Source organism: Erinaceus europaeus, assembly GCF_950295315.1.
Source record: "Erinaceus europaeus chromosome 6 unlocalized genomic scaffold, mEriEur2.1 SUPER_6_unloc_5, whole genome shotgun sequence".
NCBI classification, from domain to species: Eukaryota; Metazoa; Chordata; class Mammalia; order Eulipotyphla; family Erinaceidae; genus Erinaceus; species Erinaceus europaeus.
The window spans coordinates 918,381-990,469 of NW_026647158.1; positions in this window are offsets into that span (position 1 = coordinate 918,381).

Below are 72,089 nucleotides of genomic sequence, written 5' to 3' on the forward strand. Positions count from 1 at the left end.
AATAATTGGTCACATAGTTGGAGCAGGATTCACTACAATTATAAATTATAAGCCTTCCAGGAGCATTTCCAATAGCCTTTCTATCAGTATCCTCATTGTAATTATCATAGCACAGAACTTACCTCCATTTTCTAGTGTAAGCTTCAATACATATGCCTTTCTTTTCATTCTCAGGAATTCTTAATTTCCTGGACCCTGAAGTGTCAGGGAAGTTTTGAAGCAGCCATCTGTTTCTCAGCCGACATTTTCTATATGTCTGCTGTAATCAGGTCTTCCTGTGGTTTTTGTTTTTATTTTTTCAAATCCTTCTGGATCATCCCCATTCATTTGCATATTTATTTATTTATTTAGTCCCATATCACATGAGGGGTCATTTCTTCTGCCTGATATATTTTCTCTTATAATTGAAGGGAACTTTTGACACATAATACATTTCCTTTTGCAGATACTACACACTACTACAACTACTACAGCACTGTTTTTGACAGTGACATCCAATGCACAATGGATTAGTATTGCATGGCTCTAAAGAATGTTCACAATTTAATCTACAATGTTTTTAACCTCACAAATATTTATTCTGTTCTTTCTTGGGGGGTGAATGGTTTACTGTCAACAGTTACATGTAATAGTGGGCACGGGAGTAATTTTCCCACTTTCCCTGTATTTCTGTATATCATTTGTAACTTTCTTACTGAGTAGAAGGAAACAGTCATAAATTGAGAGAGCAGGGCCCAAGCAGGAAGAGAGACAGAGAAACAGCTGCAGTTCTGATTTGCCACTAGCCCAGTTTTTCCCTAATTGGGTAAGTGGTGACCAGGGGCTCAAAATGGGGTTTTGGCTTCCACATAGTTCTCTGGCATTCTTGCCTAGCCAGAATCTGGGCTAGCTGGCTTGCCCTGACCATCTAGGTTTTCTGTACATAAGTTGCAGGTGAGGCTGGATACCTTGACACCCATGGTCTGAGACTACTATAGGGGAGCTCTGAGCACACACAGACACAGACACAGACAGACACACACACACACACAGACACACACATTACTGTCAGGTCTGGTAGTACAACATATGGTGAAGGCTGGGGCTGTCTGGGGTCTGTCGGCATGAGAGCTGATGCCTTACAATCTCTACAAGCCAGCTTTGAACCTGTCATCAATGAACACAGTGTAGGAGGCTTTTGAATTCTCATCTCTTTCCAGCAGAGGTGGCTGGTGGGCGGGCATTCCAGAGGCTGACCAATGAGCTCCCTTCGTTGTCCATGTAATTATCGATCTGCTCTAGGCACTTCTCACCTTCATATGCCAGAAACTTAACACTTCTCCCCTCCACCCATGAAACTTTGACCTTTTACTTGAGTGTGAAACAGCAACCCCAATCCACGTTATTTCAGGGAAAAGTGTGTGCGTCTCTGTGGGAGGGTGTGTGTGTGTGTGTGTGTATAAGTGTACATAGTGTGTTTCAGTTATGATTAGCACTGTTGTTTCTTTATTCCTGACGCAGATTCTTAGGAACTGGGTTGTGCTATGACAAAAAAGTTTCCACTGCACAAGTGGTTTTTCAAATATGAATGGCACATTGGATATTCTGGACACTGTTGTGCATTCTCCCAGGTGGTCCTCAGATGGGTTCTTTCCTTTACTATTCCCATACACTGTGTAATTTTCTGTGTAGACTCAAAAAGGTGTGGCATGGAGGAGCTCAGCTGCATTCTTCTGTGTGTCCACAAGGTGGCAGCAAAGCCCATAGTTGAGTGTAGTGATTCTGTGGAATGAGGAGAACTCTGGGATTTGTGTCCCATGGACAGCAAGGTTGAAATTGACGTAGAGTGCCCTAGACATCTGTTCTTTCCTGTGGGTTGGGGGGATCCCCCATTTGGCTTTGCAAGTGGAAGGGGTTTCTCTCTTTGTCTGGGATGACTCTACTGGGAGCTTGTGAATCCCTGTGCTCAGCTGCATTCTGCTGGGTGTCCACAATAGGGCAGCAACAGTGCGGGACTAAGGCTCCATGGGACAAGTGCCCTGAGGCACTGGGCTACAAGAGTGGAGACAGTGATCTGGGTGTGCCCCAAGAGCATGGCCAGCCTAGCTCAAGCAAGCAGTGTCCTAAGGACGGGTCCAGACAGGAGCTGTGTTGGTCGTGTTGGCAGAAACAGGGCCTTCAGAGGATGGCAGACAGTCCCTGGAGGCGGGTCTAAGAGACCATGCCCTCTGAGCCTGAGGGGAGGGCCCAGTGTGTATTCATAGAGACAGCTGGCCAATTAGAGAAGAAGAACATCACCCTCAGGGGCGTGAACCAAGAGCTGGCCAATGAGAACAGAGGAGAAGTTGCGAGGGTGAGACAAAGAGAGCAGCCTTCTGAAGGAAGCCCACCAATGGGAGCTCAGAGCTGGCCTTAAAGGCTGGGCGTGCTTCCAAGAAGTGCGAAGCAGGGTTCAGCCCAGGGCCCTGCCTTGCTGAATCTGTCAAGTGCGCATGTGTATAACTCCATTTGTGCCTGTGCCTCTGTGAATGTGTGCATGCATGGCTGTGAGAGTGTGTGTTTGTGTTTGTGTGTTTGTGTATATGTGTGGGGTAGGGAGAGAGAGAACAACAGAATCACTGTGGCACAGGTGAATTTGTGCAAAACACTTGGCACATTGTGATTTACCACTCAATATTGACACCATTGTAGCTCTCCTTGGCCCTTGGACACGTTTTTCTTTTCAGATGTAAAGACACTGAAGAGGGAGAGGTTTTTGCCCTTTGGCTTGCACTGGGAATTAGCAGCTGCCCTGGGTGTGTTGCCAGACTAGGAAACTTGTGGTTCCTGTTCATGTGGAGAGTCTCCTGGATGAGTTCCTTCTCGATCCTTTTTCGCTAGGTCCCGTTGGAGCGGCATATAGCTAATGATTTGGAGATTTTACTCCTTTGGACAATTCTTTTCCTGATGCAAGGTTTCTCTCCAGGTTTTAGCAATCAATTGTCTGAATGTTATATCGCATCCATTGTAAAAAATGACTACATCAGTGTCTTTCTCTCTCTCTCTCCCTCCCTCCCTCTGTCTCTCTCTCTCTCTCTCTCTCTATATATATATATATATATATATATATATATATATATATGTATATATTTACACATATATGTATGTATATATGTAACACGTAGAGGTCTGAAAATATATTTTAGCTAGAAACCTTCACAGCTCTGGATTAGGATAGTAATGTGGATACTCCTGGCCCTTCTGAACCACAGTCATGAGAGATATCTCACATAGCCATTTGTATACCTCTTGTCACTCTACAAATCTCTCTCAGCAGTAACTACAGCTGCCAAATCATCTACTTCCCTCTTGCTCTTTTTGTCCACAGATTCTATCCCAAAACTGTAAATAAAATAAGAAATAGACATAGTTCAGTTCCCTGCACACAGGACAGGCTGAGGCTGGACCAGGGAGATGCAATACGCCAGCCTACATCTTGGCTGGAGCATCACTAAAATTACTTCCAATTTGGAGAGGCAAGGGCAGTTTTGGAGAGTGGGCTGCAGGCCAAGTGTTGCTTCTCAGAGTGGGATAAGACCTAGATGTTCTAAGTGTAACCTTTCCTCACAAGCATAAAATAACAATGCCACTTGTAAGAAGTATACATGGGCATGGGGGGTTTGTCTTCAGTGCTCTGGCACTGATCAACACAGGGCCAGATTTTCTGTCCTTTTCAGTCACTGTCATTCTGTCTCTCTGACTGTATCTGCGTGCCTTCTTCCCTGGACCCTTCGTGGAAGTCAGTGCATGCATCGTGAACTCGGACTTCCTGGTGTTGAAATTTTCCTTTCTTTGCCCTTTGGATTACTTAGCCTCGTGCATATGGCGTAGTACAGAGGGGAACTGAGGAGACAGCTTTCCTGCTGCAGGTAACAGGCATATGTCCATCTCCAGCTGCAGCTGTCCAGGCCCTCTGTGATTGACTCCCATTCTCCAGGGCCCTGTGGCTGACACTCAGCCCTCCTCAATTTCCTGCACTGCATCCTTGTCCTTATTCCATGAGAGCCCAGGTGAAGAGAAGTGAAACTCTACCACCCTGGCACACACATTGTGCTTTCCCTCTATTGGGCCGAATATAAAGGATCTGTGGTACTGATAGCCACACCAGTGTCCAGATTTTCCACTCAAAATGGAAGCTTCCAGGGTTCAGAAAGAGGGTGGTTTGATGGCTGTGAAATGTCTTTTCCAAGTGCCTCCTCGGGTTTCAAATCCTTTTGAAAGCTGAAGTTCTTTCTTGTGTCTAGGGAATATTCTCACCTCTGGCCAGAAGGGCCACCCAACTAGGAGCACAGCTATCCCGGGCTCAGGAGGTCTGCCAGCCTGCTAACTCCTGGAGGGATTCCTGAGTATGTCCTCAGGGCCCAAGTGGTAACAGGTGTTTCCAATTGCCTTTATTAGCAGCATCCAGGCCCTCAAGTGAGGTGCGAGGCTGTGATCTCCACTGGAAGCTCCTAATTCAGCCAATGTAGACATCCATCTTCCTTTTGTCTCTCCATAGCAAGTGCCCGGGGAGTTTGTGCTTCCCGCAAGCAGAGCGACTTTGTATGGGACACTCATGCATGCCTACTTCTGGGAATCTCTCTGAGTGTGATGTGTGGACACCAGGACACCATGATCAGGGATTGTGAGGCCACAGGAGCAATTGCCTTAGCCGGACCCAAAGGGTAGGTGTAAGGGGCCGGATTCATCCACTATTGTTTGGTCAAACACAGTTCCCATCTATGTTGAAACACAGCTCTTTCTGGGTTCTTTCAGGGCTTGTAATCTGCTGCCCTGAGCAGTGGACTGAAAGTCTGGAGGCTAAGTAGGCAGCCAAACGTGACTGCCTACTCAGCCTCATGCCCCTCAATTCTGAGGGGTGCCCCAGCTTACCCCGTTGTCAGTGTTTGGATGATAGTGAGGCATGGGATTGAATCGGGAACTCAGGAGAGGGAGACTTGAGAATCCCTTTGCATATGCATTCTTGCTTAGCCACAATCTGGGCTAGCTGGCTTGCCCTGTCCAGCTAGGTCCTCTGTACATACCGTCTTCCTGGTGTTGTACATTTTCCATGAGGCTGGCTACCTTGACACCCATGCTCTGAGACTACTATAGGTGATCTCTGAGCACACACAGACACACACAGACAGACACACACACACTCACACACACATTACTGTTAGATCTGGTAGTACAGCATATGGTGAAGGCTGGGGCTGTATGGGGTCTCTGGGTATGAGAGCTGCTGCCTTACAATCTCTACAAGCCAGGTTTGAACCTGTCATCAATGAGCACAGTGTAGGAGGTTTTTGACTTCTGGTCACTTTCCTACTTATCTATTTCTCTTCTCGCCATCTCTGTCTCTAACTCTCACATGCTCTCACACACTCTGTATTCACTCATTGATATTTTAATTATATACTTATTTTACTGACAGGCCCAGATATACAAAGAGAGTTGCCAGAGCACTGCTGAGCTCTGGCTTGTTTTGTTGGTTATATCACCTAGTGTACTGGAGCCACAGATTTGTAAGTCTCTATGACTCAAGCCATATTGTGTCTCCTCATAATCATGGCAGTATCTCTCAGACTTTATAATAAACATATACATCCATATATGTATATATAAATATACATATATATATAGTCTGTCATTTTTAGAATTGTCGTCCTATGTAATTGATCTTTATCAGAATTCACACATTTATAACAGCTTCCTTTTTCATTAATAATTGGCCACCTAGTTGGAACAGAATTCAATACAATTATAAATAATAGAACCTTCCAGTAGCATTTCTAATAGCATTTCTATCAGCATCCTTATTGTAATTATCATAGTACAGAACTTGCCTCCTTTCTCTAGTGTAAGCTTCAGTACATATAAGTTTCTTTTCATTCTCCTGACATCTTAATTTCCCTGGACTCTGAAGTGTCTCGGGAATTTTTGAAGCAGCCCTCTGTTTCTCAGCAGATGGTTTCCATTTTCTACTGTAATCAGGTATTCTTGTACTTTTTGTTTTTATTTTTCATTTTTTCAAATCCTCCTATATCATCCCCATTTATTTGCATATTTATTTAGTCCTATATTACATGAGGGGTCATTTCTCCTGCTTGATAGATTTTTCTTTTATTATTGAAGGGAAGTTACACTCACAATACATTTCGTGCCGTAAATACTACACACATATGGTGAAGGCTGGGGTGGTCTGGGGTCTGTGGACATGAGACTGCTCCCTTACAATCTCGACAACCCAGGTTTGAACCTGTCATGTATGAACACAGTGTGGGAGGTTTTTGACTTTTGGTCTCTTTCCCACTCTTCTATTTCTCTTCTTGCCTTCTCTGTCTCTGACTCTCACAGGCTCTCACTCACTCTGTCTGCACTCATTAATATTTTACTTATATACTTATTTTACTGACAGGCCCTGATATACAAAGAGAGTCACCAGGGCACTGCTGAGCTCTGACTTGTTTTGTTGCCAATTTCACCTAGGTTTCTGGAGCCTCAGCTTTGTAAATCTCTCTGGCACAAGCCATACTCTGTCTCCTCATAGCCATGCCAGTATCCCTCAGAGTCTATAATAAAGATACACTTACATATATGTACATATATATACATATATATATATATCAGTCATTTTTAGAATTGTTGACCTTTTTATTTGATCTTAATGCAGAATTACCACATTTATAACAGCCTACTTATTCATAAATAATTGGTCACATAGTTGGAGCAGGATTCAGTACAATTATAAATTGTAAACCTTCCAGGAGCATTTCCAATAGCCTTTCTATCAGTATCCTCATTGTAATTATCATAGCACAGAACTTGCCTCCATTTTCTAGTGTAAGCTTCAATACGTATGCCTTTCTTTTAATTCTCGGGAATTCTTAATTTGCCTGGACCCTGAAGTGTCAGGGAAGTTTTGAAGCAGGCCTCTGTTTCTCAGCAGACATTTTCTATATTTCTGCTGTAATCAGGTCTTCCTGTGGTTTTTGTTTTAATTTTTTCAAATCCTCCTAGATCATCCCCATTTATTTGCATATTTATTTATTTATTTATTCCGTTATCACATGAGGGGTCATTTCTTCTGCCTGATATATTTTCTCTTATAATTTAAGGGAACTTTTGACACACAATACATTTCCTTTTCCAGATACTACACACTACTACAACTACTACTGCACTGTTTTTGACAGTGACATCCAATGCACAATGGATTACTATTGGATGGCTCTAAAGAATGTTCACTATTTAACCTACAATGTTTTTAACCTCACAAATATTTATTCTGTTCTTTCTTGGGGGGTGAATGCTTTACAGTCAACAGTTACATGTAATAGTGGGCAAGGGGGTAATTTTTCCCACTTTACCTGTATTTCTATACATCATTTGTAACTTTCTTATTGAGGAGAAGGAAACAGTCATAAATTGAGAGAGCAGGGCCCAAGCAGGAAGAGAGACAGAGAGACAGCTGCAGTTCAGATTTGACACTAGCCCAGCTTTTCCCTAGCTGAGTAAGTGGTGAGCAGGGACTCAAAATGGGGTCCTGGGCTTCCACATAGTTCCCTGGCATCCCACCAGCAGTGCCAAGAAGTGAAACTCTATCCCCCTGGCACACACATTGTGCTTTCCCTCTATTAAGCCGAATGTAAAGGATCTGTGGTACTGATGGCCACACCAGTGTCCAGATTATCCATGCAAAACGGAAGCTTCCAGGGTTCTGGAAGAGGGTGTTTTGATGGCTGTGAAATGTCTTTTCCAAGTGCCTCATGGGGTTTTCAAATCCTTTTGAAACCTGAAGTTCTTTCTTGTATCTAGGAAATATTCTCACCTCTGGCCAGAAGGGCCGCACAACTAGGAGCACAGCTATCCCGGGGTCAGGAGGTCTGTCAGCCTGCTAGCTCCTGGAGGGATTCCTGAGTATGTCCTCAGGGCCCAAGTGGTAACAGGTGTTTCCAATTGCCTTTATTAGCAGCATCCAGGCCCTCAGGTGAGGTGCTGGGCTGTGATCTCCACTGGAAGCTCCTAATTCAGCCAATGGAGGCATCCATCTTTCTTTTGTCTCTCCATAGCAAGGGCCTGGGGAGTTTGTGCTTCCTGCAAGCAGAGAGACTTTGTATGGGACACTCATGCATGCCTACTTCTGGGAAACTCTCTGAGTGTGGTGTGTGGACACCAGGACACCATGATCAGGGATTTTGAGGCCACAGGAGCAATTGCCTTAGCCGGACCCAAAGAGTAGGTGTGAGGGGCTGGGTTCATCCACTATTGTTTTGTCAAACACAGTTACCATCTATGTTGAAACACTGCTCTTTCTGGGTTCATTCTGGGCTTGTAATCAGCTGCCCTGAGCAGTGCACTGAGAGTCTGGTGAGTGAACAGGGTCCTGCCCCTGAATTATGCGGGGTGCCCCAGCTTCCCCAGGATGATAGATAGTGAGGCATGGGATTGAATAGGGAACTCAGGAGATTTAGACATGAGAGTCCATTTGCATATGCATTCTTGCTTAGCCAGAATATGGGCTAGCTGGCTTGCCCTGACCAGCTAGGTTCTCTGTACATAAGCTGCAGGTGAGGCTGGCTACCTTCCCATCCATGTTCTTAGACTACTATAGGTGAGCTCTGAGCACACACAGACACAGACAGACACACACACACACACAGACACACACATTACTGTCAGGTCTGGTAGTACAGCATATGGTGAAGGCTGGGGCTGTCTGGGGTCTGTGGGCATGAGAGCTGCTGCCTTACAATCTCTACAAGCCAGCTTTGAACCTGTCATCAATGAACACAGTGTAGGAGGTTTTTGACTTCTGGTCTCTTTCCAATGCATCTATTTCTCTTCTCGGTTTCTCTGTCTCTAACTCTCACATGCTCTCACTCACTCATTGATATTTTACTAATATACTTATTTTACTGACAGGCCCAGATATACAAGAGAGTTACCAGAGCACTGCTGAGCTCTGGCTTGTTTTGTTGGTGATATCACCTAGGCTACTGGAGCCACAGCTTTGTAAGTCGCTCTGACACAAGCCATATTCTGTCTCCTCATTTCCATGGCAGTATCTCTCAGACTTCATAAAAAACATATACATAAATATGTATATATGTCATTTTTAGAATTGTCGACCTATGTTGATCTTTATCAGAATTAACACATTTATAACAGCTTCTTTTTCATTAATAATTTGCTACCTAGTTGGAGCAGGATTCAATACAATTATAAATAATAGAACCTTCCAGTAGCATTTCTAATAAAATTTCTATCAGCATCCTTATTGTAACTATTATAGTACAGAACTTGCCTCCATTCTCTAGTGTAAGCTTCAGTACATATGAGTTTCTTTTCATACTCCTGAAATCTTAATTTCCCTGGACTCTGAAGTGTCTCTGAATTTTTGAAGCAGCCCTCTGTTTCTCAGCAGAAGGTTTCCATTTTCTGCTGTAATCAGGTCTTGTGTTTTTTGTTTTTACTTTTCATTTTTTTCAAATCCTCCTAGATCATCCGAATTTATTTGCATATTTATTTATTTATTTAGTCCTATATTACATGAGGGGACATTTCTTCAGCTTGATAGATTTTTCTCTTATAATTGAAGAGAAGTTTACACTCACAATACATTTCGTGTCGTAAATACTACACAAATATGGTGAAGGCTGGGGTGGTCTGGGGTCTGTCGACTTGAGACTTCTGCCATACAATCTCTACAACCCAGGTTTGAACCTGTAATGTATGAACACAGTGTGGGAGGTTTTGGACTTCTGGTTCTATCCCACTCTTCTATTTCTCTTCTTGCCTTCTCTGTCTCTGAATCTCACAGGCTCTCACTCACTCTGTTTGCACTCATTAATATTTTACTTATATACTTATTTTACTGACAGGCTCTGATATACAAAGAGAGTCACCATGGCATTGCTGAGCTCTGGCTTGTTTTATGGAGATTTCACCTAGGTTTCTGGAGCCTCAGCTTTGTAAATCTCTCTGGCACAAGCCATACTCTGTCTCCTCATAGACATGCCAGTATCCCTCAGAGTTTATAACAAAGATACACATAAATATATGTACATATATATACATATATATATCTGTCATTTTTAGAATTGTTGAACTTTTTATTTGATATTAATGAAGAATTATCACATTTATAACATCCTCCTTATTCTTAAATAATAGGTCACATAGTTGGAGCAGGATTCACTACAATTATAAATTATAAACCTTCCAGGAGCATTTCCAATAGTCTTTCTTTCAGTATCCTCATTGTAATTATCATAGCACAGAACTTGCCTCCAATTTCTAGTGTAAGCTTCAATACGTATGCCTTTCTTTTCATTCTCATGAATTCTTAATTTGCCTGGACCCTGAAGTGTCAGGGAATTTTCGAAGCAGTCCTCTGTTTCTCAGCAGACATTTTCTATATTTCTGCTGTAATCAGGTCTTCCTGTAGTTTTTGTTTTTATTTTTTTTTCAAATCCTCCTAGATCATCCCCATTTATTTGCATATTTATTTATTTATTTAGTCCCATATCACATGAGGGGTCATTTCTTCTGCCTGGTAGATTTTCTCTTATAATTGAAGGGAACTTTTGACACACAATACATTTCCTTTTGCAGATACTACACACTACTACATCTATTACTGCATTTTTTTTTAACAGTGACATCCAATGCTTAATGGATTAGTATTGCATGGCTCTAAAGAATGTTCACTATTTAACCTACAGTGTTTTTAACCTCACAAATATTTATTCTGTTCTTTCTTGGGGGATGAATGCTTTACAGTCAACAGTTACACGTAATAGTGGGAACGGGGGTAATTTTTCCCACTTTCCCTGTATTTCTGTACATCATTTGTAACTTTCTTATTGAGGAGAAGGAAACAGTCATAAATTGAGAGAGCAGGGCCCAAGCAGGAAGAGAGACAGAGAGACAGCTGCAGTTCAGATTTGACACTAGCCCAGCTTTTCCCTCGCTGGGTAACTGGTGAGCAGGGGCTCAAAAAGGGGTCCTGGGCTTCCACATAGTTCCCTGTCAGCTCCAACACCTGTTCCTCCAACCCATGCTCCCTTTATTGTCCATGTAACTATGGATCTGCTCTGGCACTTCTCACCTTCATATGACAAAAACTTAACACTTCTCCCCTCCACCCATGAAACTTTGACCTTTTACTTGAGTGCAAAACAGCAACCCCAATCCACGTTATTTCAGGGAAAAGTGTGTGTGTCTCTGTGGGATACTCCTTTGGACAATCATTTTCTGATGCACAGTTTCTCTACAGGTTTTAGCAATCAATTGTAAGAATGTCATATCGCATCCATTGTGGAAAATGACTACATCAGTGTTTGGTGCTCTCTCTCTCTCTCTCTCTCTCTCTCCCTATATATATATATATATATATATATATATATATATATATATATATATATATATAACATGTAGAGGTCTGAAAATATATTTTAGCTAGAGACCTGCACAGCTCTGGATTAGGGTAGTAATGAAGATACACATGGCCGTTCTGAGCCAGAGTCATGAGAGACATCTCACAGAGCCATTCTTTACCTATTGTCACTCTACAAATCTCTCTCAGCACAAACTACAGCTGCCAAATCATCTACTTCACTCTTGCTCTTTTTGTCCACTGAGTCCTATCTCAAAACTGTAAATCAAAGAAGAAATAGACAAAGTGCAGTTCCCTGCACACAGGAGTAGCTGAGGCTGGACCAGGGAGGTGAAATACGCCAGCTTACATCTTGGCTGGAGCATCACTAAAACTAATTCCAATTTGGAGAGGCAAGGGCAGTTTTGGAGAGTGGGCTGCAGGCCAAGTGTTGCTTCTCAGAGTGGGCTAAGCACTAGATGTTCTAAGTGTAACCTTTCCTCACAAACATAAAATAACAATGCCACTTGTAAGAAGTATGCATGGGCATGGAGGGTTTGTCTTCAGTGCTCTGGCACTGATCAACACAGGGCCAGAATTACTCTCCTTTTCAGTCACTGTCATTCTGTCTCTCTGACTGTCTCTATGTGCCTTCTTCCATGGACCCTTCTGAAAGTCAGTGCATGCATCGTGAACTCGTTATTCCTGGTGTTGAAATTTTCCTTTCTTTGCCCTTTGGATTACTTAGTCTCATGCATATGGCATAGTACTGAGGGGAACTGAGGAGACAGTGTTCCTGCTGCAGGTATCAGGCATATGTCCATCTCCAGCTGCAGCTGTCCAGGCCCTCTGTGCTTGACTCCCATTCTCCAGGGCCCTGGGGCTGACACTCAGCCTAAATGCAGCCCTCCTCAATTTCCTGCACCACATCCTTGTCCTTATTCCATGAGTGCCCAGGTCAAGATAATTGAAACTCTATTATCACCATGGCACACACATTGTGCTTTCCCTCTATTGGGCCGATTGTAAAGGATCTGTGGTACTGATGGCCACACCATTGTCCAGATTTTCCATACAATACAGAAGCTTCCTGGGTTCAGAAAGAGGGTGTTTTGATGGCTGTGAAATGTCTTTTCTAAGTGCCTCCTGGGGTTTCAAATCCTTTTGAAACCTGAAGTTAGTTCTTGTATCTAGGAAATATTCTCACCTCTGGCCAGAAGGGCTGCCCAGCTAGGAGCACAGCTATCCCGGGGACAGGAGGTCTGCCAGCCTGCTAGCTCCTGGAGGGATTTCTGAGTATGTCCTCAGGCCAAAAATGGTAACAGGTGTTTCCAATTGCCTTTATTAGCAGCAGCCAGGCCCTCAGGTGAGGGGCGGGGCTGTAATCTCCACTGGAAACTCCCAATTAAGCCAATAGAGGCATCCATCTTCCTTTTGTCTCTCCATAGCAAGGGCCCAGGGAGTTTGTGGTTCCTGCAAGCACAGCGACTTTGTATGGGACACTCATGCATGCCTACTTCTGGGAATCTCTCTGAGTGTGGTGTGTGGACACCAGGACAGCATGATCACGGATTGTGAGGCCATACTAGCAATTGCCATAACGGGACCCAAGGGTAGGTGTGAGGGGCCGGGTTCATCCACTATTGTTTGGTCAAACACAGTTCCCATCTATGTTGAAACACAGCTCTTTCTGTGTTCATTCTGGGCTTGTAATCTGCTGCCCTGAGCAGTGGACTGAGAGTCTGGAGGCTCAGTAGGTAGCCAAACGTGACTGGACAGGCTCCTGCCCCTGAATTCTGAGGGGTGCCCCAGCTTACCCCGTTGGCAGAGTTTGGATGATAGTGAGGCATGAGATTGAATTGGGAACTCAGGAGAGGGAGACATGAGAGTCCCTTTGCATTTGCATTCTTGCTAAGCCAGAATCTGGGCTACCTGGCTTGCCCTGACCAGCTATGTTCTCAGTACATAAGTTGCAGTTGAGGCTGACTACCTTCCCATCCATGCTCTGAGACTACTATAGGTGAGCTCTGAACACACAGAGACACAGACAGACAGAGACACACACACACACACACACACACAAACACATTACTGTCAGTTCTGGTAGTACAGCATATGGTGAAGGCTGGGGCTGTCTGGGGTCTTACAATCTCTACAAGCCAGCTTTGAACCTGTCATCAACTAACACAGTGTAGGAGGTTTTTGAATTCTCTTCTCTTTCCAGCAGAAGTGGCTGGCGGGCGGGCCTTCCAGAGGCTGCCCAATGAGAGTGCTACAGGGCCGTGAGGGCGGTGCTCAAGGTTGCTGGCCAATCACTGACTAGGGGCCTTGACACTCCTGAGTGTGTCCTAGCACACTGGCCAATGATATTGCTGGCAAGGCTTTGGGCGTGGCCTAGGCCTCTGGCATATCAGAGCATGGCTGGTGCCCTGTCTGTGGGCCTTCTGAAGTATGCCCGACAATGGGAGCTCAGAGCTGGACTTAAAAGGCTGGGCGTGCTTCCAGGAAGTGCAAAGCAGGGTTTAGCCCAGGGCCCTGCCTTGCAGAAGCTGTCCAGTGTGCATGTGTATAACTCTGTTTGTGCCTGTGACTCTGTGGATGTGTGCGTGTGTGTAACTGTGAGAGTGTGTGTTTGTGTGTGTTTGTGTGTGTTTGTGTGTGTGTGTGAGGGAGGGAGAGAGAGAACAACAGAATCACTGTGGCACAGGTGATTTTGTACAAAATACTTGGCACATTCTCATTTACAGCTCAATATTGACACCATTGTAGCTCTCCTTAGGCCTTAGTCACTTTTCTTCTTTTTAGATGTAAAGACACTGAATAGAGAGAGGTTTTTGCCCTGAGGCTTGCACAAGGAACTAGCAGCTGCCCTGTGTGTGTTGCCAGACTAGGAAACTTGTGGTTCCTGTACATGTGGAGAGACTCCTGGATGAGTTCCTTCTTGAGCCTTTTTCGCTCGGTCCCGTTGGAGCTGCATATAGCTAATGATTTGGAGATTTTACTCCTTTGTACAATTCATTTCCTGATGCACAGTTTCTCTCCAGGTTTTAGCAATCAATTGTCTGAATGTCATATCGCATCCATTGTAGAAAATGACTACATCAGTGTCTTGCTCTCTCTCTCTCTCTCTCTCTCTCTCTCTCTCTCTATATATATATATATATATATATATATATATATATATATATATATAACATGTAGAGGTCTGAAAATATATTTTAGCTAGAGACCTGAACAGCTCTGTATTAGGGTAGTAATGCGGATACACCTGGCCCTTCTAGCCAGAGTCATGAGAGACATCTCACAGAGCCACTCATTTACCTCTTGTCACTCTACAAATCTCAGCACAAACTACAGCTGCCAAATCATCTACTTCCCTCTTGCTCTTTTTGTTCACCGAGTCCTAGAAGAAATAGACATAGTGCAGTTCCCTGCACATAGGACAGGCTGAGGCTGTACCAGGGAGATGAAATATGCCAGCCTGCATCTTGGCTGGTGTCTCACTAAAACTACTTCCAATTTGGGAGGCAAGGGAAGTTTTAGAGAGTGGGCTGCAGGCCAAGTTTTGCTTCTCAGAGTGGGCTAAGACCTAGATGTTCTAAGTGTAACCTTTCCTCACAAACATAAAATAACAATGCCACTTGTAAGAAGTATGCATGGGCATGGAGGGTTTGTCTTCAGTGCTCTGGCACTGATCAACACAGGGCCATAATTTCTGTCCTTTTCAGTCACTTGCATTCTGTCTCTCTGACTGTCTCTGCATGTCTTCTTCCATGGACCCTTCGTGGAAGTCAGTGCATGCATCCTTAACTCAGTATTCCTGGTGTTGAAATTTTCCTTTCTTTGCCATTTTGATTATTTAGTCTTGTGCATATGGCGTAGTACAGAGGGGAACTGAGGAGACTGCATTTCTGCTGCAGGTAACAGGCATATGTCCATCTCCAGCTGCAGCTGTCCAGGCCCTCTGTGCTTGACTTCCATTCTCCAGGGCCCTGTGGCTGACACTCAGCCTAAATGCAGCCCTCTTCAATTCCTGCACTGCATCCTTATCCTCATTCCATGAGTGCCCAGGTCAAGAGAAGTGAAACTCTACCACCCTGGCACACACATTGTGCTTTCCCTCTATTGAGCTGAATTTAAAGTATTTGTGGTACTGATGGCCACACCAGTGTCCAGATTTTCTACGCAAAACGGAAGCTTCCAGGGTTCAGAAAGAGGATGTTTTGATGGCTGTGAAATGTCTTTTCCAAGTGCATCCTGGGGTTTCTAATCCTTTTGAAACCTTAAGTACTTTCTTGTATCTAGGGAATATTCTCACCTCTGGCGCGAATGCCCTCCCAACTAGGAGCACAGCTATACCGGGGTCAGGAGGTCTGCCAGCCTGCTAGCTCCTGGAGGGATTCCTGAGTATGTCCTCAGGGCCCAAGTGGTAACAACTGTTTCAAATTGCCTTCATTAGCAGCATCCAGGCCCTCAGGTGAGGTGCGGGGCTGTGATCTCCACTGGAAGCTCCGAATTCAGCCAATGGAGGCATCCATCTTTCTTTTGTCTGTTCATAGCAAGGGCCCGGGGAGTTTGTGCTTCCTGCAAGCAGAGCGACTTTGTATGGGACACTCATGCATGCCTACTTCTGGGAATCTCTCTGAGTGTGATGTGTGGACACTAGGACACCATGATCAGGGATGTAAGGCTACAGAAGCAATTGTCTTAGCCAGACTCAAAGGGTAGGTGTAAGGGACCGGGTTCATCCACTATTGTTTGGTCCAACATAGTTCCCATCTATGTTGAAACACAGCTCTTTCTGGGTACTTTCTGTGCTTGTAATATGCTGCGATGAGCAGTGGACTGAGAGTCTGGAGGCTGAGTAGACAGCCAAACGTGACTGGACACGCTCATGCCCCTGAATTCTGAGGGGTGCCCCAGCTTCCCCCGGATGATAGATAGTGAGGCATGGGATTGAATAGGGAACTCAGGAGATTTAGACATGAGAGTCCCTTTGCAAATGCATTCTTGCTTAGCCAGAATCTGCGCTAGCTGGCTTGCCCTGACCAGCTAGCTTCTCTGTACATAATTTGCAGGTGAGGCTGGCTACCTCGCAATCCGTGCTCTGAGACTACTACAGGTGAGCTCTGAGCACACTCAGACACACACAGTCAGACAGACAGACAGACACACACACATTATTGTCAGGTCTGATAGTACAGCATATGGTGAAGGCTGGGGCTGTCTGAGTTCTGTGGGCATGAGAGCTGCTGCCATACAATCTCTACAAGCCAGGTTTGAACCTGTCATCTATGAACACAGTGTAGGATGTTTTTGAATTCTGAGACACTGAAGAGGGAGAGGTTTTTACCCTGAGGCTTGCACTGGGAACTAGCAGCTGCCCTGTATGTGTTGCCAGACTAGGAAATTTGTGGTGCCTGTCCATGTGGAGAGTCTCCTGGATGAGTTCCTTCTCGAGCCTTTTTCAGTAGGTCTCGTTGGAGCTGCATATAGCTAATGATTTGGAGATTTTACTCCTTTGGACAATTCTTTTCCTGATACACAGTTTCTCTCCAGGTTTTAGCAATCAATTGTCTGAATGTCATATCGAATCCATTGTAGAAAATGACTACATCAGTGTCTCTCTCTCTCTCTCTCTCTCTCTCTATATATATATATATATATATATATATATATATATATATATGCAACATGTAGAGGTCTGAAAATATTTTTAGCTAGAGACCTGCACAACTCTGGATTAGGGTAGCAAAGTGGATACACCTGGCCCTTCTGAGCCACATTCATGAGAGACATCTCACTGAGCCATATCCTTTATCACTCTACAAATCTCTCTCTGCACAAACTACCATCCCAAATCATCTACTTCCCTCTTGCTCTTTTTGTCCACCAAGTCCTATCACAAAACTGTAAATCAAAGAAGAAATAGACATAGTGCAGTTCCCTGCATACAGGACAGGCTGAGGTTGGACCAGGGGGATGCAATATGCCAGCCTGCATCTTGGCTGGAGCATCACTAAGACTACTTCCATTTTAGAGATGGGGGCAGTTTTGGAGAGTGGGCTGCCGGACAAGTGTCTTCTCATAGTGGCTAAGACCGAGATGTTCTAAGTGTTACCTTTCCTCACAAACATAAAATAGCAATGCCACTTGTAATAAGTATATATGGTCATGGAGAGTTTGTCTTCAGTGCTCCGGCACTGATCAACACAGGGCCAGAATTTCAGAACTTTCTGTCCTTGTCATTCTGTCTCTCTGACTGTCTCTACATGCCTTCTTCCCTGGGCCCTTACTGGAAGTCAGTGCATGCATCGTGAACTCAGGCATCCTGGTGTTGAAATTTTCCTTTCTCTACCCTTTGAATTATTTAGTCTCCTGCACATGGTGTAGTACAGAGGAGAACTGCGGAGACAGCGTTGCTGCTGCAGGTTCCAGGCATATGTCCATCTGCAGCTGCAGCTGTCCAGGCCATCTGTGCTTGATTCCAATTCTCCAGAGTCCTGAGGTTGACCCTCAGCCTAAATGCAGCCCTCCTCACCTTCCGGCACAGCATTCTTGTCCTTATTCCATGAGAGCCCAGGTGAAGAGTAGTCAAACTCTATCCCCCTGGCACACACATTGTGCTTTTCGTCTATTAAGCCGAATGTAAAGGATCTGTGGTACTGATGGCCACACCAGTGTCCAGATTTTCCACGCAAAACGGAAGGTTCCAGGGTTCTGAAAGAGGGTGTTTTGATGGCTGTGAAATGTCTTTTCCAAGTGCCTCATGAGGTTTTCAAATCCTTTTGAAACCTGAAGTTCGTTCTTATATCTAGGGAATATTCTCACTTCTGGCCAGAAGGCCCGCCCAACTAGGAGTACAGCTATCCAGGGGTGAGGAGGTCTGCCAGCCTACTAGCTCCTGGAGGGATTCCTGAGTATGTACTCAGGGCCCAAATGGTAACAGATGTTTCCAATTGGCTTTCTTAGCAGCAGCCAGGCCCTCAGGTGAGGATCGGGGCTGTGATCTCCACTGGAAGCTCCGAATTCAGCCAATGGAGGCATCCATCTTTCTTTTGTCTGTCCATAGCAAGGGCCCAGGGAGTTTGTGCTTCCTGCAAGCAGAGCGACTTTTTATTGGACACTCATGCATGCCTATTTCTGGGAATCTCTCTGAGTGTGATGTGCGGACAGCAGGACACCATGATCAGGGATGTGAGGCCACAGGAGCAATTGCCTTAGCCAGACCCAAAGTGTAGTTGTAAGGGGATGGGTTCATCCACTATTGTTTGGTCGAACACATTTCCCATCTATGTTAAAACACAGCTCTTTTTGGGTACTTTCTGTGCTTGTAATGTGCTGCCCTGAAGAGTGGACTGAGAGCCTGGAGGCTGAGTAGGCAGCCAAACGTGACTGGACATGGTCATGCCCCTGAATTCTGAGGGGTGCCCCAGCTTCCCCCAGATGATAGATAGTGAGGCATGGGATTGAATAGGGAACTCAGGAGATTTAGACATGAGAGTCCCTTTGCATATGCATTCATGCTTAGCTAGAATCTGGGCTAGGTGGCTTGCCCTGACCATCTAGGTTCTCTGTACATAAGTTGCAGGTGAGGCTGGCTACCTTGCCACCCATGCTCTGAGACTACTACAGGTGAACTCTGAGTACACACAGACACACACAGTCAGACAGACAGACACACACACACATCACTGTCAGGTCTGGTAGTACAGCATATGGTGAATGCTGGGGCTGTCTGAGTTCTGTGGGCATGAGAACTGCTGCCTTACAATATGTACAAGTCAGGTTTGAACATGTCATCAATGAACACAGTGTAGGAGGTTTTTGAATTCTGAGACACTGAAGAGGGAGAGGTTTTTGCCCTGAGGCTTGCACTGGGAACTAGCAGCTGCCCTGTGTGTGTTGCCAGACTAGGAAACTTGTGGTGCCTGTCCATGTGGAGAGTCTCCTGGATGAGTTACTTCTCAAGCCTTTTTCGATCGGTCCCGTTGGAGCTGCATATAGCTAATGATTTGGAGATTTACTCCTTTGGACAATTCTTTTCCTGATGCACAGTTTCTCTCCAGGTTTTAGCAATCAATTGTCTGAATGTCATATCGAATCCATTGTAGAAAATGACTACATCAGTCTCTCTCTCTCTCTCTCTCTCTCTCTCTCTCTCTATATATATATATATATATATATATATATATATATATATATAACATGTAGATGTCTGAAAATATTTTTATCTAGAGACCTGCACAACTCTATTAGGGTAGTAAAGTGGATACACCTGGTCCTTCTGAGCCACAGTCATGAGAGACATCTCACAGAGCCATATCCTTTATCACACCACAATTCTCTCTCAGCACAACTACAGCTGACAAATCATCTACTTCCCTCTTGCTCTTTTTGTCCACCAAGTCCTATCCCGAAACTGTAAATCAAAGAAGAAATAGACATAGTGCAGTTCCCTGCACACAGGACAGGTTGAGGCTGGACCAGCGAGATGCTATATGCCAGCCTGCATTTTGGCTGTAGCATCACTAAGACTACTTCCATTTTGGAGAGGAGAGCGCAGTTTTGGAGAGTGGGCTGCCAGCCAAGTGTTGCTTCTCAGAGTGGCTAAGATATAGATGTTCTAAGTGTTACCTTTCCTCACAAACATAAAATAGCATTGCCACTTGTAAGAAGTATGCACAGGAATGGAGGATTTGTCTTCAGTGCTCTGGCACTGATCAACACAGGGCCAGAATTTCAGTCATTTTCTGTCTCTGTCATTCTGTCTCTCTGACTGTCTCTATGAGCCTTCTTCCCTGGGCCCTTACTGGAAGTCAGTGCATGCATCTTGAACTCAGTCATCCTGGTGTTGAAATTTTCCTTTCTTTGCCCTTTGGATTATTTAGTCTCCTGCACATGGTGTAGTACAGAGGGGAACTGCAGAGACAGCTTTGCTGCTGCAGGTAACAGGCATATGTCCATCTCCAGCTGCAGCTGTCCAGGCCCTCTGTGCTTGACTCCCATTCTCCAGGGCCCTGAGGCTGTTACTCAGCCTAAATGCAGCCCTCCTCACCTTCCTGCAGAGCATCCTTGTACTTATTCCATGATAGCCCAGGTGAAGAGAAGTGAAACTCTATCCCCCTGGTACACACATTGTGCTTTTCCTCTATTAAGCCGAATGTAAAGGATCTGTGGTACCGATGGCCACACCAGTGTCTGGATTTTCCATGCTAAACGGAAGCTTCCAGGGTTTTGAAAGAGGGTGTTTTGATGTGAAATGCCTTTTCCAAGTGCCTCAAGGGGTTTCGAATCCTTTTGAAACCTGAAGTTCTTTCTTGTATCAAGGGAATATTCTCACCTCTGGCCAGAAGGGTTGCCCAAATAGGAGCACAGCTATCCCAGTGTCAGAAGGTCTGCCAGCCTGCTAGCTCCTGGAGGGATTTCTGAGTAAGTCCTCAGGGCCCAAGTGGAAACAGTTTTTTCCAATTGCCTTTATTAGCAGCATCTGGGCCCTCAGGTGAGGCGCTGGGCTGTGACCTCCACTGGAATCTCCAAATTCAGCCAGTGGAGGCATCCATCTTTCTTTTGTCTGTCCATAGCAATGGCCCGGGGAGTTTGTGCTTCCTGCAAGCAGAGCGACTTTGTATGGGACACTCATGCATGCCTACTTCTGGGAATCTCTCTGAGTGTGATGTGTTGACACTAGGACACCATGATCAGGGATGTGAGGCCACAGGCAATTGCCTTAGCAGGACTCAAAGGGGAGGTGTAAGGGTCCGGGTTCATCCACTATTGTTTGGTCAAACACAGTTCCCATCTATGTTGAGACACAACTCATTCTGGGTTCTTTCTGGGCTTGTAATCTGCTGTCCACTGAGAAGTGGACTGGGAGCCAGGAGGCTGAGTATGCAGCCAAAAGTGACTGGACAATGTCCTGCCCCTGAATTCTGAGGGGTGCCCCAGTTTCCCCCGTTGGCAGTTTTGGATGATAGTGAAGAATGAGATTGAATCAGGAACTCAGGAGATCTAGACATGAGAGTCCCTTTGCATATGCATTCTTGCTTAGCCAGAATCTGGGCTAGCTGGCTTATCCTAACCAGCTAGGTTCTCTGTAGATAAGTTGTTGGTGAGACTGGCTACCTTGCCACCAATGATCTGAGACTACTATAGGTGAGTTCTGTGCACACACAGACACACACTGATAGAGAGAGAGACAGACACACACACACATATTCATGCCAGGTCTGGTAGTACAGCATATGGTGAAGGCTGGGGCTGTCTGGGGTCTGTGGGCATGAGAGCTGCTGCCTTACAATCTCTACAAGCCAGCTTTGAACCTGTCATCAATGAACACAGTGTAGGAGGTTTTTGAATTCTGGTCTCTTTCCAACTCATCTATTTCTCTTCTTGCATTCTCTGTCTCTAACTCTCACATGCTCTCAGACACTCTGTTTTCATTCATTAATATTTTACTTATATACTTATTTTACTGACAGGACCAGATATACAAAGAGAGTAACCAGAGGACTGCTGAGCTCTGGCTTGTTGTGTTGGCGATTTCACCTAGTCTACTGGAGCCTCAGTTTGTAAGTCTTTCTGACACAAGCCATTTTCTGTCTCCTCATTTCCATGCCAGTATCACTCAGAGTTTATGATAAAGTGATTTTTTTTGCAAAACACTTGGTACATTATGATTTACAGCTCAATATTGACACCATTGTAGCTCTCTTTGGCCCTTGTTCACTTTTCTTCTTTTCAGATGAAAAAACACTGAAGAGGGAGAGGTTTTTAGCCCTGGGGCTTGCACTGGGAACTACCAGATACACCTTGTCTATTGCCAGACTAGGAAACTTGTGGTGCCTGTCCATATGGAGAGTCTCCTTCATGAGTTCCTTCTCGAGCCTTTTTCTATCTGTCCCGTTGGAGCTGCATATAGCTAATGATTTTGAGATTTTATTCCTTTGGACAATTCTTTTCCTGATGCACAGTTTCTCTCCAGGTTTTAGCAATCAATTTTCTGAATGTCATATCAAATCCATTGTAGAAAATAACTACATCAGTGTCTCTCTCTCTCTCTCTCTATATATATATATATATATATATATATATATATATATATATGTATGTATATGTAACATGTAGAGGTCTGAAGATATTTTTTACCTGGAGACCTGAACAGCTCTGAATTAGGGTAGTAATGCTGATACACCTGGCGCTTCTGAGCCACAGTCATGAGAGACATCTCACAGAGCCATTTGTATACCTCTTATCACTCTACACTTCTCTCTCAGCACTAACTACCTCTGCCAAATCATCTACTTCCCTCTTGCTCTTGTTGTCCACCAAATCCTATACCAAAACTGTAAATCAATGAAGAAATAGACATAGTGCAGTTCCCTGCACACAGGACAGTCTGACGCTTGGCCAGGGAGATGCAATACACTAGCCTGCATCTTGGCTGGAGCATCACTAAGACTACTTCCAAATTGGTGACGCAAGGGCAGTTTTGGAGAGTGGGCTGCAGGCCAAGTGTTGCTTCTCAGAGTGGGCTAAGACCTAGATGTTCTAAGTGTAACCTTTCCTCACAAACATAAAATAACAATGCCTCTTGTAAGAAGTATGCATGGGCATGGAGTTTTGTCTTCAGTGCTCTGGCACTGATCAACACAGTGCCTGAATTTCAGTCCTTTTCTATCACTGTCATTCGGTCTGTCTGACTGTCTCTACATGCCTTCTTCACTGGGCCCTTATTGGTAGCCATGCAAATCTCGGACTTCCTGGTGATGGAATTTTCCTTTCTTTGCCCTTTGGATTATTTAGTCTCCTGCATATGGCATAGTACATCGGGGAACTGAGGAGACAGCGATCCTGCTGAAGGTAACAGGCATATGTCCATCTGCATCTGCAGCTGTCCAGGCACTCTGTGCTTGACTCCCATTTCCAGAGCCCTGAGGCTGACACTCAGCTTAAATGCAGCACTCCTCAATTTCCAGCACCACATCCTTGTCCTTATTCCATGTGAACCCAGGTCAAGAGAATTGAAACTCTATCCCCCTGGCACACACATTGTGCTTTCCCTCTATTAAGCCGAATGTAAAGGATCTGTGGTATTGATGGCCACACCAGTGTCCAGATTTTCCACGCAAAATGGAAGCTTCCAGGGATCTGAAAGAGGGTGTTTTGATGGCTGTGAAATGTCTTTTCCAAGTGCCTCATGGGGTTTCATATCCTTTTGAAGCCTGAAGTTCTTTCTTGTACCTAGGGAATATTCTCACCTCTGGCCAGAAGGGCCACCCAATTAGAAGCACAGCTATCCTGGGGTCAGGAGGTCTGCATCTGCTAGCTCCTGGAGGGATTCCTGAGTATGTCCTCAGGGCCCAAGTGGTAACAGCTGTTTCCAATTGCCTTTATTAGCAACAGTCAGGCCCTCAGGTGAGGGGCAGGGCTGTGATCTCCAGTGGAAGCTCCGAATTCAGCCAATGGAGGCATCCATCTTTCTTTTGTCTGTCCATAGCAAGGGCCCAGGGAGTTTGTGCTTCCTGCAAGCAGAGCGACTTTGTATGGGACACTGATGCATGCCTACCTCTGGTAATCTCTCTGAGTGTTTTGTGTAGACACCAGGACACCATGATCAGGGATGTGTGGCCACAGGAGCAATTGCGTCAGCTGGACCCAAAGGGTTTGTGTAAGGGACCAGTTTCATCCACTATTGTTTGGTCGAACACACTTCCCATCTATGTTGAAACACAGCTCTTTCTGGGTACTTTCTGTGCTTGTAATCTGCTGCCCTGAGCAGTGGACTGAGAGCCTGGAGGTTGAGTAGGCAGCCAAATGTGACTGCACAGGCTCATGCCCTTGATTCTTAGGGGTTCCCCAGCTTCCCCCGTTGGCAGTGTTTGGATGATAGATAGTGAGGCATGGGATTGAATAGGGAACTCAGGAGATTTAGACATGAGAGTCCCTTTGCATATGCATTCTTGCTTAGCCAGAATCTGGGCTAGCTGGCTTACCCTGACCAGCTAGGTTTTCTGTTAATAAGTTGCAGCTGAGGCTGGCTACCTTCCACCCATGCTCTGACTACTACAGGTAAGCTCTGAGCACACACAGACACACAAAATCATACAGACAGACAGACAGACACACACACACATTACTGTCAAGTCTGGTAGTACAGCATATGGTGAAGGCTGGGGCTGTCTGGGGTCTGTGGGAATGAGAGCTGCTGCCTTACAATCTCTACAAGCCAGCTTTGAACCTGTCATCAATGAACACAGTGTAGGAGGTTTTTGAATTCTGAGACACTGAAGAGGGAGAGGTTTTTGCCCTGAGGCTTGCACTGGGAACTAGCAGCTGCCCTGTGTGTGTTGCCAAACTAGGAAACTTGTGGTGCCTGTCCATGTGGAGAGTCTCCTGGATGAGTTCCTTCTCAAGCCTTTTTCAATCAGTACCGATGGAGCTGCATATTGCTAATGATTTGGAGATTTTACTCATTTGGACAATTCTTTTCCTGATACACAGTATCTCTCCAGGATTTAGCAATCATTTGTCTGAATGTCATATCTAATCCATTTTAGAAAATGACTACATCAGTGTCTCTCTCTCTCTCTCTGTCTCTCTCTATATATATGTAATATGTAGAGGTTTGAAAATATTTTTTGGCTTGAGACCTGAACAGCTCTGGATTTGGGTAGTAAAGTGGATACACCTGGCCCTTCTGAGCCACAGTCATGTGAAACATCAAACAGAGCCATATCTTTTATCACTCTACAAATCTCTCTCAGCACAACTACAGCTGCCAAATCATCTACTTCCCTCTTGCTCTTTTTGTCCACCGAGTCCTATCCCAAAACTGTAAATCAAAGAAGAAATAGACATAGTGCAGTTCCCTGAACACAGGACAGGCTGAGGATGGAACAGAGAGATTCAATATGCCAGCCTGCATCTTGGCTGGAGCATCACTAAGACTACTTGCAATTCGGAGAGGCTGGGGCAGTTTTGGAGAGTGGGCTGCCGGCCAAGTGTTGCTTCTCAGAGTGCCTAGACCTAGATGTTCTAAGTGTTACCTTTCCTCACAAACATAAAATAGCAATGCCACATGTAAGAAGTATGCATGGGCATGGAGGGTATGTCTTCAGTGCTCTGGCACTGATCAACACAGGGCCAGAATTTCAGTCCTTCTCTGACTCTGTCATTCTGTCTCTCTGACTGTCTCTACGTGCCTTCTTCACTGGGCCCTTACTGGAAGTCAGTGCATACATCGTGAACTCAGTCATCCTGGTGGTGAAATTTTCCTTTCTTTGCCCTTTGGATTATTTAGTCTACCTGCACATGGTGTAGTATAGAGGGGAACTGCGGAGACAGCGTTGCTGCTGCAGGTTCCAGGAATATGTCCATCTGCAGCTGCAGCTGTCCAGGTCCTCTGTGCTTGACTCCAATTCTCCAGGCCCTGAGGCTGACACTCAGCCTAAATGCAGCCCTCTACACCTTCCTGCACAGCATCCTTGTGCTTATTCCATGAGATCCCAGGTGAAGAGAAGTGAAACTCTATCCCCCTTGCACACACATTGTGCTTTCCCTCTATTAAGCCTAATGTAAAGGATCTGTGCTACTGATGGCCACACCAGTGTCCAGATTTTCCACGCAAAATGGAAGCTTCCAGGGTTCTGAAAGAGGGTGTTTTGATGGCTGTGAAATTTCTTTTCCAAGTGCCTCATGGGGTTTCATATCCTTTTGAAACCTGAAGTTCTTTCTTGTATCTAGGGAATATTCTCACCTCTGGCCAGAAGGGCCGCCCAACTAGGAGCACAGCTATCCCAGGGTCAGGAGGTCTGCCAGCCTGCTAGCTCCTGGAGGGATTCCTGAGTATGGTCGCAGGGCCCAAGTGGTAACAGGTGTTTCAAATAGACTTTCTTAGCATCAACCAGGCGCTCATGTGATGTGCGGGGCTGTGATCTCCACTAGAAACTCCGAATTCAGCCAATGGAGGCATCCATCTTCCTTTTGTCTCTCCATAGCAAGGGCCCAGGGATTTTGTGGTTCCTGCAAGAATAGCGACTTTGTATGGGACACTCATGCATGCCTACTTCTGGCAATCTCTCTGAGTGTGATGTGTGGACACCAGGACACCATGATCAGGGATGTGAGGCCACAGGAGCAATTGCGTCACCTGGACCCAAAGGGTTTGTGTAAGGGACCAGGTTCATCCACTACTGTTTGGTCGAACATACTTCCCATCTATGTTGAAACACAGCTCTTTCTGGGTAATTTCTGTGCTTGTTATCTGCTGCCCTGAGCAGTGGACTGAGAGCCTGGAGGCTGAGTAGGCAGCCAAACGTGACTGGACAGGCGCATGCCCCTGAATTCTGAGGGGTTCCCCAGCTTCCACCCTTGGCAGTGTTTGGATGATAGATTGTGAGGCATGGGATTGAATATTGAACTCAGGATATTTAGAAATGAGAGTCCCTTTGCATATGCATTCTTGCTTAGCCAGAATCTGGGCTAGCTGGCTAGCCATGTCCAGCTAGGTTCTCTGTACATATGTTGCAGGTGAGGCTGGCTACCTTGCCACCCATGCTCTGAGAATACTACAGGTAAGCTCTGAGGACACACAGACACACTGTCAGACAGACAGACAGACACACACACACATTACTGTCAGGTCTGGTAGTACAGCATATGGTGAAGGCTGGGGGCTGTCTGGGGTCTGTGGGGATAAGAGCTGCTGCCTTACAATCTCTACAAGACAGGTTTTATCCTGTCATCAATGAACACAGTGTAGGAGGTTTTTGAATTCTGAGACACTGAAGAGGGAGAGGTTTTTGCCCTGAGGCTTGCACTGGGAACTAGCAGATGCACTGTGTGTGTTGCCAGACTAGGAATCTTGTGGTGCCTGTCCATGTGGAGAGTCTCCTGGATGAGTTACTTCTCAAGCCTTTTTCGATCAGTCCCGATGGAGCTGCATATAGCTAATGACTTGGAGATTTTACTCCTTTGGACAATTCTTTTCCTGATGCACAGTTTCTCTCCAGGTTTTAGCAATCAATTGAATGTCATATCGAATCCATTGTAGAAAATGACTACATTAGTCTCTCTCTCTCTCTCTCTCTCTCTCTCTCTATATATATATATATATATATATATATATATATATATAAATGTAGAAGTCTGAAATATTTTTTTAGCTAGAGACCTGCACAGCTCTGGATTAGGGTAGTAAAGTGGATATACCTGGCCCTTCTGAGCCACAGTCATGAGAGACATCTCACAGAGCCATTCATATAACTCTTATCACTCTACAAATCTCTCTCAGCACAAACTACAGCTGCCAAATCATCTACTTCCCTCTTGCTCATTTTGTCCACCGAGTCCTACCCCAAAACTGTAAATCAAAGAAGAAATAGACTTAGTGCAGTTCCCTGCAACAGGACAGGCTGAGGCTGGACCAGGGAGATAAGATACTCCAGCCTGCATCTTGGCTGGAGCATCACTAAGACTACTTCCAATTTGCAGAGGAGAGGGCAGTTTTGGACAGTAGGCTGCAGGCCATGTTGTTTCTTTGAGTGGGCTAAGACCTAGATGTTCTAAGTGTAACCTTTCCTCACAAACATAAAATAACAATGCCACTTGTAAGAAGTATGCATGGGCATGGACGGTTTGTTTTCAGTGCTCTGGCACTGATCAAAAGAGGGCCAGAATTTCAGTCATTTTCTGTCTCTGTCATTCTGTCTCTCTGACTGTCTCTTCGTCCCTTCCTCACTGGGCCCTTACTGAAAGTCAGTGCATGCATTGTAGACTAGGTCTTCCTGGAGTTGAAATTTTCCTTTCTTTGCCCTTTGGATTATTTAGTCTCATGCATATGGCATAGTACAGAAGGGAACTGAAAAGAAAGCGATCCTGCTGCAGGTAACAGGCATATGTCCATCTCCAGCTGCAGCTGTCCAGGCCCTCTGTGTTGACTCCCATTCTCCAGGGCCCTGAGGCTGACACTCAGCCTAAATGCAGCCCTTCTCAATTGCCTGCACAACACTTGTCCTTATTCCATAAGAGCCCAGGTCAAGAGAAGTGAAACTCTATCCACCTGGCGCACACATTGTGCTTTCCCTCTATTGGGCCAAATGTAAAGGATCTGTGGTACTGATGGCCACACCAGTGTCCCGATTTTCCACGCAAAACAGAAGCTTTTAGGGTTCAGAAAGAGGGTGTTTTGATGGCTGTGAAATGTCTTTTCCAAGTGCCTCATGGGGTTTCAAATCCTTTTGAAACCTGAAGTTCTTTCTTGTATCTAGGGAATATTCTCACCTCTGGCCAGAAGGGTTGCCCAACTAGGAGCACAGCTATCCCGGGGTCAGGAGGTGTGCCAGCCTGCTACCTAATGGAGGGATTCCTGAGTATGTCCTCAGGGCCCAAGTGGTAACAGGTGTTTCCAATAGCCTTTATTAGCAGCAGCCAGGCCCTCAGGTGAGGTGCGGGGCTGTGATCTCCACTGGAAGCTCAGAATTCAGCCAATGGAGGCATCCATCTTTCTTTTGTTTGTCTATAGCAAGGGCCCAGGGATTTTGAGCTTCCTGCAAGCAGAGCGACTTTGTTTGGGACACTCATGCATGCCTACTTCTGGGAATCTCTCTGAGTGTGATGTGTGGACACCAGGATACCATGATCAGGAAAGTGAGGCCACAGGAGCAATTGCCTTAGCCGGACCCAAAGGGTAGGTGTAAGGGACCGGATTCATCCACTGTTGTTTGGTCAAACACTGTTCCCATCTATGTTGAAACACAGCTCTTTCTGGGTACTTTCTGTGCTTGTAATCTGCTGCCCTGAGCAGTGGACTGAGAGCCTGGAGGCTGAGTAGGCAGCCAAACGTGACTGGATAGCCTCATGCCCCTGAAATCTGAGGGGTGCCCCAGCTTCCCCTGTTGGCAGTGTTTGGATGATAGATAGTGAGGCATGGGATTGAATAGGGAACACAGGAAATTTATACATGAGAGTCCCTTTGCATATGCATTCTTGCTTAGCCAGAATCTGGGCTATCTGGCTTGCCCTGACCAGCTAGTTTCTCTGTACATAAGTTGCAGGTGAGGCTGGCTACCTTGCCACCCATGCTCTGAGACTGCAACAGGTGAGCTCTGAGCACACACAGACACACACAGTCAGACAGACACACAGACACACACACACGCACACACATTACTGTCAGGTCTGGTAGTACAGCATATGGTGAAGGTTGGGGCTGTCTGGGGTCTGTGGGCAAGAGAGCTGCTGCCTTACAATCTCTACAAGCCAGGTTTGATTCTGTCATCAATGAACACAGTGTAGGAAGTTTTTGAATTCTGAGACACTGAAGAGGGAGAAGTTTTGCCCTGAGGCTTGCACTGGGAACTAGCAGCTGCCCTGTGTGTGTTGCCAGACTAGGAAACTTGTGGTGCCTTTCCATGTGGGAGAGTCTCCTGGAAGAGTTCCTTCTCAAGCCTTTTTCCATAGGTGCCGATGGAGCTGCATATAGCTAATGATTTGGAGATTTTACTCCTTTGGACAATTCTTTTCCTAATGCACAGTTTCCCTCCAGGTTTTAGCAATCAATTGTTTGAATTTCATATCGAATCCATTGTAGAAAATGACTACATCAGTATCTCTCTCTCTCTCTCTCTCTCTCTCTCTCTATATATATATATATATATATATATATATATATATATATATATGTAACATTTAGAGGTCTGAAAATATTTTTTAGCTAGAGACCTGCACAGCTCAGGATAAGAGTAGCAGTGCGGAAACCCCTGGCCCTTTTGAGCCACAGTCATGAGATACATCTCGCAGAGCCATTTGTATACCTCTTATCACTCTAAAAATCTCTCTCAGCACAAACTGCAGCTGCTAAATCATCTACTTCCCTCTTGCTCTTTTTGTCCACCGAGTCCTATGCCAAAACTGTAAATCAAAGAACGAATAGACATAGTGCAGTTTTCTGCACACAGGACAGGCTGAGGCTGGACCATGAGATGCAATACGTCAGCCTGCATCTTGGCTGGAGCATCACTAAGACTACTTCCAATTTGGAGAGGCAAGGGCAGTTTTGGATAGTGGGATGCAGGCCAAGTGTTGCTTCTCAGAGTGGCTAAGATCTAGATGTCCTAAGTGTTACTTTCCTCCCAAACATAAAATAGCAATGCCACTTGTAAGAAGTATGCATGGACATGGAGGGTTTGTCTTCAGTGATCTGGCTCTGATCAACACAGGGCCAGAATTTCAGTCCTTTTCTGTCTCTGTCATTCTGTCTCTCTGACTGTCTCTACGTGCCTTCTTCACTGGGCCCTTACTGGAAGTCAGTGCATGCATCGTGAACTCAGTCTTCCTGCTGTTGAAATTTTCCTTTCTTTGCCCTTTGGATTATTTAGTCTAGTGCATATGGTGTAAAACAGAGGGGAACTGCGGAGACAGTGTTCCTGCTGTAGGTTCCAGGCATATGTCCATCTCCAATTACAGCTGTCCAGGCCCTCTGTGATTGACTCCCATTCTCCAGGGCCCTGAGGCTGACACTCAGCCTAAATGCAGCCCTCCTCACCTTCCTGCACCACATCCTTGCCCTTATGAGAGCTCAGGTCAAGAGAAGTGAAACTATATCCCCCTGGCACACACTCTGTGCTTTCCCTCTATAGGGCCGAATGTAAGGGATCTGTGGTACTAAAGGACACACCAGTGTCCAGATTTTCCACGCAAAATGGAAGCTTCCAGGGTTCTGAAAGAGGGTGTTTTGATGGCTGTGAAATCTCTTCTCCAAGTGCAACCTGGGGTTTCAAATCCTTTTGAAACCTAAAGTTCGTTCTTGTATCTAGGGAATATTCTCACCTCTGGCCCGAAGGCCCTCCCAACTTGGAGCACACCTATCCCAGGGTCAGGAGGTCTCCCAACCTGCTAGCTCCTGGAGTGATTCCTGAGTATGTCCTCAGGGCCCAAGTGGTAACAGGTGTTTCAAACTGCCTTTATTATCAGCAGCCAGGCCCTCAGGTGAGGTGCGGTTCTGTGATCTCCACTGGAAGCTCCTAATATAGCCAATGGAGGCATCCATCTTCCTTTTGTCTCTCCATAGCAAGGGCCCCGTGAGTTTCTGCTTCCTGCAAGCAGAGCGACTTTGTATGGGACACTCATGCATGCCTACTTCTGTGAATCTCTCTGAGTGTGATGTGTGGACACCAGGAAACCATGATCAGCGATTGTGAGGCCACAGGAGCAATTGCCTTAGCCGGACCCAAAAAGTAGGTGTGATGGGCCGGGTTCATGCACTATTGTTTGGTCAAACACAGTTCCCATCTATGTTGAGACACAGATCTTTCTGTGTTCATTCTAGGCTGGTAATCTGCTGCCCTGAGCAGTGGACTGTGAGTCTGGAGGCTGAGTAGGCAGCCAAACGTGACTGGACAAGCTCCTGCCCCTGAATTCTGAGGGGTGCCCCAGCTTCCCCCATTGGCAGTGTTTGCATGATAGTGAGGCATGAGATTGAATCGGGAACTCAGGAGAGGGAGACATGAGAGTCCCTTTGCATGTGCATTCTTGCTTAGCCAGAATCTGGGCTCCTGGCTTTCCCTAACCAGCTAGGTTCTTTGTACATAAGTTGCAGGTGAGGCTGGCTACCTTCCCACCCATGATCTGAGCCTACTATAGGTGAGCTCTGAGCACACACAGACAGAAAGACAGACAGACAGACAGACTCACATACACACATTACTGTCAGGTCGGGTAGTACAGCATATGGTGAAGGCTGGGGCTCTCTGGTTCTTTGTGCATGAGAGCTGCTGCCTTACAATCTCTACAAGCCAGCTTTGAACCTGTCATCCATGAACACTGTGTAGGAGGTTTTTGAATTCTCATCTCTTTCCAGCAGAATTGGCTGGTTGGCGGGCCTTCCAGAGGATCCCCAATGATCGTGCTCCTGGGCCATGTGACTAGGGGCCTTGACACTCCTGGGTGTTTCCTCGCACACTCGCCAATGATATTGCTGGCAGGGGTTCTGGGCGTGGCCTAGGCCTCTGGCCTATCAGAGCATGGCTGTTGCCCTGTCTACAGGCCTTCTGAAGTAAGCCCGACAATGGGAGCTCAGATCTGGCCTTAAAAGGCTGGGCTTGCTTCCAGGAAGTGCGAAGCAGGGTTCAACCCAGGGTTCTGCCTTGCAGAAGCTGTCCAGTGTGCATGTGTATAACTCCGTTTGTGCCTGTGCCTCTGTGGATGTGTGCGTGTGTGTAACTGTGAGAGTGTGTGTTTGTGTGTGTGTATGTGTGTGGGAGGGAGAGAGAGAGAACAACAGAATCACTGTGGCACCGGTGATTTTGTGCAAAACACTTGGCACATTGTGATTTACAGCTCAATATTGACACCATTGTAGCTCTCCTTGGCTCTTGGTCACTTTTCTTATTTTCAGATGTAAAGACACTGAAGAGGGAGAGGTTTTTGCCCTGAGGCTTGCACTGGGAACTAGCAGCTGCCCTGTGTGTTGCCAGACTAGGAAACTTGTGGTGCCTGTCCATGTGGAGAGTCTCCAGTATGAGTTCCTTCTGGAGCCTTTTTAGCTAGGTCCCATTGGACCTACATATAGCTAATGATTTGGAGATTTTACTCCTTTGGGCAATTCTTTTCCTGATGCACAGTTTCTCTCCTGATTTAGCAATCAATTGTATGAATGTCATATCACATGCATTGTATAAAATGAGTACATCAGTTTCTCTGGCTCTCTTTCTCTCTCTACATATATATATATATATATATATATATATATATATATATGTTATATGTAGCGGTCTGAAAAAAAATTTTAGCTAGATACCTGCACCGCTCTGGATTAGGGTAAGAATGCTATTACACTTGGCCCTTCTGAGCCACAGTCATGTGTGACATCTCACAGAGCCATTCCTATACCTCTTATCACTCTACAAATCTCTCTCTGCACAAACTCCCTCTGCCAAATCATCTACTTCCCTCTTACTCTTTTTGTCCATGGAGTCCTATCCCAAAAATGTAAATCAAAGAAGAAATAGACATAGTGCATTTCCATGCACACAGCAAAGTCTGAGGATGGACCAGGGAGATGTAATACACCAGCCTGCATCTTGGCTGGAGTATCATTAAGACTACTTCCAAATGGAGAGGTGAGGGCAGTTTTGGAGAGTGGGCTGCAGGCCAAGTGTTGCTTCTCAGAGAGGGCTAAGACCTAGATGTTTTAAGTGTGTGACCTTTCCTCACAAACATAAAATAACAATGCCACTTGTAAGAAGTATGCATGGACATGGAGGGTTTGTCTTCAGTGCTCTGGCACTGATCAACACAGGGCCAGCATTTCAGTCTTTTTCTGTCTCTGTCATCCTGTCTCTCTGACTGTCTCTACGTGCCTTCTTCACTGGGCCCTTTTTGGATATCAGTGCATGCATAGTGATCTCAGACTTCCAGGTGTTGAAATTTTCCTTTCTTTGCCCTTTGGATTATTTAGTCTCCTGCATATGGCGTAGTACATTGGGGAACTGAGGAGACAGCGATCCTGCTGCAGGTAACAGGCATATGTCCATCTCCAGCTGCAGCTGTCCAGGCCCTCTATGCTTGACTCCCATTCTCCAGGGCCCTGAGTCTGACACTCACCTAAATGCAGCCCTCCTCAATTTCCTGCACTGCATCCTTGTCCTTATTCCATGAGAGCCCAGGTCAAGAGAAGTGAAACTCTATCCCCCTGGCACACACATTGTGCTTTCCCTCTATTTGTCCCAATGTAAAGGATCTGTGGTAATGATGGACACACCAGTGTCTAGATTTTCAACACAAAACGGACGCATCCAGGGTTCTGAAAGATGGTGTTTTGATGTCTGTGAAAAGTCTTTCCCAAGTGCCTCATGGGGTTTCAAATCATTTTGAAACTTGAAGTTCATTCTTGTATCTAGGGAATATTCTCACCTCTGTCCAGAATGCCCTCCCAACTAGGAGCACAGCTATCCCAGGTCAGGAGGTCTGCCAGCCTGCTAGCTCCTGGAGGGATTCCTGAGTATGTCCTCAGGGCCCAAGTGGTAACAAGTGTTTCCAATTGCCTTTATTAACAGCAGTCAGGCCCTCAGGTGAGGGGCGGGGCTGTGATCTCCACTGGAAACTCCTAATTCAGCCAATGGGGGCATCCATCTTCCTTTTGTCTCTCCATAGCAAGGGCTCAGGGAGTTTGTGCTTGCTGCAAGTAGAGTGACTTTGTATGGGACACTCATGGATGCCTACTTCTGTGAATCTCTCTGAGTGTGATGTGTGGACACCAGGACACCATGATCAGGGATTGTGAGGCCACGGGAGCAATTGCCTTGCTGGACCCAAAGGGGAGGTGTAAGGGGCCGGGTTCATCCACTATTGTTTGGTCAAAAACAGTTCCCATCTATGTTGAGACACAGCTCTTTCTGGGTTCTTTCTGGGCTTGTAGTCTGCTGCCCTGAGAAGTGGACTGGGAACCTGGAGGCTGAGCATGCAGCCAAATGTGACTGGACAGGGTCCTGCCCCTGAATTCTGAGGGGTTCCTCAGCTTCCCCCGTTGGCAGTGTTTGGATGATAGTGAGTCATGAGATTGAATCGGAACTCAGGAGAGCTAGACATGAGAGTCCCTTTGCATATGCATTCTTGCTTAGCCAGAATCTGGGCTAGCTGGCTTTCCCTAACCAGCTAGGTTCTCTGTACATAAGTTGCAGGTGAGGCTGGCTACCTTGCCACCCATGATCTTAGACTACTATAGGTGAGTTCTGAGCACACACAGACACACAGAGTCAGACAGACAGACCCACACACACACATTACTGTCAGGTCTGGTAGTACAGCATATGGTGAAGGCTGGGGATTTCTGGGGTTTGTGGGCATGAGAGCTGCTGCCTTACAATCTCTACAAGCCAGGTTTGAACCTGTCATCAATGAACACAGTGTAGGAGTTTTTTCAATTCTGGTCTCTTTCCACCTCATCTATTTATCTTCTCACCTTCTCTGTCTCTAACTCTCACATGCTCTCACACACTCTGTCTTCTCTCATAATATTTTACTTATATACGTATTTTAATGATAGGACCAGATATACAAAGAGAGTTACCAGAGCACTGCTGAGCTCTGGCTTGTTGTGTTGGCGATTTCACCTAGGCCACTGGAGCCTCAGTTTGTAAGTCTTTCTGACACAGCCATATTCTGTCTCCTCATTTCCATGCCAATATCACTCAGAGTTTATATTTAAGATATACATACATATATAAGTATATATATTTTTGTATCTGTCATTTTTAGAATTTTTGACATATGTATTTGACCTTAATTCAGAAATACCACATTTATAACAGCCTAGATTTTCAGAAAAAATTAGCCATATAATTGGAGCAGCATTCAATTCAAATATAAATAATAGAACCTTCCAGTAGCATTTCTAATAGTGTTTCTATCAGTATCCTTATTGTAATTATCATAGCCCAGAACTTCCCTTCTTTTTCTAGTGTAAGCCACAATACGTATGTGTTTGTTTTCTTTTTCTGGAAATCTTAATTTCCCTGGATCCTGAAGTGTTAGGAAATTTTTGAAGCAGGTCTTCTTGTGGTTTTTGTTTTCATTTTTTTTATTTTTTAAAGTCCTCCTAGATCATCCCCATTTATTTGCATATTTATTTATTTGGTCAGGTATCACATGAGGGGTCATTTCTTCTGCTTTATAGATTTTCTCTTATAATTGAAGGGAACTTTTAACGCACAATACATTTCCTGGGGAAATACTACACACATATGGTGAAGGCTTGGGTTGTCTGGGGTCTGTGGGTATTAGAGCTGCTGCCTTACAATCTCTACAACCCAGGTTTGAACCTGTCATGAATGAACACAGTCTATGGGGGTTTGTCTTCTGGTCTATTTCCAACTCTTCTATTTCCCTTCTCGCCATCTCTGTCTCTGACTCTCACAGGCTATCACTCACTCTGTCTGCACTCAGTAATATTTTACTTATATCCTTATTTTATTGACAGGCCCAGATATACAAAGAGAGTTGCCAGAGCACTGCTGAGCTCTGGCTTGTTTTGTTGGTGATTTCACCTAGGCTACTGGAGCCTCAGCTTTGTAAGTCTCTCTGACACAAGCTATATTCTGTCTCTTCATATCCATGGCAGTATGTCTCAGACTTTATAAAAAAGATATAAATCCATATACATATATATACACATTTATAAATATACATATATATGTGTGTGTCATTTTTGGAATTGTCAACTTATGTAATTGATCTTAATCAGAATTAACACATTTATAACAGCTTCCTTTTTCATTAATAATTGGCCACATAGTTGGAGCAGGATTCAATACAATTATAAATAATAGAACCTTCCAGTAGCATATCTAATAGCATTCTATCAGAATCCTTATTGTAATTATTATAGTACAGAACTTGCCTCCTTTCTCTAGTGTAAGCTTCAATACATATGAGTTTGTTTTCAATCTCCTGAAATCTTAATTTCCCTGGACTCTGAAGTGTCTCGGAATTTTTGAAGCAGCCCTCTGTTTCTCAGCAGATGGTTTCTATGTTTCTGCTCTAATCAGGTCTTCTTGTGCTTTTTGTATTTATTTTTCATTTTTGTCAAATCCTCCTAGATCATCCAAATTTATTTGCATATTTATTTATTTAGTCCTATATTACATGAAGAGTCATTTATTCTGCTTGATAGATTTTTCTCTTATAATTGAAGGGAATTTTACACTAACAATACATTTCCTGTGGTAAATACTACACACATATGGTGAAGGCTGGGGTTGTCTGGGGTCTGTGGACATGAGACTGCTGCCTTACAATCTCTACAGCCCAGGTTTGAACCTGTCATCAATGAACACAGTGGAGGAGGTTTTGGACTTCTGGTCTCTTTCCAACTCTTCTATTTCTCTTCTCGGCATCTCTGTCTCTGACTCTCACAGGCTCTCACTCACTCTGTCTGCACTCATTAATATTTTACTTATATATTATTTTACTGACAGGCCCAGATATACAAAGATATTTGCCAGAGCACTGCTGAGCTCTGGCTTGTTTTGTTGGCGATTTCATCTAGATTTCTAGAGCCTCAGCTTTGTAAGTCTCTCTGGCACAAGTCATACTCTGTCTCCTCATAGCCATGCCAGTATCCCTCATAGTTTATAATAAAGATACACATACATATATGTACATACATACACATATATATATATCAGTTATTTTTAGAATTGTTGACTTTTTTATTTGATCTTAATGCAGAATCACCGCATTTATAACAGCCTCCTTATTCATAAATAATCGGTCACATAGTTGGAGCAGGATTCACTACAATTTTAAATTAGAAACCTTCCAGGAGCATTTCCAATAGCCTTTCTATCAGTATCCTGCTGCCATGGTTTCAGCTCCGCCTGAGGCTTCCTTGTCCCTGACCCCCCCCTGCTGATACGTCACCATTAAGGGACCTAGTGGCTGAGATACTAGAGCTAAATGATATTTTTTCAACATTTAAGGATTTTAAACCATGTGCAGTCCACCCCGGGAGCTCCGTCCCCATAGATATGTGTTTAGTCTCCCCTGCAGCCACTACAGCAGTTTCTACTGAACTTTCCACTTCTGTAGCTCCCTCTCCTGCGCAATAGGACCAAATCCACACATTCCCGGTAAACTTGGCCCCTTCTAAACAAATCCCTCAGCCGTGGCAGCCATATTCCACTAAAAACGACACAGGTCTATGCAATTGCCCCATGTAAGCAAAACGGGGCCTGCTTTCAGTGCAGTCGCCAAGGACATTGGCGTAACCAATGTCCTGATAAGTTGCTACCACGCCTCCAGTCAGGGAAACCACGCCTCCAGACAGAACAACCCCGCTTTCAGTAAGGGAGCCAGAGACCACGTACTGTTTGTCCAAAATGTCGTAAGGGGTTTCATTGGAAGAGAGATTGTTGGTCCCAATTTCATAAAGATGGTTCCCCCCTGAATGGTACAAATTCAGGGCCTGAGATTTTGTGGACCACTCCTGTTTTAGAACGAGGTCACCCTTCTATGACAGTAAAGATTGGCAATATAACTTTTAAATTTTTGATTGACACAGGGGCAGCAAAGACGATATTAAGACAAGAAGAGGCTTCCCAAGATTGGGAACTCATCCCTGGACCCAGTTTACATGGAATAGGAGGGATGACGAGAAAGCATATGCAAAGGGACATGAGAGTCCCTTTGCATATACATTCTTACTTAGCCAGAAACTGGGCTAGCTGGCTTTCCCTAACCAGCGAGGTTCTCTGTACATAAGTTGCAAGTGAGGCTGGCTAACTTGCCACCCATGATCTTACACTACTATAGGTGAGTTCTGAGAACACACAGACACACACAGACAGACAGACACACACACACACAAACACACATTACTGTCAGGTCTGGTAGTACTGCATATGGTGAAGGCTGGGCCTGTCTGGGGTCTGTGGGCATGCGATCTGCTGCCTTACAATCTCTACAAGCCACGTTTGAACATGTCATCAATGAACACAGTGTAGGAGGTTTTTGAATTCTGATCTCTTTCCAACTCATCTATTGCTCCTCTCGCCTTCTCTGTCTCTAACTCTCACATGCTCTCACACACTCTGTCTTCAATCATTAATATTTTACTTATATACTATTTTACTGCCAAGCCCAGATGTACAAAGAGAGTTACCAGAGCACTGCTGAGCTCTGGCTTGTTGTGTTGGCGATTTCACCTAGGCTACTGGAGCCTCAGTTTGTAAGTCTTTCTGACACAAGCCATATTCTGTCTCCTCATTTCCATGCCAGTATCACTCACAGTTTATAATAAAGTGATTTTTTTTGCAAACCACTTGGTACATTCTGATTTACAGCTCAATATTGACACCATTGTAGCTGTCTTTGGCCCTTGGTCACTTTTCTTCTTTTCAGATGTAAAAACACTGAAGAGGGAGAAAGTTTGGCCTTGAGGCTTGCACTGGGAACTACCAGATGCACTGTGTCTGTTGCCAAACTAGGAACTTGTGGTGCCTGTCCATATGGAGAGTCTCCTTGATAAGTTCCTTCTCAAGCCTTTTTCACTCTGTCCCGTTGGAGCTGCATATAGCTAATGATTTTGAGATTTTACTCCTTTGGACAATTCTTTTCCTGATGCACAGTTTCTCTCCAAGATTTAGCAATCAATTGTCTGAATGTCATATCGAATCCATTGTAGAAAATGACTACATCAGTGTCTCTGTCTCTCTCTGTCTCTCTCTCTTTATATATATATATATATATATATATATATATATATATATATGTAACATGTAGAGATCTGAAAATATTTTTTAGCTAGAGACCTGCACAGCTCTGGATTAGGGTAGTAATGAGGATACAACTGTCTCTCTGACTGTCTCTACGTGCCTTCTTCACTGGGCCCTTACTGGAAGTCAGTGCATACATCCTGAACTCGGACTTCCTGGTGTTGAAACTTTCCTTTCTTTAACCTTTGGATTATTCAGTCTCCTGCATATAGCATAGTACATTGGGGAACTGAGGAGACAGTGATCCTGCTGCAGGTAACAGGCATATGTCCATCTCCAGCTGCAGCTGTCCAGGCCCTCTGTGCTTGACTCCCATTCTCCAGGGCCCTGAGGCTGACACTCAGCCTAAATGCAGCCCTCCTCAATTTCCTGCACCGCATCCTTGTCCTTATTCCATGAGAGCCCAGGTCAAGAGAAGTGACACTCAATCCTTCTGGCACACACATTGTGCTTACCCTCTATTGGGCTGAATGTAAAAGATCTGTGGTACTGATGGACACAACAGTGTCCAGATTTTCCACGCAAAGCGGAAGATTCCAGGGTTCAGAAAGAGGGTTTTTTGATGGCTGTGCAATGTATTTTACAAGTGACTCATGGAGTTTTCCAATCCTTTTGAAACCTGAAGTTCTCTCTTGTATCTAAGGAATATTCTCACCTCTGGCCAGAATGCCCTCCCAACTGGAAGCACAGTTAAACTTGGGTCAGAGGGTCTGCCAGCCTGCTAGCACCTGGAGGGATTCCTGAGTATGTCCTCAGGGCCCAAGTGGTAACAAGTGTTTCCAATTGCCTGTATTAGCAGAAGCCAGGCCCTCAGGTAAGGAGCGGGGCTGTGATCTCCACTGGAAACTCCTAATTCAGAAAATGGAGGCATCCATATTCCTTTTGTCTCTCCATAGCAAGGGCCCGGGGAGTTTGTGCTTCCTGCAAGCAGAGCGACTTTGTATGGGACACTCATGCATGCCTACTTCTAGGAATCTCTCTGAGTGTGATGTGTGGACACCAGGACACCTTTATCAGGGATTGTGAGGCCAGAGGAGCAATTGCCTTAGCAGAACCCAAAGGGGAGGTGTAAGGGTCCGGGTTCATCCACTATTGTTTGGTCAAAAACAGTTCCCATCTATGTAGAGAGACAGCTCTTTCTGGGTTCTTTCTTGGCTTGTAAACTGCTGTCCACAGAGGAGTGGACTGGGAGCCTGGAGGCTGAGTATGCAACCAAAAGTGACTTGACATGGTCCTGCCCCTGAATTCTGAGGGGTGCCCCAGTTTCCCCCGTTGTCAGTGTTTGGATGATATTGAGGAATGAGATTGAATCGGGAACTCAGGAGAGCAAGACATGAGAGTCCCTTTGCATATGCATTCTTGCTTAGCCAGAATCTGGGCTAGCTGGCTTTCCCTAACCAGCTAGGTTCTCTGTACATAAATTGCAGGTGAGGCTGGCTACCTTGCTACCCATGCTCTTAGACTACTATAGGTGAGTTCTGAGCACACACAGACACACACAGACAGACAGACACACACACACATTACTGTCAGGTCTGGTAGTACAGCATATGGTGAAGCCTGGGGCTGTTTGGGGTCTGTGGGCATGAGGGCTGCTGCCTTACAATCTCTACAAACCAGATTTGAACCTGTCATCAATGAACAAAGTGTAGGAGGTTTTTGAATTCTGGTCTCTTTCCAACTCATCTATTTCTCTTCTCACCTTCTCTGTCTCTAACTCTCACATGCTCTCACACACTCTGTCTTCAATCGTTAATATTTTACTTATATACTGACAGGCCCAGATATACAAAGAGAGTTACCAGAGCACTGCTGAGCTCAGGCTTGTTGTGTTGGCCATTTCACCTAGGCTACTGGAGCCTCAGTTTGAAAGTCTTTCTGAAACAAGCCATATTCTGTCTCCTCATTTCCATGCCAGTATCACTCACAGTTTATAATAAAGTGATTTTTTTTGCAAAACACTTGGTACATTCTGATTTACAGATCAATATTGACACCATTGTAGCTCTCTTTGGCCCTTGGTCACTTTTCTTCTTTTCAGATGTAAAAACACTGAAGAGGGAGAGGTTTTTGCCCTGAGGCTAGCACTGGGAACTACCAGATGCACTGTGTCTGTTGCCAGACTAGGAAACTTGTGGTGCCTGTCCATGTGGAGAGTCTCCTTGATGAGTTCCTTCTCAAGCCTTTTTTGCTCTGTGCCTTTGGAGCTCCATATAGCTAATGATTTTGAGATTTTACTCCTTTGGACAATTCTTTTCCTGATGCACAGTTTCTCTCCAAGTTTTAGCAATCAGTTGTCTGAATGTCATATCGAATCCATTGTAGAAAATGACTACATCAGTGTCTTGCTCTCTCTCTCTCTCTCCATATATATATATATATATATATATATATGTAACATGTAGAGATCTGAAAATATTTTTAGCTAGAGACCTGCACAGCTCTGGATTAGGATAGTAATGTGGATACACCTGGACCTTCTGAGCCAAAGTCATGAGAGACATCTCACAAAGCCATCCATATACCTCTTATCACTCTAAAATCTCTCTAAGCAAAAACTACCGCTGCCAAATCATCTACTTCCCTAGTGCTCTTTTTGTCCACCGAGTCCTATCCCAAAACTATAAATCAAAGAAGAAATAGACATAGTGCAGTTCCCTGCACACAGAACAATCTGAGGCTGGCCCAGGGAGATGCAATACGCCAGCCTGCATCTTGGCTGGAGCATCACTAAGACTACTTCCAAATTGGAGAGGCAAGGGAAGTTTTGGAGAGTGCTCTGCAGGCCAAGTGTTGCTTCTCAGAGTGGGCTAAGACCTAGATTTTCTAAGTGTAACCTTTCCTCACAAACATAAAATAACAATGCCACTTGTTAGAAGTATGCATGGGCATGGAGGGTTTATTTTCAGTGCTCTGGCACTGATCAACACATGTCCAGAATTTCAGTCCTCTTCTGTCTCTGTCATCCTGTCTCTCTGACTGTCTCTATGTGCCTTCTTCACTGGGCCCTTATGGAAATCACTGCATGCATCGTGAACTCCGACTTCCTGGTGTTGAAATTTTCCTTTCTTTGCCCTTTGGATTATTCAGGCTCCTGCATATGGCGTAGTACATTGGGGAATTGAGGAGACAGCGATCCTGCTGCAGGTAACAGGCATATGACCATCTCCAGTTGCAGCTTTCCAGGCCCTTTTTGCTTGACTTCTATTCCCCAGGGCACTGAGGCTAACACTCTGCCTAAATGCAGCACTCCTCAATTTTCTGCACCACATCCTTGTCCTTATTCCATGAGAGCCCAGGTCAAGAGAAGTGAAACTCTATCCCCCTGGCACACACATTGTGATTTTTCTCTATTGGGCTGAATGTAAAGGATCTGTGGTACCTATGACCACACCAATGTCCAGATTTTCCACACAAAATGGAAGCTTCCAGGTTTCATAAAGAGGGTTTTTTGATGGCTGTGAAATGTCTTTTCCAAGTGCCTCATGGGGTTTCAAATCCTTTTGAAACCTGAAGTTCTTTTGTGTATCTAGAGAATATTCTCACCTCTGGCCAGAATGCCCTCCCAACTAGGAGCACAGCTATCCTGGGGTCAGGATATCTGCCAGCCTGATAGCTCCTGGAGGGATTCCTGAGTATGTCCTCAGGCCCCAAGTGGTAACAGGTGTTTCCAATTGCCTTTATTAGCAGCAGCCAGGCCCTCAGGTGAGGGGCGGGGCTGCGATCTCTACTGGAAACTCCTAATTCAGCCAATGGAGGCATCCATCTTCCTTTTGTCTCTCCATAGCAAAGGCCCAGGGAGTTTGTGCTTCCTGCAAGCAGAGCGACTTTGTATGGACACTCTTGGATGCCTACTTCTGGGAATCTCTCTGAGTGTGATGTGTGGAAACCAGGACACCTTTATCAGGGATTGTGAGGCCACAGGAGCAATTGCCTTAGCAGGACCCAAAGGGGAGGTGTAAGGGGCCGGGTTCATCCACTATTGTTTGGTAAAAAACAGTTCCCATCTATGTTGAGACACAGCTCTTTCTTGGTTCTTACTGGGCTTGTAATCTGCTGTCCACTGAGAAGTGGACTGGGAGCCTGGAGGCTGAGTATGCCGCCAAACGTGACTGGACAGGCTCCTGCCCCTGAATTATGAGGGGTCCCCCAGCTTCCCCCGTTGGCAGTGGTTGGATGATAGTGAGGCATGAGATTGAATCGGGAACTCAGGAGAGAGAGACATGAGAGTCCCTTTGCATATGCATTCTTGCTTAGCCAGCAACTGGGCTAGCTGGCTTTCCCTTGCCAGCTAGGTTCTCTGTACATAATTTGCAGGTGAGGCTGATACCTTCCCACCCATGCTCTGAGACTACTATACGTGAGCTCTGAGCACACACAGACACAGACAGACAGACAGACAGACACACACACACATTACTGTCAGGTCTGGTCGTACAGCATATGGTGAAGGTTGGGGCTGACTAGGGTCTGTGGGCATAAGAGCTGCTGCCTTACAATCTCTACAAGCCAGCTTTGAACCTGTCATCAATGAACACAGTGCAGGAGGTTTTTGAATTCTCATTGCTTTCCAGCAAAAGTGGCTGGTGGGCGGGCCCTCCAGAGGCTTCCCAATGAGCGTGCTGCAGGGCCGTGTGGGCGGTGCTCAAGGTTGCTGGCCAATCACTGACTAGGGGCCTTGACACTCCTGGGCATGTCCTACCACACTGGCCAATGATATTTCTGGCAGGGATTCTGGGCGTGGCCCAGGCCTCTGGTATATCAGAGCATGGCTGGTGCCCTGTCTGCGGGCCTTCTGAAGTTAAACCGACAATGGGAGCTCAGAGCTGGCCTTAAAAGTCTGGGCGTGCTTCCAGGAAGTGCGAAGCTGGGTTCACCCAGGGCCCTGCCTTGCAGAAGCTGTCCAGTGTGCATGTGTATAACTTCGTTTGTGCCTGTGCATCTGTTAATGTCTGCGTGTATGTAACTGTGAGAGTGTGTGTTTGTGTGTGTGTCTGAGGGAGGGAGAATGAGTGAGAACAAAAGAATCACTGTGGCACAGGTGATTTTGTGCAAAACAGTTGGCACATTCTGATTTACAGCTCAATATTGACACCATTGTAGCTCCCCTTGGCCCTTGGTCACTTTTCTTATTTTCAGATGTAAAGACACTAAAGAGGGAGAGGTTTTTGCCCTGAGGCTTGCACTGGGAACTAGCAGCTGCCCTGTGTGTGTTGTCAGACTAGGAAACTTGTGGTGCCTGTCCATGTGGAGAGTCTCCTGGATGTGTTCCTTCTGGAGCCTTTTTCGATAGGTCCCGTTGTCGCTGCATATAGCTAATGATTTGGAGATTTTACTCCTTTGGACAATTCTTTTCCTGATGCACAGTTTCTCTCCAGGTTAGCAATCAATTGTCTGAATGTCATATCACAACCAATGTAGAAAATGACTACATCAGTGTCTTGCTCTCTCTTTCTCGCTCTCTCTCTCTCCATATATATATATATATATATATATATATATATATATATATATATATATATATAACATGTAGATGTCTGAAAATATATTTTAGCTAGAGACCTGCACAGCTCTGGATTCGGGTAGTAATGCGGATACACCTGGCCGTTATGACCCACAGTCATGAGAGACATCTCACAGAGCCATTCGTTTACCTCTTGTCACTCTACAAATCTCTCTCAGCACAAACTACAGCTGCCAAATCATCTACTTCCCTCTTGCTCTTTTTTCCACCGAGTCCTATCCCAAAACTGTAAATCAAAGAAGAAATAGACATAGTGCAGTTCCCTGCACACAGGACAGGCTGAAGCTGGACCAGGGAGATGAAATATGCCAGGCTACATTTGGCTGGAGCATCACTAAAACTACTTCCAATTTGGAGAGGCAAGGGCAGTTTTGGAGAGTGGGCTGCAGTCCAAGTGTTGCTTCTCAGAGTGGGCTAAGACCTAGATGTTCTAAGTGTATCCTTTCCTCACAAACATAAAATAACCATGCCACTTGTAAGAAGTATGCATGGGAATGGAGGGTTTGTCTTCAGTGCTCTGGCACTGATCAACACAGGGCCAGAATTTGTCCTTTTCAGTTACTGTCATTCTGTCTCTCTGACTGTCTCTACGTGCCTTCTTCCCTGGACCCTTCGTGGAAGTCAGTGCATGCATCCTGAACTCGGTCTTCCTGGTGTTGAAATTTTCCATTCTTTGCCCTTTGGATTAGTTAGTCTCATGCATATGGCGTAGTACAGATGAGAACTTAGGAGACAGCGTTCCTGCTGCAGGTAACAGGCATATGTCCATCTCCAGCTGCAGCTGTCATGGCCCTCTGTGCTTGACTCCCATTCTCCAGGGCCCTGTGGCTGACACTCAGCCTAAATGCAGCCCTCCTCAATTTCCTACACCACATCCTTGTCCTTATTCCATGAGAGCGCAGTTCAAGATAAGTGAAACTCTACGACCCTGGCACATACATTGTGCTTTCCATCTAATGGGCCGAATGTAAAGGATCTGTGGTACTGATGGCCACACCAGTGTCCAGATTTTCCATGCCAAACGGAAGCTTCCAGGGTTAAGAAATTGGGTATTTTGATGGCTGTGAAATGTCTTTTCCAAGTTCCTCCTAGGGTTTCAAATCCTTTTGAAACCTGAAGTTCGTTCTTGTATCTAGGGAATATTCTCACCTCTGGCCAGAAGGCCCTCCCAACTAGGAGCACAGCTATCCCGGGGTCAGGATGTCTGCCAGCCTGATAGCTCCTGGAGGGATTCCGGAGTATGATCTCTGGCCCCAAGTGGTAACAGGTGTTTCCAATTGCCTTTATTAGCAGCAGCCAGGCCCTCAGGTGAGGGGCGGCGCTGTGATCTCCACTGGAAACTCCTTATACCGCCAATGGAGGCATCCATCTTCCTTTTGTCTCTCCATAGCAAGGACCCGGGAGTTTGGGCTTCCTGCAAGCAGAGCAACTTATTTTACTTATATACTTATTTTACTGACATGCTCTGATATACAAAGAGAGTCGCTAGTTTTGTTGGCGATTTCACCTAGGTTTCTGGAGCCTCAGCTTTGTAATTCTCTCTGACACAAGCCATAATCTGTCTCCGCATAGCCATGCCAGTATTCCTCAGCGTTTATAATAGAGATACACATATATATATATCAGTCATTTTTAGAATTGTTGACCTTTCTATTTGGTCTTAATGCAGAATTACCACATTTATAACAGCCTCCTTACTCATAAATAATTGGTAACATAGTTGGAGCAGGATTCAATACAATTATAAATTATAAGCCTTCCAGGAGCATTTCCAATAGCCTTTCTATCAGTATTCTCATTGTAGTTATCATAGCACAGATCTTGCCTCCATTTTCTAGTGTAAGCTTCAATATGTATGCCTTTCTTTTCATTCTTGGGAATTCTTAATTTGCCTGGACCCTGAAGTGTCAGGGAAGTTTTGAAGCAGCCTTCTGTTTCTCATCAGACGTTTTCTATATTTCTGCTGTAATCAGGTCTACCTGTGGTTTTTGTTTTTATTTTTTTCAAATCCTCCTAGATAATCCCCATGCATTTGCATATTTATGTATTTATTTAGTCCCATATCACATGAGGGGTCATTTCTTCTGCCTGATAGATTTTCTCTTAAATTGAAGGGAACTTTTGACACACAATACATTTCCTTTTGCAGATACTACACACTTCTACAATATTACTGCACTGTTTTTGACAGTGACATCCATTGCACAATGGATTAGTATTGCATGGCTCTAAAGAATGTTCCCTATTTAACCTACAATGTTTTTAACCTCACAAATATTTATTCTGTTATTTCCTGGGGGATGAATGGCTTACAGTCAACAGTTACATGTAATAGTGGGCACAGGGGTAATTTTTCCCACTTTCCCTGTATTTCTGTACATCATTTGTAACTTTCATATTGAGGAGAAGGAAACAGTAATAAATTGAGAGAGCAGGGCTCAAGCAGGAAGAGAGACAGAGAGACAGCTGCAGTTATGATTTGACACTAGCCCTGCTTTTCCCTAGCTGGGTAAGTGGTGAGCAGGGGCTCAAAATGGAGTCCTGGACTTCCACATAGTTCCCTGGCATCTCCACCAGCTGTGCCTGCAACCCATGCTCCCTTTGTTGTCCATATAACTATTGATCTGCTCTAGGCATTTCTCACCTTCATATGCCACTAACTTAACACTTCTCCCCTCCACCCATGAATCTTTGACCTTTTACTTGAGTGCAAAAGAGCAACCCCAGTCCACGTTCTTTCAGGGAAAAGTGTGTGCGTCTCTGTGAGAGGGTTTGTGTGTGTGTGTGTGTGTGTAAGTGTACATAAGTGTTTTTCACCTATGATTACCGCTGTTGTTTCTTTATTCCTGACACAGATTCTTAGAAACTGGGTTGTGCTATGACAAAGGAAGTTTCCACTGCACAAGTGGTTTTTCAAATATGAATGGCACATTGGATATTCTGGACACTGTTGTGCATTCTCCCAGGTGGTCCTCAGATGGGTTCTTTCCTTTACTATTCCCATGCTGTGTGCAATTTTCTGTGTAGACTCAAAGAGGAGTTGCATGGGGAAGCTCAGCTGCATTCTGCTGTGTGTCCACAAGGTGGCAGCAAAGCCAGTAGTTGAGTGTAGTGATTCTGTGGAATGAGGAGAACTCTGGGATTTATGGCCCATGGACAGCAAGGTTGAAATTGACATAGAGTGCCCTAGACATCTGTTCTTTCCTGTGGGGTGGGGGGATCCCCCATTTGGCTTTGCAAGTGGAAGGGGTTTCTCTCTTTGTCTGTGATGACTCTACTGTGAGCTTGTGAATCCCTGTGCTCAGCTGTATTCTTCTGGGTGTCCACAAGAGGGCAGCACCAGTGCGGGACTCAGGCACCATGGGGCAAGTGCCCTGAGGCACTGGGCTACGATAGTTGAGACAGTGTTTATGGGTGTGCCCCAAGAGCATGGCCAGCCTAGCTCAAGCAGGCAGTGTCCTAAGGACGGGTCCAGACAGGAGCTGTTGGGTCGTGTTGGCAGAAACAGGGCCTTCAGTGGACGGGAGATGCTCCCCAGGGGCGGGTCTAAGAGACCTTGCCCTCTGAGCCTGAGGGGAGGGCCCAGTGCATATTCATAGAGACAGCTGGCCAATTAGAGAAGAGGAACATCACCCTCATGGGCCTGAACCAAGAGCTGGCCAATGAGAACAGAGGAGAAGTAGTGAGGGCGGGACTCACAGAGCAAACCTTCTGAAGGAAGCCCGCCAATGGGAGCTCAGAGCTGGCCCATAAAGGTGGGCGTGCTTCCAGGAAGTGCGAAGCAGGGCTCAGCCCAGGGCCCTAAGTTGCAGAAGCTGTCCAGTGCGCATATGTATAACTCCGTTTGTGCCTGTGCCTCTGTGGATGTGTGCGTGCGTGACTGTGAGAGTGTGTGTTTGTGTTTGTTTGTGTGTGTGTATCTTTGTGGTAGGGAAAGAAAGAGAACAACAGAATCACTGTGGCACAGGAGATTTTGTGCAAAACACTTGGCACATTCTGATTTACTGCTCAATATTGACACCAATGTAGCTCTCCTTGACCCAGGGACACTTTTTTTTTTTCTTTTCAGATGTAAAGACACTGAAGAGGGAGAGGTTTGCCCTAAGGTTTGCACAAGGAACTAGCAGCTGCCCTGTGTGTGTTGCCAGACTAGGAAACTTGTGGTGCCTGTCCATGTGGAGAGTCTCCTGGATGAGTTCCTTCTAAAGCCTTTTTATATGTATGTATGTAACATGTAGAGGTCTGAAAATATATTGTAGCTAGAGACCTGCACAGCTCTGGATTCGGGTAGTAATGCGGATACACCTGGCTCTTCTGAGCCACAGTCATGAGAGACATCTCACAGAGCCATTCGTATACCTCTTGTCACTCTACAGATCTCTCTCAGCACAAACTACAGATGCCAAATCATCTACTTCCTTCTTGCTCATTTTGTCCAAGGAGTCCTATCCCAAAACTGTAAATCAATGAAGAAATAGACATAGTGCAGATCCGTGCACACAGGACAGGCTGAGGCTGGACCAGGGAGATGAAATACACCAGCCTGCATCTTGGCTGGAGCATCACTAAAACTACTTCCGATTTGGAGAGGCAAGGACAGTTTTGGAGAGTGGGCTGCAGGCCAAGTGTTGCTTCTCAGAGTGGGCTAAGACCTAGATGTTCTAAGTGTAACCTTTCCTCACAAACATAAAATAACAATGCCACTTGTAAGAAGTATGCATGGGCATGGAGGGTTTGTCTTCAGTGCTCTGGCACTGATCAACACAGGGCTAGAATTTCTGTCCTTTTCAGTCACTGTCATTCTGTCTCTCTGACTGTCTCTACGTGACTTCTTCCCTGGACCCTTCCTGGAAGTCATTGCATGCATCGTAAACTCGGTCTTCGTGGTGTTGATATTTTCCTTTCTTTGCCCTTTGGATTATTAGTCTCATGCATATGGCGTAGTACATAGGGGAACTGAGGACACAGCGTTCCTGCTGCAGGTAACAGGCATATGTCCATCTCCAGCTGCAGCTTTCCAGGCCCTCTGTGCTTGACTCCCATTCTCCAGGGCCCTGTGGCTGACACTCAGCCTAAATGCAGCCCTCCACATTTTCCTGCACTGCATCCTTGTCCTTATTCCATGAGAGCCCAGGTCAAGAGAAGTGAAACTCTACCACCCTGGCACACATTGTGCATTCCCTCTATTGGGCCGAATGTAAAGGATCTGTGTTACTGATGGCCACATCAGTGTCCAGATTTTGAACGCAAAACAGAAGCTTCCAGGGTTCTGAAAGAGGGTGTTTTGACGGCTGTGAAATGTCTTCTCCAAGTGCCTCCTGGGGTTTCAAATCCTTTTGAAACCTGAAGTTATTTCTTGTATCTAGGGAATATTCTCACCTCTGGCTCGAAGGCCCTCCCAACTAGGAGCACACCTATCCCGGGGTCAGGAGGTCTGCCAGCCTGCTAGCTCCTGGAGGGATTCCTGAGTATGTCCTCAGATCCCAAGTGGTAACAGGTGTTTCCAATTGCCTTTATTAGCAGCAGCCAGGCCCTCAGGTGATTGAGGGCCATTATCACCACTGGAGGCTCCTAATTCCGCCAATGGAGGCATCCATCTAACTTTTGTCTCTCCATAGTAAGGGCCCGGGGAGTTTGTGCTTCCTGCAAGCAGAGCGACTTTGTATGGGACACTAATGCATGCCTACTTCTAGGAATCTCTCTGAGTGTGATGTGTGGACACCAGGACACCATGATCATGGATTGTGAGGCCACAGGAGCAATTTTTTTAGCCAGACCCAAAGGGTAGGTGTGAGGGGCCAGTTACATCCATTATTGTTTGTTCAAACACAGTTCCCATCTATTTTGAAACACAGCTCTTTCTGTGCTTGTAAACTGCTGCCCTGAGAAGTAGACTGAGAGTCTGAAGGCTTAGTAAGCAGCCAAACGTGACTGGACAGGCTCATTCCCCTGAATTCTGAGGGGTGTCCCAGGTTACCCCGTTGGCAGTGTTTGGATGATAGTGAGGCATGGGATTGAATCAGGAACTCAGGAGAGGGTGACATGAGAGTACCTTTGCATATGCATTCTTGCTTAGCCAGAATCTGGGGTAGGTGGCTTGCCCTGACCAGCTAGGCTCTCTGTACTTAAGTTGCAGGTGAGTCTGGCTACCTTGACACCCATGCTCTGAGACTATTATAGGTGAGCTCTGAGCACACTCAGACACTCACAGACACACACACACACACACACACACACACATTACTGTCAGGTCTGGTAGTACATCATATGGTGAAGGCTAGGGTTGTATGGGGTCTGTGTGCATGAGAGCTGCTGCCTTCCAATCTCTACAACCCAGGTTTGAACCTGCCATCAATGAACACAGTGTAGGAGGTTTTTGACTTCTGGTCTCTTTCCAACTCATCTATTTCTCTTCTCACCTTCTCTGTCTCTAACTCTCACATGCTCTCACACACTCTGTCTTCACTGATTGATATTTTACTTATATACTTATTTTACTGACAGGCCCAGATATACAAAGAGAGTTACCAGAGCACTACTGAGCTTTGGCTTGTTTCGTTGGTGATATCACGTAGGCTACTGTAGCCACAGCTTTGTAAGTCTCTATGACACAAGCCATATTCTGTCTCCTCATTTCCATGGCAGTATATCTCAGACTTTATAATAAACATATATATATATATATATATATATATATATATATCATTTATAGAATTGTCGACCTATGTAATTGATCTTTATCAGAATTAACACATTTAAAACAGCTTCCTTTTTCATTAATAATTGTCCACCTAGTTGGAGCAGGATTCAATACAATTATAAATAATAGAACCTTCCAGTAGCATTTCTAATAGCATTTCTATCAGCATACTTATTGTAATTATCATAGTACAGAACTTGCCTCCTTTCTCTAGTGTAAGCTTCAGTACATATGAGTTTCTTTTCATTCTCCTGAAATATTATTTTCCCTGGACTCTGAAGTGTCTCGGAATTTTTGAAGCAGCCCTCTGTTTCTCAGCAGATGGTTTCCATTTTCTGCTGTAATCAGGTCTTCTTGTTCTTTTTGTTTTTATTTTTCATTTTTTTCAAATTCTCCTATATCATCCCCATTTATTTGCATATTTATTTAGTCCTATATTACATGAGGGGTAATTTCTTCTGCTTGATAGATTTTTCTTTTATTATTGAAGGGAAGTTTACACTCACAATACATTTCGTGTCGTAAATACTACACACATATGGTGAAGGCTGGGGCGGTCTGGCGTTGTGGACATGAGACTGCTGCCTTACAATATCTACAACCCAGGTTTGAACCTGTCATGTATGAACACAGTGTGGGAGGTTTTTGACTTCTAGTCTCTTTCCCACTCTTCTATTTCTCTTCTTGCCTTCTCTGTCTCTGACTCTCAAAGGCTCTCACACACTCTGTCTGCACTCATTAATATTTTACTTATATACTTATTTTACTGACAGGCCCTGATATACAAAGAGAGTCACCAGGGCACTGCTGAGCTCTGGATTGTTTTGTTGGCGATTTCACCTAGGTTTCTGGAGCCTCAGCTTTGTAAGTCTCTCTGGCACAAGCCATACTCTGTCTCCTAATAGCTATGCCAGTATCCCTCAGAGTCTATAATAAAGATACACTTACATATATGTATATATATATATATACATATATATATATCAGTCATTTTTAGAATTGTTGACCTTTTTATTTGATCTTAATGCACAATTACAACATTTATAACAGCCTCCTTATTCATAAATAATTGGTCACATAATTGGAGCAGGATTCACTACAATTATAAATTATAAACCTTCCAGGAGCATTTCCAATAGCCTCTCTATCAGTATCCTCATTGTAATTATCATAGCACAGAACTTGTCTACATTTTCTAGTGTAAGCTTCAATACGTATGCCTTTCTTTTCATTCTTGGGAATACTTAATTTGCCGGGACCCTGAAGTGTTAGGGAAGTTTTGAAGCAGCCAGTTGTGTCTCAGCAGACGTTTTCTATATGTGTGCTGTAATCAGGTCTTCCTGTGGTTTTTGTTTTTATTTTTTTCATATCCTCCAAGATCATCCCCATTTATTTGCATATTTATTTATTTATTTATTTAGACACATATCACATGAGGGGTCATTTCTTCTGCCTGATAGATTTTCTCCTATAATTGAAGGGAACTTTTGACACACAATACATTTCCTTTTGCAGATACTACACACTACTATAACTACTACTGCACTGTTTTTGACAGTGACATCCAATGCACAATGGATTAGTATTGCATGGCTCTAAAGAATGTTCACTATTTAAACTACAATGTTTTTAAATTCACAAATATTTATTCTGTTCTTTCTTGGGGGATGAATGCTTTACTGTCAGCTGTTACATGTAATAGTGGGCACGGGGGTAATTTTTCCCACTTTCCCTGTATTTCTGTACATCATTTGTAACTTTCTTATTGAGGAAGTGGAAACAGTCATAAATTGAGAGAGCAGGGCCCAAGCAGGAAGAGAGACAGAGAGACAGCTGCAGTTCTGATTTGACACTAGCCCAGCTTTTCCCTAGCTGGGTAAGTGGTGACCAGGGGCTCAAAACGGGGTACTGGCCTTCCACCTAGTTCACTGGCATGTCGACCAACTGTGCCTCCAACCCAAGCTCCCTTCGTTGTCCATATAACTATTGATCTGCTCTAGGCACTTCTCACCTTCATATGCCAGAAACTTAACACTTCTCCCCTCCACCCATGAAGCTTTGACCTTTCACTTGAGTGCAAAACAGCAACCCCAGTCCACGTTATTTCAGGGAAAAGTGTGTGCGTCTCTGTGGGAGGGTGTGTGTGTGTGTGTGTGTGTGTGTGTGTAAGTGTACATAAGTGTGTTTCAGTTATGATTACCGCTGTTGTTTCTTTATTCCTGACGCAGATTCTTAGGAACTGGGTTGTGCTATGACAAAGGAAGTTTTCACTGCACAAGTGGTTTTTCAAATATGAATGGCACATTGGATATTCTGGACACTGTTGTGCATTCTCCCAGGTGGTCCTCAGATGGGTTCTTTCCTTTGCTATTCCCATGCTGTGTGTAATTTTCTGTGTAGACTCAAAGAGGAGTGGCATGGGGGAGCTCAGCTGCATTCTGCTGTGTGTCTACAAGGTGGCAGCAAAGCCCATAGTTGAATGTAGTGATTCTGAGGAATGAGGAGAACTCTGGTTTTGTGGCCCATGGACAGCAAGGTTAAAATTGACGTAGAGTGCCCTAGACATCTGTTCTTTTCTGTGGGGTGGGGGGATGCCCCATTTGGCTTTGCAAGTGGAAGGGGTTTCTTTCTTTGTCTGGGATGACTCTACTGGGAGCTTGTGTGTCCACAAGACTGCAGCACAGTGCGGGACTAATGCTCCATGGGGCAAGTGCCCTGAGGCACTGGGCTATGAGAGTGGAGACAGTGTTTCTGGGTGTGCCCCAGAGCATGGCCAGCCTAGCGCAATCAGGCAGTGTCCTAAGACGGCTCCAGACAGGAGCTGTGTGGGTCGTGTTGGCAGAAACAGGGCCTTCAAAGGAAGACAGACAGTCGCAGGGCGGGGGAGTCTAAGAGCCTGTGCCCACTGAGCCTGAGGGGAGGGCCCAGTGTGTATTCATAGAGACTGATGGCCAATTAGAGAAGAGGAACATCACCCTCAGGGGCGTGAACCAAGAGCTGTCCAATGAGAACAGAGGAGGAGTTGCGAGGGCGGGACTCAGAGAGCAGCCTTCTGAAGGAAGCCCACCAATGGGAGCTCAGAGCTGGCCTTAAAAGGCTGGGCATGCTTCCAGGAAGTGCGAAGCAGGGTTCAGCCCAGGGCCCTGCCTTGCAGAAGTTGTCCAGTGCACATGTGTATAACTCTGTTTGTGCCTGTGCCTCTGTGGAATTGTGTGTCACAGTGAGAGTGTGTGTTTGTGTGTGTTTGTGTGTGTGTTTTTTTTTTTGTGTGTGTGTGTGGGAGGGAGAGAGAGAGGGAACAACAGAATCACTGTGTCAAATGTGATTTTGTGCAAAACACTTGGCACATTCTGATTTACATCTCAATATTGACACCATTGTAGCTCTCCTTGGCCCTTGGTCACTTTTTTTCTTTTCAGATGTAAAGACACTGAAGAGGGAGAAGTTTTTTTCCCTGAGGCTTCCACAATGAACTAGCAGCTTCCCTGTGTGTGTTGCCAGACTAGGAAACTTGTGGTGCCTGTCCATGTGGAGAGTCTCCTGGATGAGTTCCTTCTAAAGCCTTTTTTGCTTGGTCCCGCTGGAGCTGCATCTAGCTAATGATTTGGAGATTTTACTCCTTTGGACAATTCTTTTCCTAATGCAGTTTCTCTCCAGGTTTTAGCCATCAATTGTCTGAATGTCATATCTAATCCATTGTATAAAATGACTACATCAGTGTCTTTCTCTCTCTCTCTCTCTCTCTCTATATATATATATATATATATATATATATATATATATATATATATACATATATGTATGTATATATGTAACATGTAGAGGTCTGAAAATATATTTTAGCTAGAGACCTGCACAGCTCTGAATTAGGGTAGTAATGCGGATACACCTGGCCCTTCTGAACCACAGTCATGAGAGACATCTCACATAGCCATTCGTATACCTCTTGTCACTCTACAAATCTCTCTCAGCAGTAACTACAGCTGCCAAATATCTACTTCCCTCTTGCTCTTTTTGTCCACAGATCCTATCCCAAAACTTTAAATAAAATAATAAATAGACATAGTTCATATCTCTGCACACAGGAAAGGCTGAGGCTGGACCAGGGAGATGCAATACGCCAGCCTGCATCTTGGCTGGAGCATCACTAAAATTACTTCAATTTGGAGAGGCAAGGGCAGTTTTGGAGAGTGGGCTGCAGGCCAAGTGTTGATTCTCAGAGTGGGATAAGACCTAGATGTTCTAAGTGTAACCTTTCCTCACAAACATAAAATAGCAATGCTACTTGTAAGATGTATGCATGGGCAAGGAGGGTTTGTCTTCAGTGCTCTTGCACTGATCAACCTAGGGCTAGAATTTCTGTCCTTTTCAGTCACTGTCATTCTGTCTCTCTGACTGTCTCTGCGTGCCTTCTTCCCTGGACCCTTCGTGGAAGTCAGCGCATGCATCGTGAACTCGGTCTTCCTGGTGTTGAAAATTTCCTTTCTTTGCCCTTTGGATTATTTAGTCTCATGCATATGGCGTAGTACAGAGGGGAACTGAAGAGACAGTGTTCCTGCTGCAGGTAGCAGGCATATGTCCATCTCCAGCTGCAGCTGTCCAGGCCCTCTGTGCTTGACTCCCATTCTCCAGGGCCCTGTGGCTAACACTCAGTCTTTATGCAGCCCTCCTCAATTTACTGCACTGCATCCTTGTCCTTATTCCATGAGAGCCCAGGTCAAGAGAAGTGAAACTCTATCCCCCTGGCACACATATTGTGCTTTCCCTCTATTGGGCCAAATGTAAAGGATCTGTGGTACTGATGGCCACACCAGTGTCCAGATTTTCCACGCAAAACGGAAGCTTCCAGGGTTCAGAAAGAGGGTGTTTTGACGGCTGTGAAATGTCTTTTCCAAGTGCCTCCTGGGGTTTCAAATCCTTTTGAAACCTGAAGTTCGTTCTTATATCTAGGGAATATTCTCACCTCTGGCCTGAAGGCCCTCCCAACTAGGAGCACAGCTATCCCGGGGTCAGGAGGTCTGCCAGCCTGCTAGCTCCTGGAGGGATTCCTGAGTATGTCCTCAGGTCCCAAGTGGTAACAGGTGTTTCCAATTGCCTCAGGTGAGATGTGGGGCTGTGATCTCCACTGGAAGCTATGAATTCAGCCAGTGGAAGCTCCTAATTCCACCAATGGAGGCATCCATCTTCCTTTTGTCTCTCCATAGCAAGGGCCCAGGGAGTTTGTGCTTCCTGCAAGCAGAGCGACTTTGTATGGGACACTCATGCATGCCTACTTCGGGGAATCTCTCTGAGTGTGATGATTGGACACCAGTACACAATGATCAGGTATTGTGAGGCCACAGCTGCAATTGCCTTAGCTGGGCCCAAATGGTAGGTTTAAGGGGCCGGGTTCATCCACTATTGTTTGGTCACAGTTCCCATCTATGTTGAAACACAGCTGTCTCTGGGTTCTTTCCAGGCTAGTAATCTGCCGCACTGAGCAGTGGAGTGAGAGACTGGAGGCTGAGTAGGCAGCCAAACATGACTGGACAGGCTCATTCCCCTGAATTCTAAGGGGTGCCCCAGCTACCCCGTTGGCAGTGTTTGAATGATAGTGAGGCATGGGATTGAATGGGGAACTCAGGAGAGCGAGACATGAGAGTCCCTTTGCATATGCATTCTTGCTTAGCCAGAATCTGGGCTAGCTGGCTTGCCCTGACCAGCTAGGTTCTCTGTACATAAGGGGCAGGTGCGGCTGGCTTCCTTGACACCCATGCTGTGAGACTACTATAGTTGAGATCAGAGCACACACGGATACACACAGACAGACAGACAGACACACACACACACACACACATACACATTAATGTCAGGTCTGGTAGTACAGCATATGGTGAAGGCTGCGGCTTTCTGGGTTCTGTGGGCATGAGAGCTGCTGCCTTACAATCTCTACAAACCAGATTTGAACCTGTCATCAATGAACAAAGTGTAGGAGGTTTTTGAATTCTGGTCTCATTCCAACTCATCTATTTCTCTTCTTGCCTTCTCTGTCTCTAACTCTCACATGCTCTCACACACTCTGTCTTCACTCATTAATATTTTACTTATATACTTATTTTACTGACAGGCCCAGATATACAAAGAGAGTTATGAGAGCACTGCTGAGCTCTGGTGTGTTGTGCTGGCGATTTCACTTAGGCTACTGGAGCCTCAGTTTCTAAGTCTTTCTGACACAAACGATATTCTGTCTCCTCATTTCCATGCCAGTATCACTCAGAGTTTATAATAAAGATATATATACATATATATACATATATATTTATATATATGCCATTTTTAGAATTGTTGACCTATGTATTTGACCTTAATTCAGAATTACACATTTATAACAGCCTAGTTTTCAGAAATAATTGGCCATATAGTTGGAGCAGGATTCAATACAATTATAAATAATAGAAGCTTCCAGTAGCATTTCTAATCGTGTTTCTATCAGCATCCTTATTGTAATTATCATAGCCCAGAACTTCCCTCCTTTTTCTAGTGTAAGCTTCAATACGAATGTGTTTGTTTTCTTTTTCCGGAAATCTTAATTTCCTTGGACCCTAAAGTGTTAGGGAATTTTTGAAGCAGCCCTCTGTTTCTCAGCAGATGGTTTCTTTGTTTCTGCTCTAATCAGGTCTTCTTGTGTTTTTTGTATTTATTTTTCATTTTAGTCAAATCCTCCTAGATCATCCAAATTTATTTGCATATTTATTTATTTATTTAGTCCTATATTACATGAGGGGTCATTTATTCTGTTTGATAGATTTTTCTCTTATAGTTGAAGGGAAGTTTACACTCACAATACATTTCCTGTGGTAAATACTACACACATATGGTGACGGCTGGGGTTGTCTGGGGTCTGTGGACATGAGACTGCTGCCTTACAATCTCTACAACCCAGGTTTGAACCTGTCATGTATGAACACAGTGTGGGAGGTATTGGACTTCTGGTCTCTTTCCAACTCTTCTATTTCTCTTCTTGCCTTCTCTGTCTCTGACTCTTACAGGCTCTCACTCTTGTCTGCACTCATTAATATTTTACTTATATATTATTTTACTGACAGGCCCAGATATACAAAGAGAGTCACCAGGGCACTGCTGAGCTCTGGCTTGTTTTGTTGTCGATTTCACCTAGGTTTCTGGAGTCTCAGCTTTGTAAGTCTCTCTGGCACAAGCCATACTCTGTCTCCTCATAGCCATGCCAGTATACCTCATAGTTTATAATAAAGAAACACATACATATATGTACATACATATATATATATCAGTCATTTTTGAATTGTTGACCTTTTTATTTGATCTTAATGCAGAATTACCACATTTATAACAGCCTAATTATTCATAAATAGTTGGTCACATAGTTGGAGCAGGTTTCAATACAATTATAAATTATAAACCTTCCAGGAGCATTTCCAATAGCCTTTCTATCAGTATCCTTATTGTAATTATTATAGCACAGAACTTGCCTCCAATTTCTAGTGTAAGTTTTAATATGTATGTGTTTCTTTTCATTCATGGGAATTCTTAATTTGCCTGGACCCTGAATTGTCAGGGAATTTTTGAAGCAGCCCTCTGTTTCTCAGCAGACGTTTTCTATATTTCTGCTGTAATCAGGTCTTCCTGTGGTTTTTGTTTTTATTTTTTATTTTTTTCAAATCCTCCTAGATCATCCCTATATATTTTCATATTTATTAATATATTTATTCCGATATCACATGAGGGGTCATTTCTTCTGCCTGATAGATTTTCTCTTATAATTGAAGGGAACTTTTGACACACAATACATTTCCTTTTGCAGATACTACACACTACTACAACTACTACTGCACTGTTTTTGACAGTGACATCCAATGCACAATGGATTAGTATTGAATGGCTCTAATAAATGTTCCCTATTTAACCTACAGTGTTTTTAACCTCACAAATATTTATTCTGTTCTTTCTTGGGGGATGAATGGTTTACAGTCAACAGTTACATGTAATAGTGGCTATGGGGGTGATTTTTCCCAATTTCCCTGTATTTCTGTACATCATTTGTAACTTTCTTATTGAGGAGAAGGAAACAGTCATAAATTGAGAGAGCAGGGCCCAAGCAGGAAGAGAGACAGATTGACAGCTGCAGCTCTGATTTGCCACTAGCCCAGCTTTTCCCTAGCTGGGTAAGTGGTGACCAGGGGCTCAAAATGGGGTCCTGGGATTCCACATAGTTCTCTGACATTCTTGCTTAGCCAGAATCTGGGATAGCTGGCTTGCCCTGACCAGCTAGGTTCTCTGTACATAAGTTGCAGGTGAGGCTGGCTACCTTGACACCCATGCTCTGAGACTACTACAAGTGAGCTCTGAGCACATACAGACACACACAGACAGACACACATACACAGACACACACACACACACACACATTAGTGTCAGGTCTGGTAGTACAGCTTATGGTGAAGGCTGGGGCTGTCTGGGGTCTGTGGGCATAAGAGCTGCTACCTTACAATCTCTACAAGCCAGGTTTGAACCTGTCATTAATGAACACAGTGTAGGAGGTTTTTGAAATCTGGTCTCTTTTCAACTCTTCTATTTCTCTTCTCGCCTTCTTTGTCTCTGACTCTCACAGGCTCTCACTCACTCTGTCTGCACTCAGTAATATTTTACTTATATCCTTATTTTATTGACAGGCCCAGATATCCAAAGTGAGTTTCCAGAGCACTGCTGAGCTATGGCTTTTTTGTTGGTGTTTTCACCTAGGCTACTTGAGCCTCAGCTTTGTAAGTCTCTTTGACTCAAGCCATATTCTGTCTCCTCATATCCATGGCAGTATCTCTCAGACTTTATAATAAAGATATACATCCATATACATATATAAATATACATATATAAATATACATATATATATATGTGTATATATATATATATCTGTCATTTTTGGAATTGCCAAACTATGTAATTGGTCTTAAACCGAATTAACACATTTATAACAGCTTCTTTTTCATGAATAATTGGCCACATAGCTGGAGCAGGATTCAATACAATTATAAATAATAGAACCTTCCAGTAGCATTTCTTTTTTTTTTACTTTCTTTTTTTATTTAAGAAAGGATTAATTAAAAAAAACCATAGGGTAGGAGGGGTACAACTCCACACAATTCCCACCGCCCAATCTCCATATCCCACCCCCTCCCCCGATAGCTTTCCCATTCTCTATCCCTCTGGGACCATGGACCCTTGGTCATTGTGGGTTGCAGAAGGTAGAAGGTCTGGCTTCTGTAATTGCTTCCCCACTGAACATGGGCGTTGACTGGTCGGTCCATACTGCCTCTCTCTTTCCCTAGTAGGGTGGTTCTCTGGGGAAGCTGAGCTCCAGGACATATTTGTGGGGTCTTCAATCCAGTGAAGTCTGGCCGGCATCCTGATGACACCTGGAACCTGGTGACTGAAAAGAGAGTTAACATACAAAGCCAAACAAATTGTTGAGCAATCATGGACCCTAAGCTTGGAAAAGTGGAGAGGAAGTATTAGGGAGGTACTCACTGCAAACTCTAGTGTACTTCTGCTTTCTTACTTTGGTGCCATACTCTAAACTCAGTCAATTTCTGTTTTGCGTTTCTACTTCTTTTTTTTTTTTTTTACATGCATAACATTCCCCAGATACCCATTTAACAATACAACCCCCACTATGTCATTCATCATCTTTCATGGACCTGTATTCTCCCCATCCACCCACCCACCCCAGAGTCTTTTACTTTGGTGTAATACTCCAATTCTATTTCAGGTTCGACTTGTGTTTTCTTTTCTAATCTTGTTTTTCAACTTCGGCCTGAGAGTGAGATCATCCCTTATTCATCCTTCTGTTTCTGACTTATTTCACTCAACATGATTTTTTTCAAGGTCCATCCAAGATCGGCTGAAAACGGTGAAGTCACCATTTTTTACAGCTGAGTAGTATTCCATTGTGTATATATACCACAACTTGCTCAGCCACTCATCTGTTGTTGGACACCTGGGTTGCTTCTAGGTTTTGGCTATTACAAATTGTGCTGCCAAGAACATATGTGTACACAGATCTTTTTGGATGGATGTGTTGGGTTCCTTAGTATATATCCCTAGGAGGGGAATTGCAGGGTCATAGGGTAGGTCCATTTCTAGCCTTCTGAGAGTTCTCCAGACTGTTCTCCACAGAGGTTGGACCAATTGACATTCCCACCAGCAGTGCAGGAGGGTTCCTTTGACCCCACACCCTCTCCAGCATTTGCTGCTGTTACCTTTTCTGATGTGTGACATTCTCACAGGAGTGAAGTGATATCTCATTGTTGTCTTGATTTGCATTTCTCTGACAATCAGAGACTTGGAGCATTTTTTCATGTGTTTCTCGGCCTTTTAGATCTCTTCTGTGGTGAATATTCTGTCCAAGTCCTCCCCCCATTTTTGGATGGGGTTTTTTTGTTGTCTTGTTGTTGAGTCTGGCAAGCTCTTTATATATGTTGGTTATTAAACTCTTATCTGATGTATGGCATGTAAAGATCTTCTCCCATTCTGTGAGGGGTCTCTTGATTTGGGTAGTGATTTATTTTGTTGTGAAGAAGCTTTTTAATTTGATGTAGTCCCATAGGTTTATACTTGCCTTAGTATTCCTTGTAATTGGATTCGTTTCATTGAAAATGACTTTAAAATTTATGCGGAAAAAAGTTCTTCCAATATTTTGCTCTAAGTATCTGATAGTTTCTGCTCTAACATCCAAGTCCTTGATCCACTTGGAATTTACTTTTGTATTTGGTGAAATACAGTGATTCAGTTTCATTCTTCTGCATGTTTCAACCCATTGTTTCCAACACCATTTGTTGAAGAGACTCTGCTTCCCCCATATAATAGTCTGGGCCCCTTTGTCAAAGATTAGATGTCCATACGTGTGGGGCCTCATTTCTGGGCTCTCAATTCTATTCCACTGGTTAGTGTGTCCATGTTCCAGTACCAAGCAGTTTTGATGACAATGGCCCTATAATGCAGTTTGAGATCTGGCAGTGTGATGCCTCTGGTTCTGTTCTTTTTTCTCAAGATTGTTTTGGCAATTCTAGGTCTTTTCTGGTTCCATATAAACATTTGTAACATTTTTTCTATTCTCCTAAAAATGTGCTTGGGATCTTGATGGTGATAGCATTAAATTTGTAGATGGCTCTGGGTAATATATTCATTTTGATGATGTTAATTCTTCGAACCCATGAACATGGAATATCTTTCCACTTCTTTGTGTCTTTTTCAATTTATTTGAGTAGTGACTCATAATTTTCAGTATACAAGTCTTCCACTTCTTTGGTTAGGTTTATTCCTAGATATTTTATTATTTTTGTTGCTATAGAAAAAGGAACTGATTTCTGGATTTCAATTTCTTCTAACTTAGTGTTTGCATAGAGGAATGCCACTGACTTTTGAATGTTAATTTTATAGCCTGACACATTACTGTATTGCCTGATGATTTCCAAAAGCTTCTTGCTGGATTCCTTAGGTTTTTCCATGTATACTATCATGTCATCTGCAAATAAGGAGAGTTTGACTTCTTCTGTTCCAATCTGTATGCCTTCAATTCCTTGCTCCTGCCTGATTGCTATATGGCAAGAACTTCCAACACTATGTTGAATAGTAATGGTGATAGTGGGCAGCCCTGTCTAGTACCTGATCTGAGGGGAAATGCTTCCAGTTTTTCACCATTGAGTATGATGTTGGATGTAGGTTTGCTATATATAGACTCCACCATCTTCAGGAATTTTCCATCTATTCCTATTTTTTGTAGTGTTTTGATCATAAAGGGATGTTGTATTTTGTCAAAGGCATTCTCTGCATCTATTGATATGACCATGTGGTTTTTGGTCTTGCTTTTGTTGATGTGGTGGATCACATTGATTGATTTACGTATATTAAACCAACCTTGCATGCCTGGGATAAACGCCACTTGGTCATGATGAACAATTTTTTTGATATACTGCTTTATCCGGTTGGCTAGAATTTTGGAATTTTGTTCAATATTTTTGCATCTCTGTTCTTCAGAGATATTGGTCTGTAGTTTTCTTTTTTGGTTGTGTCCCTGTCTGCTTTTGGTATCAGGGTGATGTTGGCTTCATAGAAGCTGGCAGGGAGTATTCCAGTGTCTTCAATCTTCTGGAAGACTTTTAAAAGTAGAGGTATTAGGTCTTCTTTGAAAGTTTTGTAGAATTCATTTGTAAAACCATCTGGTCCAGGACTTTTATTTTTGGGAAGATTTTTGATAACTGTTTCAATTTCATTAGCTGTGATGGGCCTGTTCATGTTATCCACTTCCTCTTTACTTAGTTTTGGAAGTTGGTAGGTATCTAGGAAATCATTCATTTCTTCCAGGTTCTCTAGCTTGGTGGCATATAGTTGTTCATAGAAGCCTCGCATGATATGTTGAATTTCTGCAGTGTCTGTTGTGATTTCTCCTCTTTCATTTACTATCCCATTTATTTGGGTCTTCTCCCTTTTTTGTTTTGTGAGTCTGGCTAAAGGTTTGTCGATTTTGTTTACTCTTTTGAAGAACCAACATTTACTTTCATTGATCTTTTGTATGGTTTTCCTATTCTCAATGTTATTTATTTCTGCCCTAACTTTAGTAATTTCTGTCCTTCTGGTTGCTTTAGGATTCCTTTGTTGTTCTTCTTCTAGGTCTTTAAGATATGCAATCAGGCTGTTTATTTGTGCCTTTTCTTGTTTCCTAATGTGTGCTTGTATAGCTATGAACTTCCCTCTTAGGACTGCTTTAGCTGTGTCCCAAATATTTTGATAGCTTGTGTCTTCATTTTCATTGAACTCTCGAAACATTTTGATTTCTTCCTAGATTTCCTCTTTGACCCAGAAGTTGTTAAGAAGTGTACTGTTGAGCTTCCACATTTTGGCACTGTTACTAATCTTTTGTTGATTGTTAAGTGTTAGTTTAATTCCACTGTGGTCTGAGAAGATGCTTGGGATGATTTCAGTGCTCTTGAATAGGCTGATGCTGTCTTTGTGGCCTAATATATGGTCTATCCTTGAGAATGATCCATGTGGATTTGAGTAAAATGTGTATTCCAGTTTCTTGGGATGAATGACTCTGAAAATGTCCAATAGTTCTAGTTTATCTATCTCTTCATTTAGATTGAAACTGTCATGTATGAATACAGTGTGGGAGGTTTTTGACTTCTGGTCTCTTTCCAACACTTCTTTTTCTCTTCTTGCCTTTTCTGTCTCTGACTCTCACAGGCTCTACCTCACTCTGTCTGCACTCATTAATATTTTACTTATATATTATTTTAATGACAGGCCCAGATATAAAAAGTCAGTCAGCAGGCCACTGCTGAGCTTTGGCTTGTTTTGTTGGTGATTTCACCTAGGTTTCTGAAGCCTAAGCTTTGTAAGTCTCTCTGGCACAAGCCATACTCTGTCTCCTCATAGCCATGCCAGTATACCTCATAGTTTTTAATAAAGAAACACATACATATATGTACATATATATAAACATATATATATATCAGTCATTATATATATATCATGCCAGTACCTCGATGGATGTGTCTGTGACTGTGACAGTGTGTGTTTGTGTGTGTTTATGTGTGTGTGAGTGTGTGAGGGAGGGAGAGAGGGAAAGAACAACAGAATCAATGTGGAACAGGTAATTTTATGCAAACACATGGCACATTCTTAATTACAGCTCAATATTGACACCATTGTAGCCCTCCTTGGCCCTTGGTCGCTTTTCTTCTTTTCAAATCTAAAGACACTGAAGAGGGAGAGGTTTTTGCCCTGAGGCTTTTACTGGGAAATAGCAGCTACACTATGTGTGTTGCCTGACTAGGAAACTTGTGATGCCTGTCCATGTGGAGAGTCTCCTGGATGAGAACCTTCTCGAGCCTTTTTCACTCGGTCTCATTGGAGCTGCATATAGCTAATGATTTGGAGATTTTACTCCTTTGGAAAATTCTTTCCCTGATGCACACCTTCTCTCCAGGTTTTAGCAATCAATTGTTTGAATGTCATATCGAATCCATTGTAGAAAGTGACTACATCAGTGTCTCACTCTCTCTCTCTCTCTCTCTCTCTCTCTCTCTCTCTCTCTATATATATATATATATATATATATATATATATATATATATATGTAACATGTAGAGGTCTGAAAATATTTTTTAGCTAAAGACATGAACAGCTCTGGATTAGGGTAGTAGTGTGGATACACCTGGCCCTTCTGAGCCACAGTCATGAGAGACATCACACAGAGTCATTTGTATACCTCTTATCACTCTACACATCTCCATCAGCACAAACTCCCGCTACCAAATCATCTACTTCCCTCTTGATCTTGTTGTCCACCAAGTCCTATCCCAAAACTGTAAATCAATGAAAATAGACATAGTGCAGTTCCCTGCACACAGGACAGTCTGAGGCAGGGACAGGGAGATGCAATACGCCAGCCTGCATCTTGGCTGGAGCACCACTAAGAGTACTACTAAATTGGTGAGGCGAGGGTAGTTTTGGAGAGTGGGCTGCAGGCCAAGTGTTGGTTCTCAGAGTGGGCAAAGACCTAGATGTTCTAAGTGTTACCTTTCCTCAAAAACATAAAATAGCAATGCCACTTGTAAGAATATGCTTGGGCATGGTGGGTTTGTCTTCAGTGTTCTGGCACTGATCAACACAGGGCCAGAATTTCAGTCCTTTTCTGTCTCTGTCATCCTGTCTCTCTGACTGTCTCTACTTGCCTTATTCACTGGACCCTTACTGGAAGTCAGTACATGAATCGAGAACTCGGGCTTCCTGGTGTTGAAATTTTCCTTTCTTTGCACTTTGGATTATTTAGTCTCCTGCATATGGCATAGTACAATGGGGAACTGAGGATACAGCGACCCTGCTGCAGGGAACAGGCATATGTCCATCTCTAGCTGCAGCTGTCCAGGCCCTCTGTGCTTGACTCCCATTCTCCAGGGGCCTGAGGCTGACACTCAGTCTAAATGCAGCCCTCCTCAATTTCCTGCACCGCATCCTGGTCCTTATTCCATGAGAGCCCAGGACAAGAGAAGTGAAACTCTATCCGCCTGGCACACACATTGTGCTTTCCCTCTATTGGGCCGAATGTAAAGGATCTGTGGTACTGATGGGCACACCAGTGTCCAGATTTTCCACGCAAAACAGAAGCTTCCAGGGTCCTGAAAGAGGGTGTTTTCATAGCTGTGAAAAGTCTTTTCCAAGTGCCTCATGGGGTTTCAAATCATTTTGAAACCTGAAGTTCTTACTTCTATCTAGGGAATATTCTCACCTCTGGTCGGAAAGGCCCTCCCAACTAGGGGCACAGCTATCCTGGGGTCAGGAGGTCTGCCAGCCTGCTAGCTCCTGGAGGGATTCCTGAGTATGTCCTCAGGTCCCAAGTGGTAACAGGTGTTTCCAATTGCTTTATTAGCAGCAGCCAGACCCTCAGGTGAGGGGCGGGGCTGTGATCTCCACTGGAAACTCCTAATTCAGCCAATGGAGGCATCCATCTTCCTTTTCTCTCTCCATAGCAAGGGCTTGGGGAATTTGTGCATCCTGCAAGCAGAGCGACTTTGTATGTGACACACATGGATGCCTAATTCTGGGAATCTCTCTGTGTGTGATGTGTGGACACCAGGACACCGTGATCTGGGATTGTGAGGCCCCTGGAGCATTTGCCTTAGCAGGACCCAAAGGGGAGGTGTAAGCGGCCAGGTTCATCCACTATTGTTTGGTCAAACACAGTTCCCATCTATGTTGGAACTCTTTCTGGGTTCTTTCTGGGATGTAATCTGCTGCCCTGAGAAGTGGACTGGGAGCCTGGAGGCTGAGTAGGCAGCCAAACGTCACTGGACAGGGTCCTGCCCCTGAATTCTGAGGGGTACCCCAGCTTGCCCCGTTGGCAGTGTTTGGATGATAGTGAGGCATGAGATTGAATTGGGAACTCAGGGAGGGAGACATGAGAGTCCCTTTGCATATGCATTCTTGCTTAGCCAGAATTTGGGCTAGCTGGCTTTTCCTAACCAGCTATGTTCTCTGTACATAAGTTGCAGGTGACGCTGGCTACCTTGCTACCCATGCTCTGAGACTACTATAGGTGAGTTCTGAGCACATACAGACACACACTGACAGACAGACAGACAGACAGACACACACACACACACACACACACACACAGACATTACTGTCAGGTCTATTAATACAGCATATGTTGAAGGTTGGTGCTGTCTGGGGTGTGTGAGCATGAGAACTGCTGCCTTACAATCTCTACAAGCCAGGTTTGAACCTGTGATCAATGAACACAGTGTAGGAGGTTTTTGACTTCTGGTCTCTTTCCAACTCATCTATTTCTCTTCTCTCCTTCTCTGTCTCTAACTCTCACATGCTCTCACATACTCTGTCTTCACTTATTAATATTTTACTTATATACTTATTTTACTGACAGGCCCAGATATACAAAGAGGGTTACCAGAGCCCTGCTGAGCTCTGGCTTGTGTTGGCGATTTCACCTAGGCTACTGGAGCCTCAGTTTGTAAGTCTTTCTGACACAAGCCATATTCTGTCTCCTCATTTCCATGCCAGTATCACTCACAGTTTATAAAAAAGTGATTTTTTTCAAACACTTGGTATATTCTGATTCACAGCTCAATATTGACACCATTGTAGCTGTCTTTGGCCCTTGGTCACTTTTCTTCTTTTCAGATGTAAAAACACTGAAGAGGGAGAGGTTTTTGCCCTGAGGCTTGCACTGGGAATTACCAGATTCACTGTGTCTGTTGCCAGACTAGGAACCTTGTGGTGCCTGTGCATGTGGAGAGTCTCCTTGATGAGTTCCTTCCAAGCTTTTTCACTCTGTCCCGTTGGAGCTGCATATAGCTAATGATTTTGAGATTTTACTCCTTTGGACAATTCTTTTCCTGATGCACAGTTTCTCTCCAGGTTTTAGCAATCAATTGTCTGAATGTCAAATCTAATGCATTGTAGAAATTGACTACATCAGTGTCTCACTCTCTCTCTGTCTCTCTCTCTTTCTCTCTCTCTCTCTCTCTCTCTCTCTATATATATATATATATATATATATATACATATAACCTGTAGAGATCTGAAAATATTTTTTGCTAGAGACCTGCACAGCTCTGGATTATGGTAGTAATGAGGATACACCTGGCCCTTCTGAGCCACAGTTATGAGAGACATCTCACAGAGCCATTCGTATACCTCTTATCACTCTACAAATATCTCTCAGCACAAACTATCGCTGCCAAATCATCTACTTCCCTCTTGCTCTTTTTGTCCACCAAGTCCTATCCCAAAACTGTAAATCAAAGAAGAAATAGACATAGTACAGTTCTCTGCACACAGGACAGTCTGAGTCTGGACCAGGGAGATGCAATACGCCAGCCTGCATCTTGGCTGGAGCATCACTAAGACTACTTTGAAATTGGAGAGGCGAGGGCAGTTTTGGAGAGTGGGCTGCAGGCCAAGTGTTGCTTCTCAGAGTGGGCTAAGATGTAGATGTTCTAAGTGTAACCTTTCCTCACAAACATAAAATAACAATGCCACTTGTTAGAAGTATGCATGGGCATGGAGCGTTTGTCTTCAGTGCTTTGGCACTGATCAACACAGGGCCAGAATTTCAGTCCTTTTCTGTCTCTGTCATCCTGTCTCTCTGACTGTCTCTACGTGCCTTCTTCACTGGGCCCTTATGGAAGTTAGTGCATGCATCGTGAACTCGGAATTCCTGGTGTTGAAATTTTCCTTTCTTTGCCCTTTGGATTATTCCGTCTCCTGCATATGGCGTAGTACATTGGGGAACTGAGGAGACAGCGATCCTGCTGCAGGTAACAGGCATATGTCCATCTAGACTGCAGTCGTCCAGGCCCTCTGTGCTTGACTCACATTCTCCTGGGCCCTGAGGCTGACACTCAGCCTAAATGTAGCACTCCTCAATTTCCTGCACCGCATCCTTGTCCTTATTCCATGAGAGCCCCGGTCAAGAGAAGTGAAACTCTATCCCCCTGGCACACACATTGTGCTTTCCCTCTATTGGGCTGAATGTAAAGTATCTGTGTAACTGATGGCCACATAAGTGTCCAGATTTTCCATGCAAAACGGAAGCATGCGTAGGCCAAGGGCCCTGAGTGAGGAAATTGAAGAGGGCTGCATTTAGGCTGAGTGTCAGCCACAGGGCCCTGGACAATGGAAGGCAAGCACAGAGGGCCTGGACAGCTGCAACTGGAGATGGACATATGCCTGTTACCTGCAGCAGGATCGCTGTCTCCTCAGTTCCCCAATGTACTATGCCATATGCAAGAGACTGAATTATCCAAAGGGCAACAAAAGGAAAATTTCAACACCAGGAAGTCCGTGTTCATGATGCATTCACTGACTTCCATAAGGTCCCAGTGAAGAAGGCACATAGAGACAGTCAGAGAGACAGGATGACAGAGACAGAAAAGGACTAAAATTCTGGCCCTGTGTTGATCAGTGCCAGAGCACTGAAGACAACACCTTCATGCACATGCATACTTCTTAAGAGTGACATTGCTATTTTATGTTTTTGAGGAAAGGTAACACTTAGAACATCTAGGTCTTAGACACTCTGAGAAGCAACACTTGGCCGGCAGCCCACTCTCCAAAACTGCCCCCGCCTCTCCAATTTGGAATTAGTCTTAGTGATGCTCCGGCCACGATTCAGGCTGGCTTATTGCATCTCTCTGGGCCAGCCTCAGCCTGTCCTGTGTGCAGGCAACTGCACTATGTCTATTTCTTCTTTGATTTACAGTTTTGGGATAGGACTCGGTGGACAAATTAGCAAGAGGGAAGTAGATGATTTGGCAGCCTTAGTTTGTGCTGAGAGAGATTTGTAGAGTGAGAAGAGGTAAACGAATGGCTCTGTGAGATGTCTCTCATGACTATGGCTCTGAAGGGCCAGGAGTATCTGCATTACTACCTGAATCCAGAGCTGTGCAGGTCTCTAGCTAAAATATATTTTCAGTCCTCTACATGTCACACACACACAAAAATGACACAAACACACACTCTCACAGTTACACACACGCACACATCCACAGAGGCACAGGCACAAACGGAGTTATACAAATGCACACTGGACAGCTTTTGCAAGGCAGGGCCTTGGGTGAACTCTGCTTCGCACTTCCTGGAAGCACGCCCAGCCTTTTAAGGCCAGCCCTGAGCTCATAATGTCGGGCTTACTTCAGAAGGCCCGCAGACAGGGCAACAGCCATGCTCTGATATGCCAGAGGCCTAGGCCACGTCCAGAACCCCTGCAAGCAATATCATTGGGCAGTGTGCTAGGACACGCCCAGGAGTGTCAAGGCCCCTAGTCAGTGCAACTCCAACGGGACCAATCGAAAAAGGCTCGAGAAGGAACTCATCCAGGAGACTCCCCACATGTACAGGCACCACAAGTTTCCTTGTCTGGCAACACACACAGGTCAGCTGCTAGTTCCCAGTGCAAGCCTCAGGGCAAAAACCTCTCCCTCTTCAGTGTCTCAGAATTCAAAAACCTCCTACACTGTGTTCATTGATGACAGGTTCAAACCTGGCTTGTAGAGACTGTAAGGCAGCAGCTCTCATGTCCACAGAAAGAACTTCAGGTTTCAAAATGATTTGAAACACCATGAGGCACTTGGAAAAGACATTTCACAGCCATCAAAACACCCGCTTTCTGAACACTGGAAGCTTCCGTTTTGCATGGAAAATCTGGAAACTGGTGTGGCTATCAGTACCACAGATCCTTTACATTCGGCCCAATAGAGGGAAAGAAAGCACAATGTGTGTGCCAGGGGGATAAAGTTTCACTTTTCTTGACCTGGGCTCTCATGGAATAAGGACTAGGATGCTGTGCAGGAAGGTGAGGAGGGCTGCATTTAGGCTGAGTGTCAGCCTTAGGGCCCTGAATAATGGTAGTCATGCACACAGGGTCTGGACAGCTGCAGCTGGAAATGGACACATGACTGTTAACTGCAGTAGGATCGCTACCTCCTCAGTTCCCCACTGTACTACACCTTATGCACGAGATTAAATAATCCAAAGGGCAAAGAAAGGAAAATTTCAACACCAGGAAGACCGAGTTAAAGATGCATGCACTGACTTCCAGTAAGGGCCCAGTGAAGAAGGCACATAGAGACAGTCATAGAGACAGAATGACAGTGACAGAAAAGTACAGAAATTCTG